This window comes from Glycine max, chromosome 10 (assembly GCF_000004515.6).
Source record: "Glycine max cultivar Williams 82 chromosome 10, Glycine_max_v4.0, whole genome shotgun sequence".
Lineage (NCBI taxonomy): Eukaryota > Viridiplantae > Streptophyta > Magnoliopsida > Fabales > Fabaceae > Glycine > Glycine max.
The window spans coordinates 38,879,929-38,952,017 of NC_038246.2; the positions used below are offsets into that span (position 1 = coordinate 38,879,929).

The 72,089-nt window shown below is 32.3% G+C and overlaps 6 protein-coding genes, 1 long non-coding RNA gene and 1 pseudogene across 10 annotated transcripts in view; 3 read left to right on the forward strand and 5 right to left on the reverse strand.

The window, feature by feature from the left end:
• The window catches only part of LOC100800215 (autophagy-related protein 18a), a 3,730-nt gene extending 1,771 nt beyond the window's left edge, over positions 1–1,959 (reverse strand). The window contains exons 1-2 of one of the 3 annotated variants that reach the window (XM_006589071.4): positions 935–1,884; positions 79–286 (exon numbers count right to left, since the gene is read on the reverse strand). In XM_006589071.4, the coding sequence (XP_006589134.1) occupies positions 79–286; positions 935–1,639 (913 nt within the window). In that variant the 5' untranslated portion in view covers positions 1,640–1,884. Of the gene's footprint in view, positions 1–78; positions 287–934 lie in introns of all 3 variants that reach the window. The other 2 variants (XM_006589072.4, XM_003536023.5) reach the window with 2 other exon arrangements.
• A 3,736-nt stretch (positions 1,960–5,695) lies between these two features.
• LOC100812480 (uncharacterized) lies at positions 5,696–10,032 on the reverse strand. The gene is made up of 2 exons (XM_003535287.5): positions 8,875–10,032; positions 5,696–8,169 (listed from the first exon to the last, which is right to left on the reverse strand). Exons 1-2 carry the CDS (start codon positions 9,770–9,772, stop codon positions 5,930–5,932), a joined length of 3,138 nt encoding a protein of 1,045 aa, XP_003535335.1. The 5' UTR covers positions 9,773–10,032; the 3' UTR covers positions 5,696–5,929.
• Positions 10,033–12,816: 2,784 nt separating this feature from the next.
• LOC100813018 (acyl-CoA-binding domain-containing protein 4-like) lies at positions 12,817–23,368 on the reverse strand (annotated as a pseudogene).
• A 2,053-nt stretch (positions 23,369–25,421) lies between these two features.
• Positions 25,422–32,563, forward strand: LOC100800749 (DEAD-box ATP-dependent RNA helicase 16). The gene is made up of 15 exons (XM_003536024.4): positions 25,422–25,743; positions 25,828–25,986; positions 26,066–26,155; positions 26,325–26,453; positions 26,727–26,827; positions 27,944–28,058; positions 28,519–28,650; positions 30,117–30,182; positions 30,370–30,549; positions 30,759–30,854; positions 31,031–31,168; positions 31,551–31,633; positions 31,731–31,768; positions 31,875–32,083; positions 32,353–32,563. Exons 1-15 carry the CDS (start codon positions 25,573–25,575, stop codon positions 32,449–32,451), a joined length of 1,806 nt encoding a protein of 601 aa, XP_003536072.1. The 5' UTR covers positions 25,422–25,572; the 3' UTR covers positions 32,452–32,563.
• Positions 32,564–36,128: 3,565 nt separating this feature from the next.
• LOC100801287 (lysine-specific demethylase JMJ25) lies at positions 36,129–44,962 on the forward strand. Of its 2 annotated transcripts, none has more exons than XM_003536025.5 (13): positions 36,129–36,954; positions 37,040–37,188; positions 37,286–37,385; positions 37,722–37,854; positions 37,963–38,017; positions 38,138–38,777; positions 38,916–39,245; positions 39,733–40,155; positions 40,265–40,337; positions 41,772–41,857; positions 43,968–44,087; positions 44,235–44,305; positions 44,633–44,962. In XM_003536025.5, exons 1-13 carry the CDS (start codon positions 36,409–36,411, stop codon positions 44,730–44,732), a joined length of 2,826 nt encoding a protein of 941 aa, XP_003536073.1. In that variant the 5' UTR covers positions 36,129–36,408; the 3' UTR covers positions 44,733–44,962. The 2 variants fall into 2 exon arrangements, with proteins under 2 accessions (XP_003536073.1, XP_006589136.1); XM_006589073.4 differs by having other exon boundaries at positions 43,980–44,087.
• Positions 44,963–44,984: 22 nt separating this feature from the next.
• LOC100801831 (psbP domain-containing protein 7, chloroplastic) lies at positions 44,985–46,422 on the reverse strand. Its single transcript, XM_003536026.4, has 3 exons — positions 46,119–46,422; positions 45,807–46,017; positions 44,985–45,510 (listed from the first exon to the last, which is right to left on the reverse strand). The coding sequence occupies exons 1-3, from the start codon at positions 46,420–46,422 to the stop codon at positions 45,198–45,200; spliced, it is 828 nt and encodes a 275-aa protein (XP_003536074.1). The 3' UTR covers positions 44,985–45,197.
• LOC121172884 (uncharacterized) lies at positions 45,382–46,777 on the forward strand. Its single transcript, XR_005886654.1, has 3 exons — positions 45,382–45,524; positions 45,772–46,006; positions 46,145–46,777. It is a non-coding gene; the product is annotated as an uncharacterized lncRNA (long non-coding RNA).
• A 1,845-nt stretch (positions 46,778–48,622) lies between these two features.
• LOC100813556 (zinc finger protein GAI-ASSOCIATED FACTOR 1) lies at positions 48,623–52,827 on the reverse strand. Its single transcript, XM_003535288.5, has 3 exons — positions 52,271–52,827; positions 50,543–50,939; positions 48,623–49,935 (listed from the first exon to the last, which is right to left on the reverse strand). The coding sequence occupies exons 1-3, from the start codon at positions 52,485–52,487 to the stop codon at positions 48,945–48,947; spliced, it is 1,605 nt and encodes a 534-aa protein (XP_003535336.1). The 5' UTR covers positions 52,488–52,827; the 3' UTR covers positions 48,623–48,944.
• Positions 52,828–72,089: the final 19,262 nt, after the last annotated feature.

Below are 72,089 nucleotides of genomic sequence, written 5' to 3' on the forward strand. Positions count from 1 at the left end.
CTAGTTCTTTCGCAATCAGTAAGCAAGGCACCAAATTTCCACACAAGATCATTGGCAAATAACTCATGGCAGACAAACCTTTAAAAAAGGAAAGAGATGAAACCGCAGTGGGGCTAGAAGGATTTGCCTCAGAAGTACCATGTGATCTGTCATGCCCCAACAGTCCGGAATCTACCTTGAGGTTGAAAACATGAACGGTCCCCTTGTCACTTGAGACAGCCAGCCACTGCGCAGTAGGAGAAAAAGCAAGGCAGTATATCTCTGCTCTGTCTGCACCCCGCCGTACCTGAAAATCATCACCCCCACACATTCCCATTCAAACCTCCAAAAAACTTTGAAACCACTAACATCTCAAAACATTAAAAGCAATTTATTTCTCAACAAAGTTACTAAGCACACATTAAGTTCCAACAATCCAACTCCTATCATATTAATTTGAGCAAATCACACTAACAGCCCCCTATGGTTTCTTGAAATTCCACATGTAACCATGTAAAGGTTATTTGAAATACATTACACTAACACAGTAACACCCATATAACCATGTAAAGGTATCATGTGAATATCAAAGACAGAGGGTACCGTGTGCGATAGCAAGAAAGCAAAGGATTTGTAGAATGATTAAACAGAGGAAAAAACATAGATGCTTTTGGTGTTGTTCTTCGATCAAAGTTAGAGTTTCTTCCCTCGATAATTAACAAAGTGAAACTTTAATTTTGATTGGAAAACAACACTAAACATAGATGCAATTCCTTAAGAGCTTTAGCTACATTTCTTCAACTAAGAGTTGACGTTTCATCGCAATAACCTCCGTTGATATTTAATGCAAACCAACCTTTGTCATATAAATAACCGAAGTGAAACTCTAATTCCGATCAGAAAAAACACTAAAAACACATAAGCCAAATGCGATTGAATTTATTCATTCATTCACCTCTTGGAGCAGTGAACCGTCGAGGGTATTGAAGAGCCTAACGAGTGTGCCCTTGGAGCTGGCGGTGGCAAGCAACCTCCCATCGTGCGTGAGTGCAAAACACGCGATTCGGGAATCATGAGCCATGATGAACTTGGTCCTCTTGGAAGCGTAGTGCTCAACCCTAACCTGCCCCTTCTGCAACCCGGGGCACACCAACACCATCGTGGCGGAAACATGTGAAAGGTCGCAAAGGCCCTTAGGGTTTACAATCGTCTCAATTTGGTGCAGCACCTTGAGATCGGAGAAGTTGTAGACGAAGATCTTGTGGGCGAGGACGACGACGATTCGGTCGCGGCGGAGACGGACGCCTTTAACTTCGGAGCGGAAGGAGAGCTCGCCGATGCAGCGGGACTGGTGGTCGTCCCAGATCATGACCTTGTTGGGAGGATAGCGGGGTTCGGAGGAGGAGGAGGAGGAGGAGGCGCCGACGAAGGCGAGGATGTTGCAGCGGAAGAGCATGTGGACGAGGGCGACGCCACCGCCGCCGGAGCCGAAGTCGTGGCGGAAGATCTCGCGGAAGGGGTCGCAGTTATAGATGCGGAAGCCGCGGTCGGTGGCGGCGGCGAAGCAACCGGAGTCCTGGTTGAAGGAGAGGTGGAGGAGGGAGGGGGTGTGGGAATCGGTGGTTTGGGGTGGCTCATCGGAACCGAGGGTTTGAGACATTATTATTGGGAATGAATTGCTTGGTTTTGAAGGAAGGTTTTTGTGTTTGGAGGTTGAGTTGGGTTGGATTGGCTTTGGCTTCGTGCTTTGCAAGGGATGTGTTATATACAAGGATGAATGCAACTGAATTATTTGTTTTCCGCCCAGAATCACGGTCGTCAGTTAAGTGAACAACCTATGACCTCTCTCTTGTACTACTAATCCACCGTCTTATTCAAATCATTTTTCAAGGTTAAATATGAATCAAAATATGGAAGAAATAAGATAAAGTTAAAGATATGTGATTTAGTTGAAATAGTGAAGAAATAAGTATAATTACCGAAAACAATAATTAACTGCCATGTTGTTTCAGCCTTTGTCATCCATAATCAATGATTTAATATTTTTTTTAGATGAAATCAAATATCCCTCAATTGTGACTCAATAACTAATCTCTTTATGTATTAAGATTTTTCTGAGGTTGAATTAATATTATTAATTTATTTTTATCTCTAAGGATTTGTTTGGTGATCAAGATAGGAAAAAATAAGATAAGATAATTATTCTATCTTATTATAATTTGTTATCATGTTTATCATATCTTATAACTCTAACAAAAATATGATAATGAACATGATATGATAAGAGTTCTCTTTTGATAGAAGCAGAATTTATTTAAAATGTAAATGTACTCCCATATTGATAGTGTGCATTTAAGTTGACTTTAAAATCATGATGGAACATGATAAGGTGGGCCAAATTTTATAACAACCAAAATTTTGCATGTTTGGTTGTCTTAGTAAAATCAATTTTAATGATAAAAATTATGAAGTTAAAATAAATGAGTAGCTTTATTTTTATTCAAATCAATTATAGTTGAATTTTATCTAATTCACCATTACATTAATACATTCATGCATATATTTATTATTTATTGGTTTAAAAAATCATGACAATTGTGACGATCATGTTGGTGGTGACGATAATGATTATGATAGCGATCACCATAGTTGTGGTGGTTGCGATAATGATCATGACGGTTGTAATGGAAATGATCATGATGATGATAGTGGTGATGATCATGTTAGTAATAAGTTTGAGATATTTTAAAATGGCATGAATTAACTCTTTAAGATATTTGATTTTTTTGTCTGGTAAATCTTTAAGAGAGTTTATGATTAAATAAACTTTTAATTTGAATTTAAAATATTTTAATCTTAATCTTTTGATTTAATCTAACGATTGATATCAATCATTCTCATCCTCACATGAGATAATCATTCTCACAGTGTTGGTTGCTAAGATGATCTTGACATAAAATTAATTTTTTCTATAAAAGACATAAATTAAATCTTTAAAATATTATTTTCTATTTGGTAAATCTTTTTGAGATTTTATGATTAAATAAAGTTTTAATTTAAATTTAAAATATTTTAATCTTCACCTTTCATTTTAATCTAAAGATTAAGATTGATGATTTTTATTTTCAAAAAAATGATCATTTTCATATGATACATCATTTATCTATCTCTCTATATATATTCTTAATTTAATATTCAGTATGAAGTAAAAAATTATTAAATGTCTATTTATGCTTAGGTTTAAATCCACTCTGTCACGACCCACTTTTGGCCATGATCGACGCACAGACTATCACTTCCTTAGTCTGACCAGCCTATCCTATACAACATAACCGGTAAAGAACACAATATACATATACCTAGACAATTCCATATACTGGTATCTCATCTCATCCATTGAATAACAAAGTGGATTATAATTACTAATCATCAAGTGTCTCAAACATCATAAGTTCATCATCATCATATCTTTACATTTTTAAAATAAAAGGATTCTCTCTAAGCCTATTACTACCCTGCCCCCTATAGCTGCATTTTACTGGAGTTACAACCAAAATATCCATCAGGCACATTGGGGAAGGTAATCAAGTTCCTGGGTGTGTCAGCAAATCCTAGGAAATCAGTTACTCCACTACTAGGTATCTGAGAAAAGAAGTAACATAAAGGGGTAAGTCACAAGGACTTAGTGAGAGCATAATATACTAAGCAAACATGAAAGAGAGCATCATTTAACATGAATCTTTCCATTCCCAAAAGATATTAAAATAACATTCTTGAAAGTAATGAACGAAAATAGACTTGCTTTTAGAAATCACTGTACGCAAAGAATATACATTTCAGAACTTCTCATAATCTGGTATTCTACATAATTACCTTAAATACCCAAGCATTTATTCTACTGTGTGCACATAGACCACATTATCTCTTCGTTGTGGTGAACGGTAATCATATAACTACGGCCTTTAGCTCATAGGCTGCATTATCTCTTCGTTGCAGCGAATGGAATATATAAATATACTATGAGAATTTACTCATAGGCTACATTATCTCTTCGTTGTAGCAAACGGCATCTATCATTATACTACGAGAAATTATCTCATAGGCTACATTATCTCTTCGCTGTAGCAAACGGCATACATCATTATACCATGAGGATTCAACTCATAGGCTACATTATCTCTTCGTTGTAGCAAACGGCATATATCATTCATGAACTCAACATAAATAAAATTAAACAAACAATTTAGCATTCATCCTTATACATTATCAAGATCTCAAAATAAATTTCAAAGCTTACCAAAAACATATTTGTTCGAAAGTATACTTGCTTCTCCATAAATGAACTTTAAGAAAATCGTTAAGTATATTAGCTATTCACCTAAATAACGAAATCACTGACTTCTACCGCTGTTAGGAAGGTCAACCACTGTATTTTCCACAGAACCTAAGCATTTAAATAATAGAATAAGGGATTAGACAAAATCCCCCAATTTTAGCAAACCTAGGGTTTTGAGAAAATCACAATAATCTCTAATACATAGTTTCTAACTCTTTTTCTCACAGCCCATGACTAATCAGTGCTATAACATACTCATCTAACATAATGGGTCATAAACATTTACCTTAAAGAGATCAAATAGAAAAACCAAAGAATTACGTAGTGTTTTCCGTTTTCTCCAGCCACCTCCTTGTGTGCGGAAGGACACAAGGATACAAAAGTTTGAAAATTTCATAATAAAGGAATGAGATGAGTGGAAGATTGAGAGATGAGATTTTGGGGAAAAAGAGTTAGGGTTAAAGAGGTGTGGGCTGCTGCACAAAAATAGAAAATGGAAGTTTTGAGAAAGGGGAGGGGTCTCGGGAGTTTTTAGAAAGCTGGAGGGGTGGGTGGGTATTATTATTTTTATTTTCTGCCCTTTTAGTGAAACGGGACGTTTCACACTAGGTCCTTAAAACTTTAAGATTGTACAATTTTGATCCTCCAAAATGGATTTAAGCCTTATCTTTAATGTTAACATAAAAAATATTTTTAAAATAATGGAAATCGAAAAATAATACAATAAAGAGAAAAATTAGGCAATGAAAAAAAATCATTCTTATTTTATTTTATCCATCAATACAAATAAGATGTCTAATAGGCATAAATTTACACCTCAAGAAACTTATTAAATATGAAAAGATAAATGAAAAATGAATTGTAACCTCTTACAAAATAAGAAAAATTTAGAGAAATAAACATCTACTCGTAATTATTCACAATTCTGACATTTTTTAAGTTAATAAATTAGAATACGGCATTGCACTACACACGTCACCAAAACTTGCCGCTCTTTGAAGGATGGCAATGTTTTTTTATAAGAATAAGAATTCTATTGTTTTAAATATTTGACATGATATGCATTTAATTTATCTTTTTTATACACACATTTCAAAAATAAACATAACAAATATTTATCCCCAAATTAGTTTAATGTACACAGCATATTACTCTATTGTCAATTTCAACGGAGCAAGACCCATAATTGCTCCAAAGTGTAGCCTGGCCAATCTATGGTAGCCTAGCATTGCTATACACTTTCCAGGACAATAAGAGTACGAAGTACATTAGGTGGTTTTCAATTTAAAAAATGAACAAGCCCCGTCATCCCGGTAACCAAAAAAACTCCCCCACCCTCGAAAATGATTCAATTCAAGTAGTTAGACAAGAAAACAGAAATGAAAAGGCAGCTAAATGAGATGCTACTATCAATATGGTAGTATCAATATGGTAGTACATTTACATTGTGAAGATAAAAAAAAATCTCAAACTAAGCGGCTATTGAAGGATTATATTTCTCGGTTTATGCATTTCCTCGAGTAAGTCATTCACTCACAATCCAACTAGCCCGCATTTTTTCTTGAATTGGATTTTGGTCTACAGATGAGTACGGTGCTATTTTTTTTTTTTTTATCAAAGTGGATGATAGGGCACGTAACCTAATAAACTTGTCAAGTTATTCACAATATCGTTGCACCTTGTCAGAAGGCTTATCATCTGCTGTGATATATCAACGGTGGGTGCAGTAGCTGATGTAGTCGCGTTTATAAAATTGGGTGTATTTCTGGGTGCCATTTCGGAATTATGCAAATTATGTTGTAGGATTTTCGTAAACTGAGTAGGAGGGGGAGGAGTATTAGGCAACGGTGGTTGAGAAATAGCCTTTTGAACGTTCTTACTATTAAAATCCATAGCAACAGAAGAAGGTGCACCACCATCAGCAAAACTAACACTGTTGAAGCTGTTCCTATTACCCACCATTAATTGCTCTCCCCTACTACTTTCTTCCCCACCTAACATGAATTTCACACGTGGAGTCCCCTTACTACTACCTCCATTACCGGTTAACTGGCCTGGCTCATCCGCAGTAGATTTCTTCAGTATAGATTTGAGCTGGATCGTTGGCTGAGGAAGAGGTTGCTGGGCTGATGACTGGCGTTGAACCACGGCAGGATTCTTGACCCGAGGTGATTCATTGGCACCATTGTCTCCCCTAGCCTTTGCAGCTTCAGAGACTTCAGATGAAGCATCACCAAATTCCCGGAGGAAGCACTTCACACCAACGTTGCCAAATAAGGATTGGTTTGCTAGAGCATATTTATATGCAGATTGTGCATCTACCTTGTGCAAGAAAACAACTCGACATGTTGAGGTCTTCCAAAACACGCGGAGACCTGATTGGTCTATTGGCCCAAAACGAGCAAACCTTGCTTTCAGCTCTGCAACAGATGGTAGTGATGTTTCTAGGGGGAACTTGATCACCAGTATGGTGGGTTCAACCGCCTTGGCTGGACGCTCCACTTTCCTGGTCAATTCTGGTTTCACTACCTTGGGTGGAGCCTGGGCCATGGATTCTTTTCCATCTCCTTGACGGGCTTCAGAAGTTTTCTGGCCGCCTGCCTTCTTCTCTGCAGCCAGTGCCTTTATATTCTTGATTTTCTTCCATCTTTTTTCAGTAATTTCTTCTTGACGATCAGAGAGGGCCCTTTTCCGCCCAGCTTTGGTAGGATCGTCAGGCCGAACAATGTGCTTTACAGGCTTTATAAGTGATGAAGCTCTGGCATGATCATCAGGACCGTCTGATGTCCCAACACTGGATGGAGGTCTACGAACTTCAGCAGCTTCATTCTCTGTTACTATGGGTGGGGATACAGGCAAGCTTTTCTGATAAATAAGAGACCTGAACCGCAAAAAGAACTGCCTAGTAACTGCAGGGATCCCTCTTTTAACACCATGAAAAGGATCCAAAGCAAGAGCTTGCAAATCACCCAAAAGATGGGGCAACTCAATATTAACTTCTGCCATGGAATCCATGGGCATCAAATTACTGGTAGAAGCATCCACCTGCATTGGTTCAGATTTTTCAGATTGCCCTGATAGCTGTACAGCTTTTTCAGAAGTAGAAATCTTCTCCAGATGGCCTGAGGTAGGTTGTAAATTCAAACCCTTTTTCATTTTTTTCTTCTTTTTCCCCTCAATACCAGAAGTCTCAGACTTTAAGTCATTTGCAGGCCGCTTATGAACTTTTATCTTCTTTGGCACACCATCAACATTAAGTTTGTGATGCTTAACTTGCTTAACCTCATCAGATGTAGCCAGGAATCCCTGCTCTATTTGCTGAAAATCTTCATGTGGTCCTGATGGTGTTAAATTTCCATCATTTTTTACATCAATATAAGTTTTGCTCTCCATATTGGTAGACTGAGATGTCTCATTAACTATGTTTGGCAATGCCATCTCCCCAGACAAATGAGGCCTACCCATGCTTTTACTAGCAACTTCAACTGGTTCAATACTCCTGGTCATTTCTGGGGATGCATGACCAATGCCATCTGATTGAACCTGGTCTGCAACAGCTATTTCGGCTTTTACAGTTGAAGCTGCAATATCTTGGCTCATAATCCCTGTGTCTTCATGCTTCTCCAAAGCCTCAGGCACGGCCGACACTGCTAAAGGCCTCTTCTGAAGCACATAACTCCCAGCTGCATCCGATGTCTCCCTGGAAGATAACTGGAAGGTGTTACTGGGTTCATCTCGACGCATAAAAAGATACTTGTCCGTCTTGGAATTGTCCTTAGCTTTAACAGATTTTGTTGCACTCTTCTTCTCACCGCCCAAAGTTTCCGCTATCACCATTGGACCACTCAAAGGAGCTGGAATATGCAACCATAAAAGCATCAGAAAAATGGTAGCATTCACATACTAACCCTATTAGAATAACTAGACAGGCAGCAATCATGGAGATATCATCCAATGCACACCAACTAACATCCTTTCACAGGCAATTAAATTTCATGAGCTTACAATGTAATAGCATATCAACACAGCTCATAAATGCAAATGGCCTAGTTATCTTAATGCAGCAGCCTGCACAGGAAGCGCCACCTTTCACGCAACTTTTTTGCCAGGATAGTAGGAATACTTAATTAAAGTAATTATGAATAGATTATGATTATGATAATTAGTACAAGGGAAACCTAATGAAGAAAAATATAGAAAGAACTGTACCATTGGTAATCTAAGGTGGGCAAAAGGATAAACTTACTGACCCTGTTTGGATAAACTTATTCAAAAACCACGTTTAGGAGAATAAAACAAGGAGATAAAATGCATTCAGCTTCTGCACAAGCTAAAGTCAACTTATCCACCTTAACTTTTGGAGAAAATAAATAAAAAGAGCTTCTATAAAAATAAAGTGTAAAAGTTTATTTTAGTTCATGCAACAAGCTCAATTCACACTTATACGGTAATTGTTTATGGAAAAGTTTATCCAATACATGCCAGAGTCTCACAATGTTCACAAAAAATGCATATAACAACATCCAAAATGGAAAACACAGAAGATCATTATAATATACCTTTAGCAGGAAGCCTCACAGGCTGATCAAGGCGATTACCGATAGAATCTGAAGGGCGCCTCGGCTGCACACCGAAAGCCTGAGCATAAGTCTCATCATACTGCTCAAACACTGCCCTTCGAAAAGCAAACGCAGTGGCCCTATTCTTAGTGAAATCAATGCTTCTCGGATCACCACCATGTGGATTCATCGCCAATTGCTTCACAAAAGAAAGCATCTCCACAGTTCCAAACTCACTCATCGCCCTTCTGATCTGAGCATTAGAATACACTCCAGGCTCATAATCCGGCACCTGAACAGAATAATACCCTTCCACATCGGTTGGGCGAAAATTCCCGGGGCCCCTACACCTACAAACCAATCCAAGGCCGCATCTTCTACTGGCCTCATCCACGGCCTCCTCCACGGCCTTCAGGAAGTTTCTAGAACTTATCTGCCGCGATTTCTCCGCGAAATTCGCGTCAAATGGGATGAGCTCCGACGGCTCGAACCACCCGTAACTGCTGTCACCGAAGAACGCCACCAACACGTGGCCCTCCCTCTTGGTTCTTCGCACCGCGGAAGACGCGAAAGCTTCGTTGTATATGTGCCCCGGCCACCACGGGTGCGATTTCACCTTCCCCCACACCATGTCACCGATTTCGAAGCCGTGCCCTACGTTCCTCGACGCTCCGCCGGCTGCCACGTAACCGTCGAACTCCGATAGCAGCGAATTGACCTCGGAGTTGGAGAATCTCGCTGATTCGGATGCGGGTGCCGCGTTGTCCTCCGATGAAACCCTAACCCTAACATGTTCTGCTGTGGAAATGGGAGCATCGACCGGTTGGAGCCGGTTGTCGGGGTTTGCATCGCCGGTTGAGACGGTGAGCGTGGCGTGGTTGTTGTGATGTTGACTCATGAACGGGTGTGAGGAGAAGCTAATGGGAAATGGAAAGGGACAACACCATATCGCGCGAGGTGGAAAAATCACAGTAAGACACAAAAAGTGTGAGTTTTTGGATGGGATTAAAGGTTTAAAACCCTAATTGTTGCACAGAGAGAGAAATGCATTTTCCTGTGTATCATATCTTGGTGGTGGATCAGCTATAGCGGAGGAAAAGAAAATCATTTCTTTCTCACTTTAAAATAAAAGCTTCAAGTTTTAGTTAAGCATTTTCTACTAAAATATTAATTTGGTCCTCTATTTAATTAAATAATTTAATTTATTATTTTTTATTATTAAAATTTTTAATTTAATCCCATAATTTTTAAAATTATTGCAATGGCATCCTTTTCGATTAATTACAAAAAACGACATCAACTTCTTGTATACATGATACAACAAAAATAACAACACATATTTATCACGCAAGACACCTTAATTAAAAAAAATTAAAGGAAATAATATTAATGGAATAAATCGTATCCATAGAAAAAAATATTATTTTGTGTGTACTCAACTTTTCAATGAAGATCAGTCATCACTTTTAACTAAACTATTTCATATAAATATTAAGATAAAAAAATATTACATCAGCTTTGATAATAAATAAATTCATTATAAAAAACAAATAAATTGAAATTTTAAATAATAAAAGGATCAATTTAAGTTAATTAAATAAATTAAATGATCAAATTAGTAATTTAATATTTTTGTTTAACTTAACTCATCTCAAATAAAAAAAAATTAATATACATTTAAAATTTTGATTTGTTGTTAACTAAAATTCAGATTATAGATTTAAGGTTAAAGAGGTGAAAGTAAATATATTTTTAAATATGAAAAATAATATAATCAATAATTATTTTTTATCAACTTTAAATTAATGTGAAAAACTCGAAAAGGAATACTCATTTTATAAACTCATAATTCATTTTTTTTAACTCCAAAGCTTGATGTAAAGATCAAGTAAAAAAATGTTTGTTGTAAAGCATTATAGTTAAAAAAAAACATATGTAAGAATTGAAAAATGTATATGGAGATTTGCAATAACTTATTTATCCTATTAAACCAATTGAGTTAGACTTCCTTAATAGCATTATAGTTAAATTAGATCCATGAATAATTTTTAGGAAAAATTACAATTACGATGACATTAATCCTTAATTTGTAAAAAACATTCACCTCCTTTGAAGTGACATCATATAGTAACTCTTTAAAATTATTGTATTCTTCTTCATCTATACATAATTTGAATACTAATCTTTCTATAAAAAAATAACAAAAAAATCTTTTTAAAATTATTGTATTTTTCTTCATCTGTACATGATTTGAATACTATTCTTTCTATCCAAAATAACAAAAAAACACACATAAAAAAGCACAAACTTTACTAATAATGCATGGTGGAATTGCTACTAATATAGGATAATACAATGTATCTTTATTTTTGCAACATACAATTGTTTTTGCCTTCTAAAAAATTGAGTGTTGAGCTATGAAAGAAGCCATGAGGTGTCTCCTCTAGTTACCAAAGTGATGTCACCTATCTTGCATGGGTGCGCAACACTTTGTCAAACAAATAAGGATGTGTTTCACTTGATCAAACAAATAAGGATTTGTGTCACTTGATCAAACAAATAAGGATTTGAATGTTTATTTAAAAACTAGAAAATATGTAAGTATCATTTGAGAATACCTTTGAGGAAAGTAAGTGTAATTTTTCCTATTTTTTATTGGTATTTCACTATCATTATTTTCAAATTTTTATAAAAATACCGTGATTTTTTTGCTGAATGATAATAATACTATGATGCTCTCTATTATTTTATTTTTAAGGTTATGAAATTTTACGTCATTAATCAATAAAAAATAATTGTATATGATTTTTTCAAAAATTAATTTAAAAATCAACAAACTTATTATACTACTGATAACTACAAAATTTGAGTTAATTTGATAGTCAATTTTGGCTAAGAATAACTATAATTTCTTCACATTATTGTTGTTTTTAATGAAATAATGAAAAAATTAATATCTTTGTAATTTTTTACTAGCAGAAGTCAAAAGAAAAAGATTTCAAATGCTTTGAAGGAAAATTGATGTAAAAACTAAAAGAAGAAACCTTAAAGAAAAGTTGGAAAAAGTTGACAACTCGCTTAGCGCACGAAACAAACCTAGCGCGTGTGCTCGCTCAGCGGTCAGCTAAGGCCCACGAAAAAGCCCAAGGTTGTGCCTAGTGCGAACACCGTGCTAAGTCTGTGATTTAACCGCCATTCTTGGTAAGTCCAGGAGTGTGCACCCAATGCGAAGTCAGCCTGAAAAAGTAAGCTACATTGGACCTAAAATGGAGTAGAAAGCAAAAGAGAAAGTCTTAGAGCTCTCTAGTGAAGAAATCCAAAGCCTGAGCACCTCTAATAGGGGAAACCCTCCTTCTATAGTCATTCGTCTCTTTCTTTCTTTTATCCATCCAAGTCCTTCCTCCATCCATATTAACCCCTAAAGTGTAAAGTCTTTTATGACTATGAGAGACTAAACCTCATTCTTGGGAGTTTGGTAGACCAACTCTTGTAATGTAAATCATTTATATATTGTTTATGGGGTAATACATTGAAAAATGATTATTTTTCTAAAGAATTTGGGAAGAGTATCTAAATAAAATAATTGCTAGAAATAGATTGATATTTGGTTTGCTCAATTTATGCATCTCTAATCTTAATGCGATTTGTTATTTTATCTTTGCAAAGAAATTTGGTAAAAAAGAATAAACAAATTAGGCTCTTCATGTGGAAAACAAACTAAAGATAAAGTGTCTTAGTAGATGTGGGTGGAAACCGGAATTTAAATTATTATTTTTTTGTCATCTTTTTCTTTTCCTCTTACCCCAATTTTCATACTTACAATTTCTTGTTTCTTCCACTTCTTTTAGTTTCTCAATAATTAGGTTTGCATCACTTCAAATACAACCAAAGTCCATGTGGATTCGACACTAGGATTTCCGAATCTTTTACTACTTAAAACGAATTGATACACTTGCCAAGGAATTAACAACTACAATTTGTAATTAAATGTCATTTGCATATACTAATAGACATTCATATATTTTCTAAAAAAAAAAATAGTGTTTAATTAAACACAACACAGTAAAATTTCACTTCTTTTTTTTCTATGTTGAAATCATTTATAGTTAACAACCAAATTATTGATCTTATTGTTGTAGTGGGAGAAAAGTAAAAAAAAATCACTTCCAAAGAATATTTATGTTTTCATTCAATAATAGATCCAATGCAAATCACCAAAAATGGCGGGAACAACAACATGCACTGTTTTGAAAGAATTACAGAAGCTAAATTTTATTTCCTTCACCAAAAAAGAATTGAATAAAAAAATGTATTGAGTATAAAAGTTGGCTAATGAAACTAAACGGAACATAGCTAGCTATCCGGTTAGTTCAATCACGCGATCACTTGAACCCCATACACCACCTGAACCCTGCTTTTGCTTTGCATTCAAGGCAGCCTGCTCAGATGCATTTTTTTGTCGCTGGAGGAGTTCAAGTTCTTTTTGTAGCGTCCCAATTGTTTGGAGCTTCTGACTTAATTCAACAACCTCCTCCTATCATCCCAAATACTATCTTTCAGTGGAAAAAATAAATAATCAAATTCTTTCATCAATAATAAAAGGGGACAAACACCAAACTTCTAAAGCAACCTTAAATAGACAAACTAGACCATAAATAACAAAGATTCTCCCGTGCAAGTATGCATCACCAAATACTCTCTACATCAAAAGTACTCCCACCCCACGCAACCTATTCCATTTTTCATTTAGGAGACATAAGTTATTTCATCATGACTTTTTCTCCAACAATACATCATACTGTGAGTTGGGTCCACTGGAGAGATCAGGCTAACTTTTTAGACATCATGTACTTTTATTATTCATAGTTTCACTTCTCAATGTAATGATAGTGAATGTTCATAGACACTTTTTCATGATGATTAACAGAGGATGGTTGTCAGAAGCATTAATGATTACCTCAAGTTTGAAACACTTTGACTGTTCAGAAGCAAGTTGACCATGTATTGATTGGAGTTCCTGCACTCTCAGTGCGATAAAAGTGAGGACACCTTGATAGCATTATAGGATAATATAGAAATTTTCTTTATAGATCTCATGCATTCTACTTATATTTATTAATGTATTATTAGAAACACTATTTTCACCATATAACTTAAGTCCTTTCTTAGCCCTACATAAATAAGGGAGTTGTCATGCCATATTGAAATTATTAGACTTTAACACCATCATTTACTAATACTTCACCCATGCATTATATTCAATGTGTACCAATAACATAATAGCCCCCTGATCCCCAAAAAAAAACATAATAGCCCATTTCATCTGTTTCAAAAATAAAAAAGGAGCTTCAACAATTAAAGTAGTTACTTTGCAAAGGTCAGAGTTACGAGTTTCAGCTTCTGATAGCTCTTGCTTTAGTTGAAGAGTTTGCAACTTGTCCTTGTGGAGCGATGATTTCAATTCTTCTTTCTCAGCCTTTAGGACAATTATAAGATCACTTTTTGATTTCAGCAATATACAAAAAAATAAAATGGGAAAGTGGTGACTAGTAAGTATTGAAATGAAATGCGCCAAATACAAGATATGAATTATGATGTAATTAGAATAATCCACACGAAATTTGCAGTAGTTGAACAGTAAAATAGGAATCCACTATCTACAAATGCATGTACAGTGTATAGGTTTGGAGTTTCTTATGAGCTTCCAAATGATTTTTCATAACTATTTTAGCATTGGTCTTAAGATCAACAAGAAGTGAAATATCACACAATCTGCCCAACAACGTTGGCTAGATGTGCTGGTCTAGTTAGCCAAGTGAAATAGGACATGGTTACAATGATACATACTATTGAATCAACATTGTCCACGGCAAGTTCCTTAATCCATTTGTGGCCTGTTTCAGACTCCAGATTTCGGGTAGCATTTGTGGCATTATGCACACCATAAACACTATTTGGGATGGAGTTTTCTATTAGTTTTGATTGCAAGGTTGATATGTGGCTTGATTTAAGGACATAGACCTAAATGCAACAAACTACATCAGGGGAGAGAGAAAAATAAAACACAAAAACAAAGCAGAAAAGGCCAAGATTTTGAAATAATCTTTTGTTCTTCACCTCATTATTGTAACGTCCATTGTATCCTCTAAATGATAAAAGGGTGTCTTCACCATCATATGAGCTTACAACCAAACTCGAGCCCTACAATGGGAAACTAAAATTTTGTCATATCTTAAGCATAAAGCACAAAAAAACTATGTGAAAAGTCTGGGTATCTTCCTGATGAATGATGATAGCATTGAGTTAACAAGAAACATTTAATTAGAATTTATGGCACAAACAATCCTATAAAAAATCATATAACAAAAGGGAGAAGTTAAAAAATAGAACTCTTGATAAAAACATTTATACATCACGGGACAATAACCACTTAGAGGGTTATTTAAACTAATATATTATACATAATAATCAGTTCAAGCGGTTATTTTCTCTACATGGCTAATATTTTTTAACAAGAATTCATTATTTGGAATTCTCCCATGATAAAATGTCCCTACACAATTAAAGTTACCTCACTAGCAATAGGAACACGCCCTTGAACAGAAGTTACCACAACAGTCTCCGAGACCCCTGTTGAATAGCAAGGAATATAATTTGAAACGGGGCATGTATAGCTATCATATCCTTAAATCTAAAATCAACAATAAATTTGCAACAACCTAGGTGATAAAGCCATATGGATGCATAACTTATTAGGTATATGTTGGCATTGGAGTGAGTTAGTTGGACCGGGTTAATAAGAAGATACAGGGTACGTCGTTGCCTATAAATAAGAAGGATTGAGAAGGAGAGGCATTTTGTCATTTGAGAGAAAATCAAGACCTTTCAGCATTGGGAGGTGTAGACCCTCAAAGTTCTACAATGATGTAAGAAGGAAAGATTTTCCTTATTATTTGTACTAAGATATTGGGTTTCTGTCATAACTACAATAGAAGTTGTTTTGTTTCCCTTCACAGTTCACAATGATCCAAATGAAACAATAATGTTTTTACTCGTAAACTCTCTTTCACAATGAACAATAAGCATTAAAATTTTCCACAAATAAGCACTTCTATCGTTACTTCAATTCATAATCAAATGATAGATTAGTCCTTTATAATTTTTACTTCCCTTTTTAAAGTCATGAATTTATACCTGTTACTGTAACTCCAAAATCTGTTATAAGGATCAAGACAACAAAAATTGGCAACTAACCTCCTTCATATATGGAATTAGGGGAGATAGATGCAAACAGAAGTAAGTCATCTTGTAAAATAAGTGCTTGTTTGAATTTACTCTCTACTCTAACTGTCCAAGTAATAGATTCTGTTGGGGTCCTAGGGGAGGGATGTTTGGATAAAAGGTTAGTTTTTACCAGAGAATGCATATGGAGTAATTCATTGATTTGTCATTTTCTTAAAGTTAATAGATTTACAGATTAAACAATGCATTATAAAGTATTTATCTAAGGTCACAATTAATCACACCAAATGTATTTATTTGATTAAACTAGTTTAATTGGTTTATTACGCACACAGACACACTCAAACATGAACACAAGCATGTTTGTATGTTTGAAGGCATGCCCAACCAGTTAACTTTGCAACACCACCATCAGAAAACTAGTTTTATTTATTTATTTAATTTGACCTCTAAAAGAATAGACATGTGTACTATGTGAATTGCAAAAAAGTCATACCACTCTTATTGTCACCTCCGCCAACAATGAACCAGTTCTCCCCTACTATCACCCAATTGTGTTGGTCGAGACCATTCCATCTGTGTAGTTCACATAAATGATTAGATGAAGATGATTTTTCTGGTTCACAACTTAATATAAAAGGCTATGGTCTTAAAGTTTGCATATCGAGAACATGTAAGTCAATGTAGCAAGTTGCATGTGAACCCCCACCGAAGATAAGCAAGTATTGCTCCACATGAACAGTCGCAACATAATCCGACCTTGGAGAAGGAGGCACCCCACTACCAATTAAGACTTCTTTAGCATCAAGCATTAACATGCTTCCTTTTTCATTCTTTCATCTCTATATAGGAATACAAAACCAATATATAGCATATTCGACACTCATGAAAATGAGTAACATAATTACCATGCATCAAAACCAGCTTTTGGCATAAGCAAAAACGTAAGTTGGAAAACAAAGTCAAACTTCAATTTGCACCTGTGAATTTTTTTTTGGTTTACACCTTTAAAACATTAACATCTCCCAACATATCAATTAAAACTTCCATACCCACCCCCACCCAACAAAAAAAAGGTAAAATAAAAAGAAATTGAGAGAGAAAGGTTGCTTCAGGAAACTTCTTACACAACATCAATTTCATCCAACAGAATGACGAGACATACAACATTATTAACATTTGCATACCTTGTATACTTTCATTAGGATCTTTTGTATGCCCAACAATTGATAGGAGCTTATTTTCCCATGGAATCTATGGTAACAAAATTTCAATCATTAAAATCCAAAATATTCCAAAATTAGTACAAGTAGCAGAGAAGATGAAGCAAGGTTTTCAAGTGAGAAATAAACTTCTTCAATACAAACCAGGGAATGTCCAGCACAAGGGAATGTTACTAAGGATGAGTCAGCAGATTCAACAACCTAAGCTTCAATCTTAGACCAAGCTCAACTTCTAAAATTTATATTTTTACCTCAAATCTGGCTTTTGGACGTTGACCAGGTACTGGAGGTGTAATCCATTGGTCATAGACTCCAATTGAACCAAAGCTTTCAATAACAACATCTTTATCTTGAGTTCTAACTTGACTTCCATTCTCAGTGGAAATGGTTTTTATCTCTGGATACGTGTTTCCATTCTCAATGATTGGATCAACTTTGGAATTGTGCTGTAAAACCATCACAACATAGTGGAAGGGGGAGAGATTATGTTAACAGTAGCAGCAGAAGTAAAGAAAACATGTTTCTTTTTGCATTTCTCTTTATGTGACTGCTAAACGACATGTCTCTTACATTAAATCAACTCTAAATATCAAATCCTAAATGCTATAAGATTATAGGAATAAATTAACAGATGATTTACAATAAAATTATTCAAATGACTAGAAGACACATCTGGTGGGTGAAAGAAAGAAGACTCATATATATATATATATATATATATATAGCCTTGGTAATACATACATTCATTAGCACATCAACAACAGGGTCTACAGCAGAGTTAGATGCTCTTGAATACCTACCAGGATTTTCTTCCTCCTACACAACAAAGTAAAATAAGAATGAAAGAAATCAGCTACCACTATGCATTATACACGTAAAAAAAGTGAAATAAAATTAATAGCATGACCTTCGATATTTTAACAAAAAGGTGCATGGCTTTTGTGCAAGACATGTTTCCAAGTTGGTTCCAGTTGCATCAACAACTACAACTTTTAATGATATTCTTTATGATGAAACATAAAAAGGAATGCAACAACACAAATTGCAACACTACTAGCAATATAATTTTTTACGACACCTATTCTACGACAGTTGTTAGTGGAACCGCCTTAAAAAATGAGCTAGTGGCATTTTTGTAATTATTGTAATGAAAAATGTCTTTTATGATGCACATTCTAAGACGGTTATTGAAAATCACCTTGGTAAAAAATCGTCTTAATTCAACTGAAAAAAATTAAAAGCCCTATAACCAGTTGGAACTCTGTCGTGCACCTCCGTACTCTACCTCGACATCTCTCCAACTTTCCCGGTCGGCCTACGTGCAGTGAAAGTGATTCTTGAAGTCTGCCTCCCGTCGTGCAGTGAAAATGTCTACTCCAGCGCGCGTCACTCGTCGAAGCGCTTTTGATTCAGTGAAGCCCTCCCTCGCGTCATCACCCTCTGAGGTTTGTTCATTGTTCCTTTGAATTTATATTGTTGTTTCTTTGCATAGATAGATTGATTGAAGCCATTCTTCCTTGTCTTTTTCTCGAGCACATGTTTGTAATCAACCTGATATCTGAAACATGCACAGGAGTCTAAAAACATAAAGATAGCATCTGCAAGTGCCTCAAATCTTGGGATACCTCCATCCTCTTTGATGTCCTTTTTGGAAAAGATGCTGGATAGATATTACTTTTTTTTTCTCCCCCTAAATAATGATATTGTGAAAAGAGTTGGCTAGGAAGCATAGAAACATATACCAGAATATTAATCCTCTGTAACTAGTGTCTAGTGGTGGTTTCTTAAAATGAACATTTTAAAAGTTTAGACTGTACAATGGTGAAATTCTTCATAAGGAAAGGACATGGTTAATTGAGCTAAGTTTATGAATATAGTGTTTCAGAAGTTCTTAAGGAGCCTTCTTGATCTCATGGTTCTTATTTATTCTTTCTTACATTAGAGATCATTAAGTGTCATTGAGTGATCTTTTTCTATTTGTAACATTCATATAGCAAGATTCCTGCACATTTTGTTGAAATTAATTTTATATTAATATCACAGATTGTGCTTATTTGGATACCTGGGCACTCAATATAGTCATGTGCATGATATTAGACATTTGAGCATTACATTTTGAGTAGTATTAGTAAGTGTTAACCCCATATTTAAATGGTGGGCTAGTATTGTGGACAGATTACAATTACATGCTCTAATAAAAAAAGGTTATGAGAACTCTACAACTACTTCAATAAGTTAGGCAGAAGATGTTATTTACCCTATTTTTAATATGCCATGTTGTATCAAATCATTTTCTTATTAATAAATCTCATGTCATTCTTATTGGCATAAATTGACTGTTTTTGTGAATGTACTGTGTTGAATAACCTCATTTGTATATTGGCATATGATTAAAAAAATCCATTGGTTATTAATCTTTTTCTTTCGTTCTTTCCCTCTTTTTGATAAGAATCCTGCAATCTCTGGTGTTGTCTTAGAAGATTTTGACTCTGTCTTTGTCAATAAGTTCTACCATAGCATCTTGATGATTTATGTGAGCTACTCTATGCTCTTAGCATTATTGTCTTTTTCTTGCTCGTCTTATCCTTAATTGTTGCCTCTTATGTCACATGCATTCTTATTTTTGCATAAATAATGCAACAAATGTAAATTCATCAACTATAGTTGTTGTTGCTTCTCTCATTGCCCAAACCCTTTACATGCTCGCTAGTGAAACTCAAGATGTACAAAATTCAACTCTGGCGGCTATAAATGTTAATGTCTCACTTGTTGAACAACTTATGGGTTGTTTGTTGGATTGTGATCCTGGTCTTTCTTGTGAATTGGTGACAAAATATATTTCACCCATGTTAACCTGTCCAAGCCATTACATAGGTGTTATCTTGGACTAACCTTCATCTACACCATATACAGGATACATCTACACTGTCTTAGAAAGTGTACACTTTCTAAGACAGTCCTTACCTGAGATCGTCTTAAAAAGTCTTAGATATACAACTTTCTAAGACGGTTGTTTGCTAATAACCATATTAAAAAGTACCATTTCTAAGACGGTCTGGGATATGAACTGTCTTAAAAGAGATATTTTCTAAGATGATTGTTAACAAACAACCGTCTTAGAAAGTTGTCTATCTAAGACTTTCTAAGACGGTCTCAGGTAAAGACCATCTTAGAAAGTATCCTTCCTAAAACGGTTGTTAGCAAACAATCGTTTTAGAAATTTTGACTTTTCTACGACAGTTGTTTTATAACTGTTGTTAAAAGTCTCAACTTTCAGCGACATTTGATATAAAGATAATTGGTAATTATCGTTAAATGTTTCTATTAACCGTCGTTAAATGTCCGTTTTGCAGTAGTACAAGAATAATATAAAATGAAGCGTTGATAAAAACTAATGTAGTATAAATAACAAAATATCAGCATAACGTATATGGCATAAAGAAGCATGGTAAAATTTGCATTGTGCATAAGTTGATATATATATATAAACTTATAGAGACTAGAGAAAGCAAAGGAAGCTTGAATGTTAAAAGCACACAAACCTGGCCCATTTGCTACGCTCCACAAGTTTCCATGAGCTGGGTTCAGGGATGCTACAAGGTCTTATACTAGCCTAGCAAATGAAGCATTAAGGGAATGTTTTGGATTAAGATTTCAAAGAATTTAAAAAAAAAGAAATTTATAAAAAAGTTTTGTAATATTTGATCAAGATTTTTAAATAATATAAATAAGTCTTATTGTATTTAATTAAGACTTTTAAGATTTTTTAAGATAGACAACAAAATTCAGTGGTATTTCATTAGTATTTTTTATAACTTATAAAAGTCTTTTGGTATAAAAAAATATATAAATTTTGATGGATTATTTTTTAAGAAGGATTTCGATGAATTTATCAGACTTTTTAAGTATAAAATATCTATTAAACAATCTCACTCAAATCCTTGTATTTTTGCAATTTTTTATTGTTTAACCAATTTTCTTTTTTCTCATCACACACTCTATTTTCTCTTTAATATTCTTCAATATGCGTGTGTCATATATATTTTTTCTATTAATTTGGAATTAAAAAAATGTCAAATATACTCCTTTTCTCTGAATTTTTCCTTTGTTTTTTAAATTATAAATTATTGTTTGTCTTATGTGCTAAAACTAATCATGTTTTTCTTACACTGACTATGTTTGTCATATGCTCGACACAATATTTTTGTGACTGTCATTTATATATCTTAGTGACCTTTCTACCCATTTTTCATCTTCACTACTCCTTTCTAGTACATGCTTGTTATTGCACTCATTTAAACATGTCATTAGATTTATCATGAAATAATTATAATAAAAAAAAAATTAGAAAACCAACATATAATTTTAAATCCATTATTCAAATCCAAAAATGAGAATGAGAAGATGCTATTGTAAGAAATATTAGTATAGGAGGATTAAAAAAATTATATTGGTTTCACTTTCTTTGATATAAACCACATCATTTCTTATTATTTTTTTCACCAACTCTTGTAATTTTAAATATCTTTTTAAAAATTCACAAAATTCTTTCAAATCTTATAAAAATCTATAAAGTCCTATGAAATCCTTTAAATTCTTCTTTCAAATCTTATAAAAATCTATAAAGTCCTATGAAATCCTTTAAATTCTTAGGCTTAATTAATATTTTAATCTCTGGATTTGGGGGTATATTTTCTTAGTCCTTGAAATTTAAAAATATTTTTTTTAGTCTTTGAATTTTGACGAATTACTTTTTTTTAGTTCTTGACACAATAAATTAACACTTTATGACTGTGAAAGTTTTTTAACACTATGATAGTTTTAAAATGCAAGTTCAAACGGTTAAATAATAAATAAAAACTAATTTATGAAGTCTAAAAATGGTCACAAAATATTAATTTATTATACTTGACACTAAAAAGAGCAATTTGTCAAAATTCAAGAACAAAAAAAAGTAATTTTAATTTTTAGAAACTAAACAAAGCACACATCCCAAATTCAAAAACTAAAACAATAATTAAATCTTGTTTAAAACTAGTTTTGATAACAAAGATCAATTTTTATACTTATTTTAAAATTTGTTAAAACTAGTTTGGTAAGAAAATGGATTGATTTTTCAAATTAAATCATCATGATGGTTCATTTTGAATTTAAATTTTAAAATTATCATAAAATATTAAGAAACCGTCACAAAATATTAAAAATTAACATAAAGTGTCAATTTATTATATTATTGACTAAAAAAATAATTTGTCAAAATTCAGAAACTAAAAGAAATATTTTTAAATTTCAAGGAAAAAAAACACAATCTAAATTTAAGAACTAAAACAATAAATTAAACCAAATTCCTATAATATAAATTCATTAAAATTCAAACTAACATAAAAATTTTATAAAAAAATTCATAAATTATATTTTTCTTACCTAATCTTTAAAAGATAATCTTTTAAAATCCTGATTCAATACTCCTAAATTTACACGAAATCCTCACAAACAAATCCCTACTTCAACCCCATATAATATTAATAGTACATCAAATAAAACAACAAAAACATATTTGATACGAGGGAGCTAAATCAACATAAACGGTGGGATGGATGGATCACGGCATTGGCAAATCAACATTTCATTCCTAGGTGTTTTAATTTTAAAATCCACTTATGTTGATTTGCTGCATTTCATCATAACCTATGGAATTGCAGGCTAGGCATATAATAAGACAATTAATTAAGTCCTGTAAATTCTTTACATTATTATTACTGTTACGCTAATTCACTCCATGCAAGAATAAAAATGCAAAATTAAACCCATACATATTGACGTGAATTGGAGTTGTGAAATTGCGCGGCAAAAGAGAATTGACGAGATCGAGTAGGTATCTGCTGATAGAGGTTGTAGAGGAGAGCGGTGGAGTTGGAGAACTTGGAAGTGATAAAGTTGGAGGGAGAGGTGAATCCGTCGAATCCAACGTAAGAGGCCGCAGCGTAGAACCGCTCTGGATATTGCAGACCCGAGCTTGCTCTCGCCATCTTCATTCACTCCGATTCAATTCTCAGATCCTCCTACACTTTATCAATAATCAATATCAATGTGATGCCTCGTTTTTCTTCTTGCCTTGCTACTCGAGATTACAATACAACACAAATGGAGTGGCGTTTTGTGGCGTGAGCAAGGTGTAATTATTAACTCGTCTCAGTTGTATGCTACACAAATCTGCCATAATGAGCCTAAATTCAGCATTAATCCCCCAAGGTTTCAGTAACCGCACACTGTTATGGTCCTCGATCGCTTGTAATTTTTCATTTCTGCGAATTCTTTTGTCTGTAAGTCTGATATGGCCCTTCCTCAAGAAAAACATGACTTTGACTTCTCACTTTATATTTAGGGTTTTACATTTTTATTATGTCTTTCCTGATAGTGGGCAATAGATCATCTTTAGGGAGAAAAAAAACTACACATGATCTAATATAATGATTTTACCGTTTTCTCTTAACATTAATTTTAATATATATTATTAATTATTAATAAAATTTATTAAAAGTGTAATATCTCATGTAATAATTATTTTATTGTACAAGATTAATTTCCCCATATAATGATACTTGCTTTTTCATTGAAAGAAACTGTCGGTGCAAGCAAAATCATAGTAAATGAGTAATAAAAAACGAAAATTTATGCATGCAAGTTAATACTGTTTTTTTATTAGTGGGAAAATGTATAAATGCAAGTTAAAACTTGTAAGTAGGAGACTAGTAAGAACATCTACAATTTATAGTTGTTTATCATAATTTTATGGATCTTACAATTCTACATAGATTTGAATACTCTATATGAAATGCACTCTAATACTAAGGTTGTTGAAGTGAGTAAGATTAACTTGATTTTGCGGGTCTTATATTTTTTGAAAAATATTTTGTTTATGATATAAATTTATTATGCAACGATTTTTATATAAACAACATCATGTGCTCTAGTGCAAAAAAAGGTTAAGCAATGTTATTTAAAGTTAAATAACTTATGTAAGTACTCCCACAGAAGATGCTTTAAAAATAATCTTGTAAGTAGGAGTGGTATTTTTTCTTTCCCTTTATTATTTTTAATTCAATGCTATGATAGAAATGAGGATTAAACTTGTTATTTTATGTCAAAAAAGAACTCATGCAATCTCATAAATTATTTGAATGCAATAACATTTTTGGAGGCAATATTGCTTAAGTTATATAGAATCATTATGAAAAACATAAAAAAATATAAAATTATTATGAATGGTAAAACTTAAGTAAATTAAAACAATTTTACCTTAGTTGATTTTGATCTTTTTGTGGCCAAATATTTTGTTTGTAAAATGCAACCAAACAAGGGCTAAACTCAACATGGGAATTGATATTGGCCTCTACAATAATGAGCAAACAACATTTTTACCCTTTTCTCCTGCCTTTACCTTCTTCTCTCCTAACCCATCACCTCCATACGTAGCCATCTTCATCGTTGACCTCCTTGGTGTTGCGCATCATCCTACCTTGTCTCCTCCATGCCATGCCCCACCACCACTCACCAAATACCAAAACCACCCCACACTAGTGAAATTTGTGTGGGACCTCCTCACCGACTAGATTTGAACCCAACGCCACTTTAGACTCCAATCTCGTGGCCACCGCAAAACCACCCCTGCATCATCATTATCAAACACCACCGTGACACTTCTCCTTTTCGATCATGGCGGAAGGCATGAATATCAATGTTGGTGCCGGTGCTAGTGTGCTGGCACTAGGTGAAGTGGAGGTGTTGTTTGGGTCGGGGTGCGAAAAGGTGCTCAACGAAAATACAATTCCTATTTAATATTCAATAAAATAGAATTGAGTTTTCATTTCATTGTAGGGGTTAAAAAAAACTGCACAATAGAAGTACGATTTTGTTGTATAATATGGGAAAGGGTAGTTTTGGAAACTAAAAAATGGGGGGGGGGGGGGGGGGGCAATAGCAACCCCTACTCAACGCAGGTGTTGCGGCACAACAATTTGGGCCGGGTCACACGTTGCACCACCTATGCCCGATATCGATTACTTTTGGAGTTGTTTCTCTGCTCCGAAGACCTAAACAAAAAGCCAAGCAGTTCATGTACATTCACACACTGCAGGTGCGCCAAACTCGAACTACCCTAAACGACGCCGCATTCAAATTTCCGCCACCGACGCATTAACCCCTTCCAAGCCCCGACGGTTCCCGAGTGGTGATGGCGGAAACGCACGAAGACACACCGAAAGAAACCGTTCACAAAGAAGAAGAAGAAGAGGACCAAAGCTTCGAAGAGCTCGGCGTGGACGCTCGTCTCCTTCGCGCCCTAATCAAGAAAAGAATCGAGAAACCTACTCCAATTCAGCGCGTCGCGATTCCACTCATTCTGGTAACACTTTTTTTTCCAACTTCAACAATCTCTATTCACCGTTCAGCTTCACTTTCGCTAAACTAGTTCACTTGCTGTTTTCAGGAAGGTAAGGACGTGGTTGCACGTGCCAAAACAGGTTCGGGAAAGACACTCGCGTACCTTCTCCCGTTGCTTCAGAAACTGTTTACTGCTAACTCTGATCGGAAGAAACTCGCGCCAAATGCTTTTGTTCTTGTTCCTACTCGCGAACTAAGTCAACAGGTGCATTTACTTGTTTCAATTTCTATTATTATTTTTTTAAAATTTAATTTGGATAGAAATTGATTTCGTGTTATTTCAGGTATATGCGGAAGTGAAGTCTCTGGTTGAATTATGCAGAGTTCAGCTGAAAGTTGTGCAGTTGAATAGTAACATGCTTGCTAATGACTTGGTTGGTTATTGTTCCAAATTCTCGTTTGTTTGTTGTCATTATTTTAGGAGGAAGTTAAAGTTAATTTCTGCACCTGATACACGCTTGAACGTTTTTATTTCTGTTTTGTTTTTGTTTTAGAATGTGCATTGTTGTAATTGTCTCTGAATTGTGTTTTTTTTTTTTGCAGCGGGCAGCATTGGCTGGACCTCCTGATATTTTGATCTCCACTCCTGCTTGTGTTGCGAAGTGTTTGTCCTGTGGCGTACTTCAGGCGGCATCCATTAATGCATCGCTTGAAACTCTTGTTCTTGATGAGGTGAAATCAGATATTGTGAATTGTTTGTTTAAAATCTATATTTATTTTACTGTCTATTTCTGAAACAACTATCATAGTGTTTTATTCATGTTGAGTTATATCCAGAGCAATTTCATTTTACAGATGTGTCAATAGCACTAACACCACTTGGTATCCAAAATATTGTTGGGCCATTGATTTGCAATTTTCACGTTTTGGTAGCTATTGAACAATCCTTGATACTACTTCTTGTTTGCATTTGGGATGTGATTGATATTCAAAATAATGTTTCAGGCAGATCTTCTATTATCATATGGGTATGAAAATGATATTAAAGCTTTAACACCTCACGTACCCAGAAGTTGCCAGTGTCTTCTTATGTCTGCAACATCAAGGTGTGTTATTTCTGGTGTTTACTTCCACTTATGATATTTTCATGTTTTCTGTCATTCTCAAATTTTAAGAAATATTTATTATGTTAATTTTGATGTGTTTAAATGAGATATCAAATAACTTTGGATTAATCTAAAATTTTGCACATATGATCCATATGATAAAATAATTTAATCTGGTGGAGTCTTGGGATAAAATGATCTAGTAAAAAAGTTATTAAATGGTGTGTGAGTGTAACTTAAACTAGGGATAGTAGTGCTGCCATGCTTGGTTGTTTTTCTGCTAATCTTGGCATTAACACACACTTTATGCTGAATTAGTTGGGGCTATGATGGCTATTGAATTTGCCTTCAACAATGGTTGGCCAAAGTTGTGGTTGGAGTGTGATTCTCTGCTGGTGGTTAAAGTGTTTTCTTCTGATAACATTGTTCCTTGGGATATTAGGAATAGATGAAAATTTTTATATAGTTTGCTGAAAAGTTTGCATTTTGTAGTGGGTCACATTTATTGTGAGGGCAACACTTGTGCACATAGGTAGCCTCTTACGGTGCTTACATACAGGGTTTTTTGTGGTGGGATCTTATTCCTACTTTTCTTTCTGGTGATTTTTCTAGGAATAGAATGGGTATTCCCAGTTATAGATTCAGGTAGTTTTCTCTTCATGGGTTTGGCCCTTGTCCCCCCATGCTTTTGTAATTGGTTCTTCTATTTTAATATATTCTTGGTGTGATGCAGAGCTTGGTATTGCTTGGGGTGCTAACCTGGTTAGGATGCATTTCACTACTGTTTTGCTCTTGCTTAAAAAAAAATTTACACTAGTGTGAACCAATTCATTTTCGTCCTCTTAGAATGTGCCTTGTTGTTTCTTCATATTAGATAATATGAAACTGAGAACAAACATGACGATTTTACTTGCACATTTGAAGAGTATATTCTATGCTAGCTAACGACAAAATGAAATATTGTCTCTGTAAAGTTTTGCTGGCCAAGTGTTTTCCCATGTATGGTCATTGACCATTCTGTGGCATTATTTTAGGATTAGGATTACATATATTATGTCCATTTGTTTAACCTCTCATCTATTATAAATTTATTTTTTTCTAATATACTGTCTGCAGTGCTGATGTGGACAAACTAAAGAAGTTGATTCTGCACAACCCCTTTATTTTGACTTTGCCTGAAGTGGGAAATCATAAGGATGAGGTCATTCCTAAAAATGTTCAGCAATTCTGGGTAATAAATGCTACCTGCTTTACATTATGAAGTTAACTGCATTAAGTTAGTTGTTCATTGTATCTTAAAAAATATTGCATAATTTCTCTCTATAGAGGGGGGAAGGGTTACTGCTTTTTTATATTTGGAATCTGTCTTTTTCATTGATACTAAAAGGAAATGAACCATTCTGGCTAAAGTTTGATTTAGAGGGAGAAGGGTTTAACACTTAAAAGATAAAAATGTCATTCAGTTTAGTGATCTTAAAAAAAGTTTGTTTCTATGAATTTAAAATATTTGATATTGTTACGTTTCTCCCTAGAGCATGTTTGAAAGCTATCACTTTGCACAATAGATTTTAGGTCGTGTTTTTCTTCCATTATTTTTTTTTTCATTTATGCTTGTATCTTTCTGATTCAACATTTTTTTTCTGTGGAATTGATCAGGTTTTAACTGTTTTCATTAAATATTTTTGTGTCAGATCTCATGTCCTGCCAGTGATAAGTTACTTTACATCCTTGCTGTGTTGAAATTGGGGTTGGTCCAAAAGAAAGTTCTGATATTCACAAATACCATAGACATGAGTTTCAGGTTGAAACTTTTCTTGGAAAAGGTATGTTTGATATATAACTATTCATGAACATTCACTTGATAGATTTTCAGCTTTAGGTATGTGTTAGATATATAGCTTTTTATGTATATTACATGTTAGGGTCCATGTCTCATTCAATATCTAATCATGCTATACGCATAAGCCTGGTATTTCATCATATAAACTGTATTATCTTTTTGTTATGGCAAACGATATCAATAGGATTACGGGCATCTAGCTCGTAAGTTGCATTCTCTCTTTGTTTCAGCACACAATGTTGGGTCCCATTATAGAATCCATAATGAAAACGCAATCAAATATACCATGAGAAGTAAAATTACATCAGTCTATCAAGGCTATATTTTATTATTCTATCTCAAATCTTTCATCATTAAGTTCAATGTCATCACAATTTAAAAGTAAAATCAATATTTGCTCAAATCGTACACAAAATCATCACCACTACCACTTTGAAATATAGAATTTCATAGTAGAAGAAATTTAATGGAAGAATTATTAAAGGTTAAATGACTACTTTCGTCCCTAGAAGTTTTAAGCAGTGACAATTCAGTCCTTAAAAGAACAAAATTTTTAATTTAGTCTCTAAATCAAATGTGTAAAAAGTGTGGCAATTTGTTAAGTTTTCATGGACCATTTTGTTATTAAGCTTTAATGTTCAAGGACTAATTTGACATTAAGTTGCAAAGTTTAGGGACTAATTTATTTAGTTGTACGGAAGAACTTATAAAATCTAGAAAGTTAACTCCTAGAATTTTGAAGAAACACATAAAATCTAGGATTTAACTTTCTACTACTCAATAACCACACTCACTACCCATGCATTCGATAAAATGAATTTCCAATACAAATGAGTTGTAGGCTTATCTCAAAGAATTCCAAATAGGCAAGTTCCTATAAGAATTCCAAATGAGTTGTAGGTTTAACTTTCTACTACTCAAAGCAACAACTACTGACCTTTACTTCTCATGGAAGCAAAGATTTGGGGTCAGAAAGTAAGAAGTGAAGGAAAAATTGATGAAAGAAAATGCAAATGCAAAGTTGATATTTGGCCTCCATGCGGGCTTATTCCTGTAAAAATAAGCTTCCTCTTTTTCTTTCCTTTTTTTCAATACCTAGTTCACTAAGTGAAACAAGGCATTTCAATGTGTCATACTCAATACATACATCAAAATTAGCAAAAGTGTGATTTTTTTTATATTTTGATTTGTATTGATTTTCATACTGTATCAGTTTAATGGATAATACACTTCTATGCTTTGAATCCCCCCCCGCCCCTCCCTCTTAATTTATTTGCTCAAATGTTTGGATTAAGATTTAAATCAACTTTGGAATATCCTGAAGTAGGTTAAATTTTTCAGCTAATTTTTTTTTCTACTGCTATGCTTCTAGGCTATTATAGTTGCAGTGGGATTATTTTGTAGTCATTATTTCTTCCTCTCTCTCATTTCCCCACTTTATCCTTGTAGTTTGGAATCAGATCTGCTGTTTTAAATCCCGAGTTGCCTCAGAATTCTCGTCTCCATATTCTTGAGGTATGCAATGTTATCCAGTTCCTTCTTTCATTGCTAAGACTTTTCTACTTAACCTGGTGCTACAGCATTTCTTGCCAACTAAGCATAAGAAATTCAAGTTTTCTTCAAAAAGTGATTTATTATCAATTCATTATAATTTTTGGATCTTCATTTTCTCACATGATTTTGACAAACCTATTTTTATCAGGAATTCAATGCGGGCCTGTTTGATTATCTAATTGCAACAGATCTTAGCCAGTCAAAGGAAAAGGATGAAGTGCCTAAGGAAAGTATTGTTGGATCACGGAAGTCTAGAAAACATGCTAAAATAAAATTAGATTCTGAATTTGGAGTTGTAAGGGGAATTGACTTTAAAAATGTATACACGGTACGCAAGTCTTCTCTTATATCTTTCTGTTATGTTTGAATTTAACGTTGATATGTATGAAAATTTTGCTCTACATATGCTATTTTTAGTAAGAGTTGTATACTATGTTAATTGGTAATTTTCATCTTCTGGTTTATATCCATGTTTCATGGGGAGAGTGCCTGTTCACCAAAACCAGTTAGTTAATGCTTTCTCTTGTTGATGAACAGGTTATAAACTTTGAAATGCCTCAGAGTGTTGCAGGATATGTACATCGAATTGGACGTACAGGAAGAGCATACAATTCTGGTGCTTCTGTCTCTCTGGTGAGTTTCTTGGACAACAAATCCCCCTTTTCCCATTACATAAATTCCAAAATGCATTATTAGTTGCATTTTGCTCTCTAGCCTCTCTTGGTCCATTGGGTATTCTATCCTAGGTGTCACCAAGGCCCAAACTGCATAATGCTGTGTCACTTAGATATTTGTTTGTTTCATCTCAGGTTTCCACGGATGAAATGGATACTTTAGAAGAAATAAGATCTTTTGTTGGGGATGATGAAAACAAAGGCACAAATTCCATTGCTGAGTTTCCCCTCCTCACCAAGAATGCAGTTGAATCTTTACGGTACAGGGCTGAGGTAATGTATTATTTCCTTTACTCTAGATGAAAAACTAAAATAGGATTCCATTGATGCATCAAATCTACGAGAGCCTTTTTGGTTGACTTGGTATATTTTTCCCTTCAGGATTCGAATTAATTAATTCTCTTATGTGTCAATTTTTTTTTTCAAAGTTTGTGACCACAAAAATGAGAAACATCCTTTTGTGATCTTGTCATTTGTGTCAGCATCTTGCACATATTATCATCTGTTTTTCTTTTCTTAAATGAATAATGTATAGAATATATTTTGCACCTTCTGCTCTTTTCTGCCTTTAGGTGGATATGCTATCGTGCCTAAGTAGATTTGGTGTATCTAGCTGCTTTTGTAAATAATAATGATGATTGACTTTTTCTTGCAGGATGTTGCAAAGAGTGTGACTAGAATTGCTGTCCGAGAGTCACGAGCCCAGGATCTGAGGAATGAAATTTTGAACTCTGAAAAGTGAGTGCCGGTATTGCATTTGGTATGAGAACTGTAACTATGATCTAAGTTCATTCCCTTTCTAATTCATTTGTGCACAACTGTGCTTTTATTTTAGGTTGAAAACCCACTTCGAAACTAATCCAAAAGACCTAGGTAATGTAATAGGTTGATATTATTGTTAAAATACCATTGTCATTTATTTTATTTAAAATTTTATGTTTGAAGTTAAATTTAAAGGATTGAAATTGTAATTGAACAGATCTACTGAAGCATGACAAAATTTTGAGCAAGAATGCCCCACCTCCTCACCTACGGGATGTGCCTGAGTACCTATTAGACAAACCAACGAAAGAGGCAAGGGAAATGGTCAAGCTTGCAAGGGATGCAATGGGAAATAATAATCGCCGCAAGGGATCCAAGAGAAAATTAAGAAAAGAAGGAGACCCTCTGAAGGCTATCTATGCTACGGTATGATTAACCTTTACCCATCGACTTTACCTTTTATGCCAATTTTGAATCTTTAATCATGAAGGTTAAGAGAAGGAGCCTGTGTAGTGTGTAGAGGAGGGAAAATAAGGGATGCCTAAAAAAATTATGAATGGAAGCTTATAAAATATGAAGTACAAATACATACAATGTTGCACAGATCTAAAGATAATGGCGAAGAGTGTCATTAGTTGTTACTTTTTTGTTATACTATTTCTGTATTCTGTTTGACTTTTATACGTTTTTGTCAGGCGTCATCAAAAAGACCGCACAAAGCTAGGAAGACTGGTGGAAGCGATAGCCTAAATAGCAGTGATAGGCATAAACACAAAAAGAATAAGGGTATTTGATTGATTTGCCCGTTTCCTACAAAGCCTTATAACAGGCTCAATTTTGTTGTAATTTAGGTCCAAATATCGTAAAACGAAAAACAGTACAGTATTGGAATTGTTGTTTCCTTTATACCGCGTAGGGCCTGAAGTTATTGCTCATTACTAAGTTAAATTATGCTAATTGAAACTAGAATTTCGCTTTCGTCCATGTCTCTTGTCTCGCATGGCATGTGGCATGCGGAAGATCATATTGGTGACACTAGAATGTCTTCCCATTCCAAGATTGTTGTGGCTTAGTCGGTTTTATTTTTACAATTATTAAAAGGTGTTTATAATTTAAAAATGTCTTACGAAACTTATACAAATTATTAAGTTTATTGTTTTGTAAGAAAACAGTGTTGAAGTTTAAAATAATAAAAAGAAAAAAACAAGTATATTAAAAAAAACAAGTTAGATAACCTTTTAAATTCTCTAATTGTTTTTTTTAAAAATAATTTAGCAACTAATTAATTTAATCTATCTTTTATTTGTGAAATAAAGTTTAGGTGCGAAATGGGAAAGTATTATAAAAACTTTATAATCAATTACTTTGAAAAAAATAATTTTATTTTATACCAAAAGAGTTTTTTACTCTCCCATTTCAGACCTTTTCTTTTTTCCATCACATACCTTTCTTTCTTCCTTAAAGGCCATAACGTTGGTAGAGTAATTGGCCATCTCTTTCTTTCAATCTTACACGCTTTTCATATGATCCTAATAATGATGCGTTCATATCACGAAGTCACTACAATCTATCGTATAAGCCTACATCACCTAATCAATGTAGTCCATAATTCCATTTCCCATTAGGTTCGGAGGTTCTAGCTAAAAACCAAGCCATCATAAAGGAATAGATCTGAGCATGAAGGGAGTTCTAGCTGGGTCGGGACCAACGATAAAGTCAAAGTATTAAAAGACCTTTCTATTGGCACCAAGACTATTGCAGGCAATTTTGAAAAAATATCTAACTTACTGAAGAAAAAAGATAGAGAAAGGAATAGTAATGTTTGAAATGCTATATAGATGTCACTAGACGAAAGCTTATCTTTTATAAACTTCAAGTTAGGATTATGAAAATTTTGACCATCTCTTAATGAGCAGGAGCAAGAAGAAACTAATGCATGAAAGACTAGCTTATATAGCTTTAGATATGTGAAAATTTTCTATATAGGAGGACAAGAAACTAGAATCCATTAGCTATTAAATATTGAAAATTTTACATTAGTTATTTTTTTTTATCCAAACCTTATGATTTATTTGTCATCTTTCTCATTGACTCATGTAATTTTAAAGGTTTTCTAGAAAATCAAGAAGTACTTTAAAATCTTATAAATCTATAAAAATTCTTTTAAATCTTATAAATTCATACTTTATAAATTTATTGAGAAACAAACTATAAAATAATAATGATAAAAATATTTTAAAAAAATATTAATAGCAATTACCTTCCTACAAAATCTATTAAAAACCATAAGAATAGTCATGCAAAAAGAAAAAAACACTTTTAAAATCCTTATTGAATACAACCCATTACAAGTTTTTTTATTAATTAGGATTTGGAAAGATTTTAAAAGTCTTCTTTTTAATAAAAAAAAAAGTCTTGTGATATTTAATTAAGATTTTTTTAAAAAGATAAAAAAATGTTATGATATTCAATAAAGTTTTTAAAATACTTTTAAATTAAGTCTAGTTAATTTTATAAAAATATTAATTAAATATCACAAATCTTAGTTAGATATTGTTAATTTAAAACCAAATATATCCTTACTTAATTACTCATTTTAAAAATAAATTTGCTCTAAAAGAGTTATTTTTAAAAATGGTTATTCTCATATCCACTATAAATAAACTTGTTTCAGTTTTCAAATTTAAAGATATAATTGATTTTTAAAAAATATATTTTTAAATAATACAAGAATTTGATAAAAATGTATTGACAACTTTTATACTGACATATAATTATTATGAAAGGTTATGTTTAGTATAAGAAACTCATGAATATGATGAACTAAAATTTGAATATTCGGTGAGAAAAGTATTTATGTTTAGTATTCAATTATATCTTGAATTGGAATTCTCTATGAAAGATGATAAAGTGATAGAAAAAAAATACATATTATCACATGAGAAAAAGGGATTATACATTGAAAGTATAGTTACATAGTTATTCAATCCTAAATCCTAATCAATCATGTATAATAAATTTGTTAATTTTTAAAATAATTAAATAAAACTTATTATGTATAATAAATTTATTAATTTTTAAAATAATTATTTTAAAATAATTAAATAATAATTTATTATTGGATGATAGTATAAACATATGTAAGCATTAAACTCTTACCACATTATACATAATAAGTTTATTTATTTTTAAAATAAAAATATATTTAAGATGATTTATGATTAATTAACAAAGTAAAAGTATTTTCATTAAAAAAACAAAAAAAACTTATAATTTAATTATACGTGATTATTTATGGAGCAATCATAGACAAGTTGTCACTGTTATTAATAAATGATAAGAAGATTACAATCCCAACTAACTTAACAAATATTGTGTAAGATCAAATTTAAACTATTAAAATTCATTGGAAGATTTTGCAGAAAAGATTAACTAAAATAAATAAATTTTACATTATTATTCAATTTATAAATTACCTATATATTAAATTTATTAACTTTGTAATAGTAATTATTTAAAATAATCACACTTAAAAAAATTAACACAGTTTCTTATCAATCCATAGTCCCCCTCTTGTATATGTTTTTTGTATAATGACTCTTATTTCCGAACGTGTAATTTGTTTACAAATATGTATTGAAAATTTAGTTCTCAAGTGTAAAAAATACGATAAATATATTCGGATGTTAGAAAAAATTTATAATGATTATACTAAAATGATCGAATTAGTACTTTAATATTTTTTTTTTAACTTAACTCATCCCAACTGTATGTTTAAAATTTCAATTTGATTGGTAACTGAAAACTCATATTATAGAATTAAAGTTAAAGAAGTGAAAGTAAAAAAAAAGTTTAAATAAGAAAAAATATAATAAATAATTATTTTGTATTTGTTTTATTAACTTTAAATTAATGATAAAAACTCGTAAATTAAATTGAATTTAAAAGAAAAAAATACTTATTTTATAAATTTGTAAATAATTTTTTTACACTCCCATACTTAATGAAATATTTAAGTAAAAAAAATACTTATTGTAAAGCATTATAATTAAATTAGATTCATGAATAATTTTTAGAAAAAATTACAATAATAATGATCAGTCAATTAAAAAAATAATTGTGTATATTTTAAAAAAAATAATTTAAAAATCAAGAAACTTTTATTATAATTTATAATTTAATGTCGCTGTATATACTAATAGACATCCATATTTTATTATGAAAAAATAATTAAATAAATAATGTTTGATTAAATAGAAATAATAATTTTTTTATTATTTTACGGTAAAATTTATTTATTTTCCTGTATTAATAGCTTTAAAATTATATAAGGAAAACATGTATTTACTAGAGTGATATAGTTCTTCTAAAACTTTTGCTTATATGAACACGTTCATATAGACAAAAATGACTATTTTTTATTTTATTTTAAAAATCAATGAATTAATTAATTAAATTATCTTTTTTCACCGTTCGAGTTGCAGGCGCAGAAGGGATCACCCCACCCCTCTCAGGCCATCGTTTACTGTATGTAATGTAAGCCTTTTCGAATTCTTATCTTTCACAACACAACTGTCTCCATTCCCGCACTAACCGACGCGCGCCGCCGCCGCCGCCGCCGCCGCCGTAACCTCAATCTCCGAACAACTCACTTGCTTCAAATTTCAATTCCTGTCTCTCCGCGCTTATCTTCTACTACATTCCAACTGTTAGTAAAATAGGGTTTGCTTCGGTTAGGGTTTCTTCCTCAGATGGATAACGCCCGATCAGCGAACGGCGAGGAGAATGCGGCGGGAATCCCGGACGATTTGCGGTGCAAGAGGTCCGACGGGAAGCAGTGGCGGTGCACGGCGATGTCGATGCCGGACAAGACCGTCTGCGAGAAGCACTACATCCAGGCAAAGAAGCGCGCCGCGAATTCCGCTATGAGAGCGAATCTCAAGAAAGCGAAGAGGAAGTCGCAGTCGCTGTCGCTGAACGAGTCCGATAATGTTTATATGGAGAGCAAGAGCGACGATTTCGATGTTCCTCTCTCCTCCATTGGCCTCTCTCAGAAGAAGCTCTCCAAGAACCAGTTCCGCTACGAGCCGGAGCGCGACGCGCCGCGAAGAGGCTCGTCCGCGAGACGCTCTTCGAACCTCAACGACGATGATGATGATGACGATGACGACGACGTGGATGGGGATGCGGATGCTGATGTGGCGCTCTATGAGGAAGAGAATTGGGTCTCCTGTGACTCGCCGCCGGATTCTTCGCGCAAGAGGTCGCGGAGGAGCTTGGAAGCTAATGCTACCACTGTGAGTTGGTGTTTGAGTTTTGATTTTGATTTTGATGTGAGTGTAGTGTAATGTGATGAATTTGGAAGGTTGTGTTGTGTGGCAGGAATATTCGGACGGAACCTCCGCCGGTTCTTCCGACGAGGACACCGGCGGGCAGACTTGTCACCAGTGCCGGAGGAATGACCGCGACCGAGTTACTTGGTGTCAACGGTGTGATAGGAGGGGATATTGTGATAGCTGTTTATCAACATGGTGAGCTTTTGGAATTTTACTCATGATAAATGGTAATTCTTGCAGTTGGGTTGTGGCTGTTATGTTAGTTAGTTAGTTATGGTTTACTTGTTTTTAGGTACTCGGACATTTCATTGGATGAAATTCAGAGGATATGTCCTGCTTGCCGGGGTATATGTAATTGCAAGACTTGTTTGCGAAGTGATAATTCAATTAAGGTATTTTGATTGATATGGACTTAGCCTGTTGAGATGAACTTCTACGTAGGTACTTAAAATGAATTGAGTTTCTTCCATAAGCTAAAATGAGCTTATGTGCTATAGCTTTTGGAGAAGTTAAATGCAAGACTTTCTACAAAGGTAAGTGCATAGGTTAGTTTTAGCACATGGGAGAAGCTCAATTCGAGTTACCTTTTTTTATTTCCTTCTCCTATAAGTGTTAATGGAGAAGTTTATCCAAAGATGGCCTTAAAATTTGATGAGGCATGCCTTTGAAGTTTAGCATGTGTAATTTCTTTTCTTGTTGGTGAATTTTCTGGTTTTGCTGGGTTTAAGGTTCGGATACGCGAGATACCTGTTCTAGATAAGTTACAGTATCTCCATGTGCTGCTGTCGTCTGTGCTACCTGTGGTAAAGCAGATCCACTGTGAACAGAGTTTTGAAGTTGAACTTGAAAAGAAGTTGCGTGGTAAGGTTTATTTGGGTTTGCTTGTAGTTTTGTGGTTGTCTACGTTGTTTTTCTTTTTGTGTGGTGAATAAGTAGTTGATGATGTTGTAAAAATGGTTTCTCTCTCAGGTGCTGAAATAGATCTTCCAAGGATAAAATTGAACTCAGATGAGCAGATGTGCTGGTATATTTGTAACAAATTTTGTAGAATTGTTGGTTTTAGTGGGCGCTGAAGCATCATGCACCTGTTCCTTATTCTTAGACAGTATAAGGTTCATTATTATTTTGATTTGTTTTCTTGCAGCAATTTCTGTAGGATACCTATTACTGATTATCATCGACGCTGTCCAAGTTGTTCATATGATTTGTGCCTTAGTTGCTGTCGAGATCTTCGAGAAGCAACTGCAGATCACAATAAAGAACCCCAAACAGAGCAAGCAAAAACTTCTGATCGAAATATATTAAGTAAATTTCCTCATTGGAGATCCAATGACAATGGAAGTATTCCATGTCCCCCTAAGGAGTGTGGTGGCTGTGGTTATTCTTCACTAAATTTAAGCCGGATTTTCAAGATGAACTGGGTTGCAAAGTTGGTGAAAAATGTAGAGGAAATGGTTAGTGGCTGCAGAATTAGTAATGCCGATGGTCCACCGGAAACCGGGCTGAATGATCTGAAACTTTGCCAATATTCTCACAGAGAAGCCAGTGATGATAATTATCTTTATTGCCCAGCATCCGACGATATCAAAACTGATGGGATTGACAATTTTAGAAAGCATTGGAAAACTGGTGAGCCCATTATTGTTAAGCAAGTATTTGATGGGTCATCCATTTCAAGCTGGGATCCAATGGTCATATGGAGAGGGATTCTAGAGACAATAGATGAGAAAGCGAAAGATGAAAACCGGATGGTTAAGGCCATAGATTGCTTAGATGGGTCTGAGGTACAACCATATCTATACCTCTTCTCTTTTTGGTGATTGAAATTGTATTGGTTTTATCTATTGCACTGTTTTTGGTTCATCATTTATGCTAAATTACTCTGCATTATGGCTGCATTTTTGTTACTTTTATATTGACAGATTGATATTGAGCTTGCTCAGTTCATGAAAGGATACTTTGAAGGGCTTATTCTTGAAAATGGTTGGCCACAGTTATTGAAATTGAAAGATTGGCCTTCACCTAGTGCTTCTGAAGAATTTCTGTTGTACCAAAGACCTGAGTTTATCAGCAAACTACCTTTACTTCAGTATATTCACTCCAAGTGGGGCCTTCTCAATGTTGCAGCTAAATTGCCTCATTACTCCTTGCAGAATGATGTAGGACCCAAGATATATATATCTTATGGGATTAGTGATGAACTTGGTAGAGGTGATTCAGTGACAAATCTCCACTTCAATATGCGTGACATGGTATATTACTTAACCCTCATTAACCCGTGAGATGATAAATGGTCTTTTTTTTTGGTCTTTTATAGTTTGAACAGATACAAGTTATTATTTACAGCCACTTTATGGTAATCTGGGTTCCTAGACAGACTGCACTTCTTTATAATCTGTGTTCCAATTTCAAGTGTCTTAACAATATCAATTTGATGCTTCATTGTTAATTTATGTTTGCTTATGTATTTATCATGTTCTTCCCATATTAATATATGCAGGTTGATATTTGTACCTCATTACCAATTGTCAATAATAAGTGCTATGCATATTCAAATGTCAGATGTTTACCCAAACTCTGCTACATACTGTGCATTTGTGTTTAATATTTTAAAGTTCTCTCTCTCTTCCCTGTTATCTTGTCTAGAGTGAAATAATGGAATTTTGATTTATTTGAAGAAAAGGAAAGAAAGGGGGCTATGAGTAAGTAACAAATAGTTAATTTACCGAGTTTCAACAGGTGTACCTTTTGGTTCATACAAATGAAGTAAAGCTGAAGGACTGGCAGAGAACTAAAATTGAAATGATGCAAAAAGCTAAAGCTAATAAGGAATTTGAGGCAAAAGAATCACATGGGGATCCTCAAATATCTTCAAGGGGGAGTTCACCTGATTCCTCACTTGGTACAAAAAGTAGTGGACTGGAAATAGACTCAAACCAGAATAAGTCAATTATGGATCAAGGGTTTGAAATTTATTCTAGTGCTGAAGGTAATACGGCCAATTGTAAACTTCCATTCAATCAAAATGGAGACGTCTCTGAGAAAACACATCCTGGAGTTCTTTGGGATGTTTTTCGTCGGCAGGATGTTCCAATATTGACTAAATATTTGAAAATACATTGGAAGGAATTTGGGAAGTCAGATGATCTTGGAAATGAATTTGTAAGTCTTTAAGAAAGCATTTAAAATTTTACATTGCTTCCCCCTTTTTATTGGTTAACTAACTAGTTTTGTTTTTTTATTATTGCTGATGGTACTCTCTGGATTCAAGGTTGAATGGCCTCTTTATGATGGAGCTATTTTTCTTGACAAACACCATAAAAGAAAGTTGAAGGAAGAATTTGGTAAGATCTTATGTTTTTCTTTCTTTCTTTGAATTCTTCAAGAGCTAGATAGATAAGTGGTATAAGTTAGTTTGACATGGTGGAATTACATAGGTCCTTGCCTTGCCCTTGGGAACTCCATCACCCCCATAAGTTGACAAAATCTTGTAGAGTTCCTTCAATGATGGTAATGAGTGTGATGGGGAAACATAATTCCCCCCTTTTTTGCGAGTTTAAGAATTTTTGAAGGGAAGTGAATATAAGGAGGACAATTCCTTCTCGATCCCCTAGAGCTATGTTTGGAAGCTTTTGATTGATGCGGAAGGGAGGAATGGTAAAAAATTATTGTTTGGAAGCTTTAAGTAACAGAAATGAGTGGAGTTCTTATCCTAGTTTTGGAAGTATAAATGGAATAAGAAGGGGTTAATTGCTTTTCCTTCGTCAAACTTTTTTCTACAAAGGTATAAGTCAATTTGTTGGAAAGCCACTTTTATTGCTGTTACCCCTAGCTTGCCTATTAGAGTTGGTTGCCAATAGCTTGAGTGAAGTGTCGTAGTGTGCAGCCACTAAAATGACTTTTCGGGGGTTGAGGTCCCTCGTCGATTAGAGATAAGGCGTAAGTAGTACTTATAAAGCTTGGGCAATTCTTACCATATGAGACAGTTTTGTGGGGTTTAGTTAGGCCCTAAACCCTAAATCTAAAATGGTACATTGTTTGGGCACCAACATTGCCTTGCTCTAGGCCCATAACCCTAGGTGTTAGGGGGGGTGTTGGACAGCTGCCTTAATTGCAGTCACCCCTAACCCTCCTTAATTGCAGCATATGAGAGTTGATTGCCAATGTCTTGGAAAAGACTACCTAAGAAGGGACTGACTAGAAAGACTGAGTGAACCATCGTAGTGTGCAATCACTGAGACGTCAACTCTTAAGGGGGTTGAGATCTCACATTAACTAGAGATAAGGCCTTAGTAGTGCTTATAAAGTTTGGGCAATCCTCACCATACAAACCGGTTTTGTGGGATAAAGTTAGGCCCCTAAGCCCAAATTCTAAGAAAACAATTTTCCATTCCCTTCTTCCTTACCTCCCATCCCAATATTGCCCAAAACAACTCTTATTTTTCCCTTTTTGAATTGAGGATGGCGGGGTAGCTTTGCCTTGTATATAAAAAAACATTCAGTTACTTAATTTTTTTTGTTAGTTTTGCATATTGAAATTTTACGCTTACAGCCTTTTTTCTTTTAAATTTGCTGGTATAAGAAAAGATAAGTGAGTACTTGTATAAGGCCTAATTGTAGGTATCTGAGAGACTGAGACCAATTTTCTCATGTGTACTATTTATTATTGGAATCTTAGTACTGATGTGCTAAATTGTGGGTAGCCCTAAGAATTTCTGAAACAATTAATTTTATTTATCTTCTTCCTTTTTAATGTGATTATTATCCTTCCTAAATAGGAGTGGAGCCTTGGTCATTTGAACAGAATTTGGGGGAAGCTATTTTTGTTCCTGCTGGTTGCCCTTTCCAAGCAAGGAATGTTCAGGTGAGTTCATTTCATATACTAATTGCTTAGTTGATGACCATCATAGTTTTATATCCGCTTTCCACACAAAGGAATTTTGATCTGATAGTGTCTACCCATTATTAATATAATCCCTTTAGTTTTTATGAATATTTAACGTACTGAGTTACTAAGGTCTTATTCTAGAGCTGATACTAATATAACTCGGGTGATTTTGAAATTTTGAATTATATGGTAAACAATTTCATTGCTTCATTGTTTGTTTCCTATTTGAGCTGATTTATGACAAAACATATGACATTTATTGATCCATGTAACCGACTGCACCTTCTTTTTTATTTTTGTCGATTTTTGCTGTATTTTTTGCTACTTGAGTGAAACAGACGTTCCTATCTATTAATATCTAACTATCTAAAGTTAAATTGCACATTTCCTATTGAGCTTTGGTCTGTTGTTAATCTATCGAGTATATTGAATTTGAGTCCTTTGCTAGCATTAATAGCTGTTTTTTGTTTTGTGGACCCCTCCTTTCCAAAGTTAATGTTACTCCCCCCACCCATCAATTGGAAGAACTCTATAATCTCAGGTTAAGACTTAAGACCCTGTGCTTCTAGTATAATGCTGTGTAGTGGCAGTTCTAGGCTTTGGTTTGTCAGGAGCTGGGATATTCTTAGAGCAATTACACTGACGTTCCTAACATTTTCCCAAATTACGCTTACCCACCCTTTTGATATATAAAATTAGAAATAACACCAACCTGCCTTACTAACAAGAAGTGAGTTAAATGTGATATGGAGGTCAAAATAATGTAACTTAGGGGTCTATTCAATTAGGATTTTAAAAGACTTTTTTTTTTGTTAAAAAGTCTTGAGGTATTCGATCAAGATTTTTAAATAATAGAAATAAGTCTTGTGGTATTCAATCAAGACTATTAGGAATTTTTAAGAAATTAAATTATGTCCATTGGTATTCAATTAAGATTTTTTACCACTTAAAAAAGTCTTCTAGTATTTAAAAGTATATAAATTTCAATGTTTTCTTTCTTTTAAGATGGATTTCATGAGACTTTTTATGATAAAATACCCATTAAACAATCTCATTCAAACTCTTGAGATTTCATGAGACTTTCTTTCTTTTCATGTAAATTGACATGTTTTTGTTTTCATCGCACATAATCCCCCGTCTCTTTGTTGAAAGCAGTAGATATCCATAATTTTTTGTTCTCTTTTGACCAATGGTCAACATGCCTTAAAACGCGTGATATGAGAGATTTTTTCAATTCTTTGAATTTGGTGGATATCTTGACTACGTGCTTATACATGTAAATAAACGTGAATATATATGATATATTCACATGAGAAATATATAATTTTAATGAACGCGAGAAATTGACTCGCGTATAAATACATAAATATATAAATAAGGTTTGAAACGTGTATGTTTTTTGTTTGGTGGGATTGTTATTGTGAGAATAATTACAAGTATTCATACCACTGACAAACATTGTGGTATATAGTTTTTATACAATTAACATGATTGATGATTGAAGAGAAATGAACGTATTGTGCTTGTAAATATGCTAGGGAAAATTGATTTGTGATGTAACAGGTTTATGGTTCTTTGTATAAGATGAGTTCTATTAAAAGTGTTAGGTGGACAAAATTCATGGATTTTTATCAATAATTTTAAATGTTTTTTAAAAATTCGCAGAGTCCTTTAAAATCTTAACAATTCATAATGTCCTTTCAAATCTTATGAATTCATATTTTGTAAATCCATCAAAATCTGAATTACAAAATCCTAATCATAAAAGTCTCTTAAAAAAATCTTTAAAGTCATTATGTTGTTACAAAGTCTTTTGATTGAAATTCACAAGATTTTTTTATGTCAAAATAGTCTTTTAAAATCTTAATTCAATACACACCTCCCTTAATCTAAATTTTCTGAACGAACTCTCTTAACTAAAGAATCAACATTTTGGAAGTTATTAGAAATGTTTTTATAAGCTTCTTTAATTAATATATTGCACTTCTTTCTGAACTATAATCTTTTTATAAGTGGATTTTTTTGTTTAATGGAAACAATATGGTCAAATTTGTCATAATGTGTGATTGCTCACTCGATATTTCAGTCCAATGTTCAGTTAGGCCTTGATTTCTTATCTCCGGAAAGCGTGGGTGATGCTGTAAGATTGGCAGAGGAAATTCGCTGTGTACCTAATGAACATGAAGCAAAGCTTCAAGTTTTGGAGGTCAGAAGAGAGGAGAGTTACATTTAATTAAGCTTCCTTTTTTGTTGCCACTTGCCTGTCCCTCCCTATTTTGTCCTTTTAAAATGCTTGTGTTTTAAAAATATTTTTGTTAGCGTGTTGATATATGCTTCTTGGGCATTTATGCAGGTTGGGAAGATCTCCCTTTATGCAGCAAGTTCAGCCATCAAAGAAGTTCAAAAACTTGTACTTGACCCAAAGTATGCAAATTTCAGACTTGTCTTGGCAATTGCATTAGTTCTCTCTCTCTCTCTCTTTATCTCCCAATGTCCTTGTCCTTAAAAATGGAAAATAAATTGTTTTGCTTGACTAATGGTTCTTATCCGGGATAAGTTATCCCTAGGCTTTGAGTTTTATTATACATGGTATTTGGAATTGGTCTGTTGTCCTGTTAGGTCCTGCAAGGTTACCATTGACAGAAATGTCATGTTTCCTTATTGATTTTTTGTGATAAATAATTGTCCCAATGTCAACATCTTCTTACTGCTACCTAAAATAGTGAAACGGTTTAACTGTTGTTTTGTCAGACTTGGCGCCCAGATCGGTTATGGAGATCCTAATTTGACTGCAATGGTTTCCGAGAATTATGAGAAGATGGTTAAGCGGAGGCAGATTACTTGTGCTTGAACTTCCACACTCGGTCATTGAATCCGGAAAGAGGGGGGATTGTGTACATTAGTTGTATTTGAGCAATATTTTATGGGTTGGTATTTTCAGTGTAGTTTTGATCAAATACCTAGGTAATCATTTAAATGTGTATAATAGTTACGTTAGAGAATCATGTAATGACCAACTTCAAATCTGATTTTATTTCAAAATGTGGAAAAGAAACAATGTAATATATACAAAGCTAAAAATTTGTGTCTGCTGCCCTTTAAGTTAAGAAATGCTTGTGACCTTATTTTTCATTGAAATGGTAACAGACGCACCCAAAAAATTGAAATTGGTTCGGTTTAGAGGACATTCTCTAGCCATGCAATTCAAAAACATAGCTTCGGAAACCAAGGAGTTACAAGGTCGACCTAAGAGAAGCCTTTTTTTTGGGTCTTGGCTTGTGACCTTATTTGGCAATGAAGCTTCGTTTTGAACCACTTAAATTGTGAGGCTAAATGAATTAGCAATCCTATAGAATTCTGACTTCAATCCTGGCCACTCTGATTCAGGTGCCTGAGCATTTAATGTAAAAAGCCTGCCATCACGAGCGCAGCAAACGGAAACGTTGTGTCGCCTAAACGAGGGACTCTCAACTCTGAACTCCAGTTCGTAGTATTTGACATTTGTAACGGAATCCTCTCTCAAACTTGATTTTATTAATGTCCCCTTAACGTCAGGGCGTTGCCCTGATCCTGTTATGCTTCGAACCACTGCTTCACCCACCTCATCTGGCCCCCCAAATGCTTCAATCCTAGTGAAAAAAAGGTTAGATATACAAGCTGTCAATCTTTCTTTTCTTAATAATTAGTATCAAATGAGACATTGATTGACAAACTAGTTATAATTATTCATTTATTTTTTTAATGCTGTTTTTGGACCCAACACTTTGCACTGAAAGGAAAAAGTAAAAAGTTATCTTTTTTATTTATTTATTATTATTAATATATATAATAATTCTTTTAGTCGGCCATTTGGTTGGTAATAACTAATAAAGTGAAGTGAATCTCTGAAGAAATTTACTAGTTACCAGAGCTCATTCATACTCACGAGAATTCTGGAGCAACAGATGAAACAATGACACTAACATTGAGTTCTCCAGTGGAACCGGGAGGACCAAATGCAACAACCGGTTCATTGATGTTAGAACGCCGCCGTTCATTCAGCGGAGGAGGATCCAATGATCGTTCCATCTCTCTTTTCTTAGCAGCTCGATACAGCAGCGTCTGATCTCCCACCCAATTTGCTGGGTATATGAATTCTGATAATCCAAATCCAAATATATATAAAAAAATGATTTTTTTTTTCTTTACTTTTATACATTGGTTCTTAATAATATAATGAATTTTCAAGGCAAATTACCGAATCCTTCCTTTGTGTCAACGCAGCGGCTGTAACCTCCAATGGGATAAAGCACGTCCAGCTTGAGATTACGCCCACTTTGTGGCGACAAACCGAGAAGAAAACTGGTGATGCCACCAAAGTTTGCACCCACAGCCACTAGTGAAGCTGACCCAACCCCCACAAGAAGCCGCCTCTGAAATTTGGTGGCTAATGGTGCAAATTCCTCCGCCGGAGGCCGCCCTCCATCGTCACGATCACCGGAACATTGTGGTATTCGAATTGGGTTGCATGCCCCTAACCTGGCTTGCACTGCCATACCCATGTGCTGTTCTACATAACAGGGCACTTGTTTGTCGTGTTATATGGATGCAAAATTTAATTTACGTCTTCCTTTTGGTTCCAATCACGAGAAGGGATGCAATCCAAGTCCGAGACACAATAATCTAGTGGTGGATTCTGGTTGAGTTGGTCGTCCATGCTGGCATTCTTGTGGCTCCTCATTATAGGAATGGGATAGCTCTTATCTGCTTCATGTGGTTCTCATTCCTTCGGGTAATCAAGAGCCACGGCATAAACTTAGTTTTTAATTCTTGCCTTCATTTGTGAAGATTTTTTTTATTATACATGAAATGTGAGACATATCAATTTTGATAATTTAACTTGGTTATATGGTAAAATCTAATTCTTTCACGTGATAAGCTTCTCCTCTCTATAATAATAATAATAATAATAATAATAATAATAATAATAATAAGTGCCTATGAATAGAGAATTCTTAATGCGTTTCCATTAATTTTAACATTTGAACACAAATTTATACGGTCAAAATCAGATTTCACATGATAAGTTTCACCTCTCTATCTCTATAATATAGTCAATTATACTAATTATTCTTTAAGTTTTATGAATTTATACAAACACCCTCTTGCTTTTATCCATTCTTGCCCTGACTTTCCTTTATTTATTTTTAAAAATATACACTAACACCATTTATGTAATTTTACAAAATTTCAAGAAGTGTAATTTACTTTAATACGTAATACAAAATTAAAGTGTGTTTTAACTTTAACAAGGAATTCCCAAATAATTTGTGCTTTCATTTAAGATTTGGCCTATATAGAGTCGCGAATGTATTATCAAGGCGGTGGACGATGAAAAAAATTATTCTCGAATGAAAATATAATTCTTTTTATCTATATTTAATTTTAGCTATCTATTTTAATCGTGCAGTTAAGATTCAATAACTGTTATTCCCTCTATTCCTCTCTGTAAAATATATTATTGGTTCGTTAGTTCAAATAGTACATATTTGATTTCCTTCATGGCTTTGTTAAACTTAATTCTTATCAAATAATTTAATTATTATTTAAAAAATGGTTGTAAATGATAATTATTTATTATTTACTTTCCAATTAGTTATCACAAGAATCTCCCGTTTTGAAGAATATTTGTGTCATGATGACTTGGTAATCGCTAACTTTTCCAAACTAAGAATACGTTGTATATACACTGAAAAATATTCTTGAATCTGCGTTGTATTTAGTCATCTTGAGACTTACATAACTTTTTTTTTTTATTCTGAGAATTACATAACTTTGATGTATGGAGATGTACATAAAGTCTACCCAATAAAATATTTGGAAGATCATCACCCATGGAGATGCCATAGCTAGTCACCAAACCTAAAGAATAGTATACTCAAGACAACTTCAACAACCTTCAGCTTATGCTAGATAAAGGTATATTATCACTTGTGCTTTATCTTGATCTGAATCTAACAAGATTTAGTAGTTGTAAGTCCACAAAGGAGATGTGTGCCATTCAAATTAATTACTTATGAAGGGGACTGGAGATGTTGATTAGTTGAGAAAAGTTATCACCTTGATGAGGCACTATGAGATGTTTACCACGAAGGAGGGCAAAACCATTGATAAATGTTTAGAAGATTTCAAACTCAAATGGTGTGGAAGGCTCAAAACAATCTAAAGATCCTAGATAGTCTTCCCAAGGTGTGTGAACCAAGTAGCACAGTCATCCAAGAAGGTCATGATATGAAAACCTTGATGTTGGACAAGTTGTTGGGAGTTCATAAGGTTCATGAGGTGCATCTTCAAAAACGGGACAAGCTCAAAATGAAGGATCCCCTAGCCCTAAAGATAGGAGAATCCAGTCTAAAGAAACATGAGAAGTCTGAAAGAAAAGCCCACTCCAAAACCTCTTAAAGCTAATAACATGGTAGAGTTTGAAACAGAGAATAATTATAAATATATATTTACTTTTTTTTATCTCTCTATCTTTCTCATCGCATAATTTATCCTAGTTATTGTTCTCTATCTCTCTTTTTTTCTTTTTCTTTTTTCCTATTTCTCTCTTTTTCCACTCATTCCATCCCAAGATGGGGGTAGATATATGTTTACTATTTTCCTATCACATAATTCGTATTCGCAATATATTTTGTGGAGAGATAAAAAGACAATATATATTGAGAGGAATGTGCTAAATTAAAAGAGAGATTAAAAAAATGAACTATAAAAAAGTGTTTCAGAAATTGACATTATCCTTAATTTTAACATTTGAACACAAATTTATGAGATCCTCTAAGGATATGGGTCTACACTGTTGCACTGGCTGGTGCTGCGAAACTCGACCACACTGTCGACGACTCAATGCGTCTTCCTCTTTAGAAAGACACGTTCAGTCGTTTGTCGCACGATTTCTATTCTATATATGTGGCCGAAAGGGAGGATTAATTAGTTAAAGAAAAAGAAGCACATAACGACCAAATCAGCTGAAAATTCCACCCTCTAAAAAAGTTGACTTTTATTCCTTGTCGGGTGATCTTTTTCAAATGCTGCTCGTTGTTGAAAATGATTCAAAGCCTGCGTTCTTACTAGACCAGTTTCTCCAAACCTCATCCGGTGCACCAGTTTCCCCTTGTTGAGCACCACCATAGAAATTTCCATGTGCACCCCCACCACTACCACTTCCTCCACCTCCTATTCCCAAAAAGTCAAGAGTCATAACATCCCCACTTCCTTTACTTCCAGCAACGTTATTAATAGCACTACTCGAACCTCCATTTGTTGTTCCTCCACTACTGCTTCTATTGTTGTTTTGCTCTATGATCTTCGACAAAGCCTTGCTTTGGTCCAAAATAGCGTTGAACATGTCCACACCGTTCATCCCAACGCTCCCTCCACCCATCCCATTTGCACTACCGAAACTATACTGAGTAGAAATGTTAACCTCTTGTTGTTGGTGGTGGTGGCCACTGTGCATGTACTGGTTCGTGAAGGGTTGCCCATTTGGTTGTTGATGATGATGATGCTGTTGCAGCACACCAAACGATGGTGGTGCCATGTTTGTTGCAAAAGTACTTTTTTCGGTCAGTGTTGCTCCCATTTGCGCAGCTTTTTGCAACAACGCAGTGGCTGACATGTGTGGCGACCCTGCAGCAAGGTGGAGCCCGTTTTCATCGAACATGTTTGAGCTTAGTTGAAGAGAGGGAGAAGAGGTTGATGACAGGCTTCTCGTGAACACTGTTCCTGCAGCCATGTTGTTGTTGAAGGGTTTTTGTGCAGGCATTGGCATGAGCTCGTGTGGGAGTGATAGTGGGTGCTTGTGATCAGCATGGTTGAACTCCGAGGTGGTGCCACCCATTTGTGCAGGGTTGGGAACAATGCTGTTGGTGTTGATTGGTAATGATGAAACGAGGTTTGGGATTTGTTGACATTGCAAGTTTGGACCTATCTTTGGCAATTGTCCTTCGTTGGCTTTGTTGTTCTCCTCAGCTAGTGCGTCACAGAAAGCTCTGTGCGTAATGAAGCTGTCTCTTCTGCAAAGTTAAATCAATATATATGAAGCATTCAGTAAGTAATAATGATGCATGCATTAAGCAAAAAAAAGAGATAGGAGTTTGGGGAACTGCATATAAATAATGCCAATATAGTTGTTCATGAGGACCATGATGGGTATTATTATCATCAAATAAAAAGTGGTGGAATCTTTGACTGAGCCTAATATATAGATGCTACTTGCTTAATTGCATGTGTTGATTATTAATCGAGGGTTGCGTATACCCTTGATTATCTTCGCATATGATAAAGAAAGGTTTATGAAAACTAGAGAAAAATTTTCAAAACAGATAAGCTAACTTAAAGGTATATATACGAAAATAAATTCAAAGATGAAAAGTAATTCATATTTTTTTTTAAGTCAACAAGGCTGTGTGGTCAAGGAAAGACCCCATGTAACATTTTAATTATAAAAGGACAAGTGCTGCGTGCCACTTATGCTCGGAAATCATGGATGAATATAGATTGATGAGTCAAATTTGATATATATATATATATATATATATATATATATATATATATATATATATATATATATATAAGATATGACGTAGAAATTTAGATACATGTGTGTAACTATGTATCAACCTGGAAAAGATGGTACCACAGTCACACTTGTATTCCCTTGTACCACATATTTTTGAGTGGGCTTTCCAGTCAGATTGAACAGCGTATTTCTTTGAGCACTTATCACATTTCCACTTCTTCTCGCCGTGCTTTCTGCAGAAGTGCTTTTTGATGCCAGTGAGATCTCCGAGTGCTCTTGCTGGGTTGTGGTGGACGCACGAAGGTTCTGGACACACGTAAACCCTCTTTCGAATTTCCGTGCTTGTTCTCTGCTTCAGCTTCCACGGCAAGTTGTGGCCTCGCCGGTGCAACTGAAGGTTCTGGTCTCTTTGAAACCCTTTGTTGCAGATTTCACATATGAACCTGTTTGTGGCCATTAGTGTGGTCGGTGATAGAGCAATAACTTCAGCACTTGGATCTGCACACACGTGAGTGCCAAAACAAGTAATTAAATTAAACTATGCATATAGTTCTAGCTAGTTCCTTCACCATTAATTATTAATGTGCAATAATATATATATATATATATATATATATATATATATATATATGCACCCAAACCAAGGATAATACTTGTTATTATTTCAAGTTGTTTCAATGGATATTTAATTAATTATGGAAAGGAAGAAAGTGACAAAACATAGAAAGTGAATATGTATAATTGTAATAATAATAACAATGGAGATAGAAGGAGCAACAAGAAGAAGAAGAAAAAATGGGTGCTATCTGATTCTTTGTTCACACTTCAGCCACCAAGATAAGAAGAATGAAAAGAGAGAAAGATAGAATATTTATATTTAAATTATAGCCAAACTCCAAGACTTCTTTCTCTCTCTTTGTCTCTTCTTCCACAAACCCTTTCGATCATATTTTTTTTTGACACATATCCAGATACAGACACAAGGAAACAAAGACATAAGAATACTCAACAGACACCGCATAAAGAGCAAGAGGGTATTTCATATATAAAAGCATATGGTCCTTTTATCCTGAAACAGTTGTGAAACAAAAAACAAAGGAAACAGGAGGAGAACTAGCAGTCAAGCAAAGTCAACAGTGAATAGCAATGATTGTAAAGCCCTTCATGGCAATAATTGAGCCTCTTCTACTACTAGTTACTATACTCCCCAATAATTCATCATTTTTGCTATCTAATTCTGGCTTAAAAACTACCCAGATCCTTGTCTCCGTTTGAAAGATGATGACTTCTAACCAGATCAAGGCCCTATCCTCTTAATTTCATGGAGCCTATACATAAATATCTTAATTAAATGTGCTCAAATTAATTAAGCATGTCATCATCCAGAAATTTAATGTAGACCTTTTGTGGGATATCATTTTCTTAATTTTATTATACAAAACCCCATTTTTTAGTAAATATACAAGCAAACTATGCATCATTATTTCATTTTTAAAATCAACGAGATGGGTGAAGAAAATTGAATATACTTTTTTCCATGAATTGAAAGATATTGTTATATTATATTCTAGGAATTAGCATGTGCTGGCCATGGGTAACAATATTCATCTATGTCTGCAGCTTTAATTTGACTATCCATTTTTTAAATCTGAAAAAAAATATTTGAAAGTCCAATAATTAGAAAGTGTGACTTAAACTAGTAACGCTCAGAAAGCAAAGACAAGAAAAGAAGAAGAAGAAGAAGAAAACAAAGAATATTCACCAATATATATGTAAATGGGGCTGAAAAAGAGTAAACTTTTTTCTGAGATGGTTGCTAGAAAAGTTACCTGGATTTCCTGGTAGGCTCCTTTTCTTCTTAACAGGTGCAGGTGGTTGTGAATTTGTGTTGGAACCATTGCTATTATTTGTTGTTGTAGTTGAAGTGTGAGAATGTGGACTGTGGAACTGACCAAGCATCTCAGATTGCTGTTGTTTAACTGCTGCATCTTCTCTGGTATTCTCTGTAGAGAAGCTCCCACTATCACAACTTGTGATGTTTGACATTGAAGGTAGCCAAAGAAAAGGGAAGAATCTGTTGAAAATATTCCCTTTATTCAATTTTACAAACAAGTGTTTGTTTGTTTTGTTTCACTCAGCTTGTTGAAGCTGCTATAGCTGCAGCAAGATGAATTTTGTTCAGAAAAAAACTAAGGAAAAAAAAATTAAAGGAGAGGTAATTGAGACAGAAAAGATGGGATTTGTGCAACTAGAGGAAGACAAAAACCAGGAAACTCTCCTCCTTTTATGGTGTAGAGATGAGGGTGTTTGCTGGCACAAGAATACAAGAACCTTGCCTTGGATTTGCAATGTAATTAAAAAAAATATACAATTATACTTCTTTTAGGCACTGTTGTTTGTAGCTATAGATATGCCCCCAGCAATGCTTGGTATTTAATAAAAAGCCCTTCACTTATTTTTCCAGGTATAAAATTAGCTGCTTACAGTATATATTCTCATTACGATTAATTAATTAAGTAATTAAAAAGGACAATTGCAATACCATTGTATTGTTATAATAAAAAAAAATAATTTTAATATCGGTTTTGTTAGATTATTTTATATTTTTTTAAATCAATCAGGAGAAATAAACATTTTAATGTGCTTCAATTTTTCTTTTTTAAATATATACGTGTAAGAAAAAGAATAAAAGTGTAATTACAACAAACATTTCCCTAAAATAAATTATCGCACAAAGTGTTTGAAAAATGGGGGTCGATCAAGACTCGGCATTAATTCTACATCTTTCTTAAATTAAAGATTGGCTTGGCCATAAATAAATATGCTGTGTAAGTACAAGTATAATCACATATTTAAATCTTAAGGAGTAAACAGTGTATGTACTTATTGTATAAATGATTTATATTTTGTTATTTTAATTAAAAATTAATTATTGTATATAAAAATTTATTGGTTTTTATAATAATTATCTTAAAAATTATATTATTATGACTTTAATTGGTTGATAGTATAAAATTTAGGGCATAAAAATTTAACTCACCTAAATGCAATATATGTTAATGAGATTAGTTGTTTGTGAAAAAAAAGAAATATAGCAACTTCTAACTTGTTTTGACTATATCAACGAATAAGTTTTTTTTTCTTTTAAATTTTAACAACGTTACCATATATATTGGAGAGAAGGAAAATTGATCGTCAAAAAGTGTATGAAAACGTGTGCTACTATGGTGAAGCTCACTTTATCCAAAAATACTATGAAAGGACTGAAATGAACATAAATTGATTCCCACACTTCAATTTTTGTTTTGTTGAAATAGTTAATTGTATAAAATTGTATGAGAAGAAAGATAAAGAATATTAACAAATAGTATTCCTTCTTAATAAGGATTAAGGAAGGGTATTATGGGTACTTCAGTTGTGGTTGTCTTTTAAAAGTTTAATTTATTTGACGAAGCTAGCGGACGAGGGCTTCAAGTTGGAAACTTTGTCTGTTTCTGGGGATATTTTAAAGGGAATAATATTGTTCCCAAAACACCCCTGTCCTTTAATTGAAATCACAAAAATGCTACTATGAGGAAGACTCAGCCGCCTAGAGCATGTAGTTACCGATTTAACCTTACCCCGTCACGGGTTGATTCTGATCGAATCATTCTCGAAAATGACCCCATAATAATACAAAAATTCTTCTGTTCACGTGTGTTCGGGGTAATTTCCGATGGGTCAGACTCCGTGGTAACTTTGAAATTAAGATTCAAACATAGAGCCCTTTTGTAATTTGGTCTAACTTCAAGCATGCTTAGCAATTTGTCCCTCTAATTTCTTTCTTTCTTCTATTATTTATGAATGATATTTAGTCTCATTATATATAAAACGTTTTGTTTTATAAACCGTTGGCGAGCGAAACTAAACTAAAATGAAACGAGTAAATATAATATTATTCTCATTGAAGCTGAGTGAGGAACTTAATAAAATGAATGGATATTCAATATTTCAATTCCTATTAGTCTTTGAGTTATTTCACGTCATTAGCTACTCATTTATTTAGTAGTCGTAATTAGCGAAACTAAATCTTTTTTCTAAAGTTGAAGTGGGGGATTCCAATAAACAAATGTCAGGAACCATAGCTTACTTACATTATTTGATCAAAGATTTGGGTTGTGTTTATTCATTTTTAACTATCCTTATATGCTATTTTTTCAGCGATTGTTATTCAATATTATATATTCCAACTCACTAGAATTAGTCTAGTAATAAGGGATTTGAATAATTTATGAGATTTTAAGTTGAAATTTCATTATCATCATTATACACAAAATATTATATTTTTCATATAAGTTAACTGACTATATGCAAAAATTTATGTATTTATTTAACATTATATTGTTAGATGTAAATATTATTTGAACGGCAAAAGTCAAGAATCAAGATTCACAAGTGATGATATATAATTTTCAAACATCGTCATCATGAATGAACGAAGTTGTACGTAGCGGGAATGTATAGGATTATGATTTTAAAAGATTATTTTAGTGTAAATCTTTTTATTAATTTTAAAAGATTATGTAAGAATGTAATAATTTTTAATATTTTTTAAAAGATTTTTATGATGAGGATTTTGTAGTTTAAATTTTAATAAATTTATAAAATATGAATTCACAGAATCCAAACTAACATTATGAATTTTTAAGATTTTAAAGGATTTTGTGAATTTTTAAAAACATTTAAATTTATTAATAAAGATCCATGATTTTTTTTTTTACTTAACACTTTAAATAAAACTCATCCTATACAAAGAATTTTAAACCCGTTACATAACAAACTAATTTCTTCTATCATATTTACAAGTACAATAATTCATTCCTTTTCAATCATCCATTAGGTTAATTTTATAAAAACTATATACTGCAATGTCCACGGTAGCATTGACATTGTAACATGGATATTTGTAGTTATCTCTACAATAACGATCTCACCAAACTAAAAACATGTACAACAATTGTTTCAAACCCTATTTATATATTTATCTACTTATACATTAACCAACTTTTCACATTCATTAAAATTATATATTTCTCATGTTCATATATATTCAGGTTCACTTATATATAAATTTATGTTCATTAAAATTATATATTTCTCATATTCATATATATTCACGTTCACTTACATATAATTAGCGAAAAAATATGTCCAACAATTATTTCAAACCCTATTTATATATTCATGTTCATTAAAATTACATATTTCTCATGTACAAATACGTAATCAATATGTCCCAATTACGAATCCAAAAAATCGAAAAGATCTCTCATATCACACGTTTGTGCCATGTTATCCATTGATTGAAAGAGTAAAAAAAAAATGAATGTTTATCACTTTCAACAAAGAGACAATGGATTATGTATGATGAAAAAGAAAAACATGTCAATTGACAAAAAAAAAAAAAAGAAATAAAGTCTCATGAAATCTCAAGGGTTTAAATAAGATTGTTTGATGCGTATTTTTTTACTAAAAAGTTCCATGAAATAAGTAACGCCCCTGATTATCGACTTCTCGGCGGATCAAACACTACGACGTTTCACATTGTGATATTTTACTCAACATTCTTGTTGGTCAAAAACCTTTGTAGGTAGCTCTTTTTGAAATCTCAACAATTTGTTTCAGCTGCTTTCATGATCAATAATTGTCCTCACAAATCAATACAAACATTTTTCAGCATGTTTTGTCCTCACTTACACATTTTTTGGAAAACTTTCCAGAAGGTCACCCATCTCATAAGTATTTCAAGCCAAACATACTTAATTAAAGAGTTTTTAAGTGATAAATTATCGAAAATAGATGCATTTTATTATATAGGTAACACTAATTAATTTCTTTAAGTCATTTTCAACAGTACATTTTCATACCTACGCAATATCTAGATCACACTCATTGCAGTGTGATTCACACGGTGTATTACAAAATCCATTAAACTTCAACTTAAAAAAATGAATCCATCAAAATTTGTATACTTTTAAATATTAGAAGACTTTTTTTGAATTGTAAAAATCTTAATTGAATACCAACAAATTTTATTGTATTATTTAAAAAATCATAATAATGTTGATTGTATATCATATGACTTATTTCTATTATTTAAAATATTAATTAAATATCTCATTAAAATCCTTTCAAATCCTAATTGAATGCATCCTTAATTGTTTTTTTTTCAAGTACAGTGAATGAAATTTGGTTTTTAATTATGTATGAAAAATGTTCTAAAAGAAAAAATATTTAAATAATTTTTCATTTCGAAAAGATTAATTTCTAACTATCAATTCAAAACAGTATCATTATTAAAACAAAGGCCTTAATTATTACAGTTACTTTTAATAATATACGTTTTAAATTTGATATTTTCTTTTTGGGTTCGCAAATTGGAGTGTTTTTGTTTGATTATTTAATCTATTAAATTAAGTGAGTATTGTCGATTTGTCATTGTCACAATTTTAAAATTAAAAAAAAGCAAGAGGGTAAAGAATATTTCTTTTCACTTAAATTTAATAACAATATCGTCATTTTTTAAAATAATTCTTACACCATCGTTGCATATATATTAATTGTCGACGGTACAGGAAATACTGTAAAGTTAAAAAAGAATACCGTAAGTCTATCTACACACAAAAAAGAAAAACAACAATATTTTATACTTTTGCTTGAATTTTTTCTGTCAATTTTTTATTATCGTTATATTATTTTATAATATTAAAATTATTTAAAGTTCTGACGTGTAAACTCGCCAATAACTTTGCTCCCCTTATACATGATACTGTTGGATTAAAGAGGGTATTTTCACTTGGGATTTAGGAGCTAACTGTTAAGTAAGTAAATAAAATATGTATCATATCATATTGATGGGACTTTGGAACTGCAGGTCTGCTATATATTATCGTCACGTACGCCTTTTTGGTACATGATGAACAATATTGAACCACTTATTGGCTCCTGCTTTTGTGTCTATCTTCACTTCTCTGTTTGAAAGTGACAAATTTGAAGCATTTTCAAAATTCTATTCTAATTTATTCAACAAATACATATAATAGCACTTTCAAATAACGAAAGAAAGTGACTATTCCATCTAACGTGCTGTCTTCCGTCCTTTACGTTCTTTTTTCATATGCGTGTTTTGCGAGTACATATCATGATTATATAGTGATATTTGAAAGAAAAGAAAACAACTGTTTTTGAATTTCCAAAGTAGAAATACTAAAAAAGCAATATATATATATATATATATATATATATATATATATATATATAATATTATAACCAATGTAATATATAATATTTGGGTCACTAAGTTGTTGGAGTGAAATATTTATGGACTTTTGTGAATGACTAAAATTTTAAACTTTGATTGCATGTGAAATAAGTAACATATATAATGTTTTAAATTAAAATTGTATTGCTTACTGAAGCACTGAAAATACTAATTTGTGCTTCTCTAGTCTGACATGACTAAGAATTATAATTAAATTGACATGATGATAATAAATACTTATGAATAATCGAAAAATACTAATTTATGTAATTATAATTAAATTGACGATGATATGATGTGTGTATGGTATTGTCACCATTGTGCAATAAATTAGCATAATATTATAGAAAATAAATTGAATAACATCTTAAACAAATATGAAATGAATATATTATATGTATTATAAAATAAATAATTTCAAGAAAAATTAATTAAACAAAAGCGACTCATTCATGTTTTTTATTAATTAATTTTAAATTTTACTCAAATCCTTTAATTTCAAAGTATAATTTTTGAGAAATTTATTTATATCTTTTTTATATGATCCAAAGTAAGATGTCTATTGCGTTAATTTTTTTCTTTAAAAATGTCCTTATTTATTCAAATTTTTTAGGTTAAAACAATATATGCAATGGATTAATTTGTTAAACTCTCTCTTTCATTAAAATAAGGAAAGATTATTACACAACACTACCTCTTTCATTCACTGTCTCTTTTTAAGTTGTTATAGAATGTAAACGTTATTACTTATAAGATGTGCTAACATATTATTTAAAATTAATGGCACTGATTATACAAAGTAGTTCAATTGAAACTAGTCAACCAAAACCAAAATTTTAGGTGCAGATCTATTGACATCGGTCACAATTAATGCCCATAAAATCTTTGATTTGCCTGTCTAATTAAGCATTGGTTTCTTAACTTCTAAACATTTTCTCAACAACCATGATTACACCTTTTTGCTCGTACTACTATCAAATAATTGAAGCATATGCATACACTAATTTCTTGCATCCATGTGCCCACAACTGCATATATGAACATTGGATTGCTGTCTTTCTCCGTCTTACAATCCGATGACTTTATAATTCCCACGGGTGCCCTCTACTTCGTTAATTTATTGTTATGATTTTCGGGTAGAAGCTACTTATAGTAAATATATCAGACATTTACATATGGATTGTACATAGTAAATATTCCTATCAATAAATGAAAAGGTGAAGGATTGTTTTCAACCTTCTTTTCCTTGAAATATGTTGACAAAATGAAACCCTTTACGTCTATTCAACTCATTAGTGACTATGGCTGTCTTGTTTAATTAATTTTCTCTAATTCTTCCATATATATTATATGAATAGAGAACTTGCTTTAATTGGAATATTAAATAATAATTACTTTGACTTATATTAGATATAATATACATATATAATGAGATTATGTTATAAAAAAACATAGGTAGTTTTTATATAACACTTCCACTTTTATCTCTTTAATCACATCATTTATCTTTATATTTTTTGTAAGAAAAAGTTAATTAAATAAAATTAATATATAAATAGTATTTTTCATGAGTTATCTTAGGCTCATTAATGATGAAAATTTGAAGTAATTTGCAGGCTAATATTTAGTCTCTAATTTTTTTTATTTAGTTCCACGATGTATTGCTCATTTGAATATGAATGAAATTCTGAGTTTGTTGTAAAAAAATATTGTAATTGCAAAAGGCGGGGATTGAAATTGATTAAATGAAATAAAACAACTCCGACGACTACTATTACAATGGTAAACTTATTATTTTTTAATGAAAAACATTATTTTGTTGATCTTTTAGCAGTTATTATCCAAACAAATTAAAATTTAGTTTTATATAAAAATAAAAATTGAATTTTTTAAATTTTCTCCATTGATGGTGTGATTTGCTGTAATTTAGCCATATGGCATGACCCATTGGTCCCCACTAATTTCTGATAAACTTGGAACAACAGGTCCCGTTGATTAAGATTGAAACTTTAGTGTCGTCCACTTGCAACAATAATATATATAAGAGACTACATTTACTTATAAGCCTGTAGCCGATGTTGTTGTCGTTTGCATAGATCAGACTTCATATATATAATATTGACGCAACCTATTGTTGCGCATTATTGTATTGAGCTAGCTAGTGACAAGTTATTTATATGGTAAAGGGAGAAAATAAATAAAAAAAAGGGAGAGAATGAGACAATGGAATGATGAGAAATGGGTAAGCTCTAAAAGTTGGGGTCAAGCTCTCTACATATATACCAAACCAGTAACGGCAATTTTGTAGTTTCATTGCTCGCATACTTTGTCATTATTTCCAAATCATGGCTTTGTTATTATCAATGATCGTTGGCCTGGCGAGAGAAGAAGACATAGAATAGCACACTCAATCTATATAATGCATACAAACAATAACATAAATTCAAAGGAAGAATGACCAAACGAAACTTCCGATTCACGTACAATTCATACAATGATACAAAGAAGGGCATTTGACATGTATCAAATAAACCAGCAGCTTTGTTTTTTCTCTCTTGCTGTGCCCTCTTAGGAGATTGCGTGTTTAATCCGTTTGTATTATTAGTTACCTATATTCTTTTGTTCAATTAATGTAGAGGGTAATTAACAATATTTTGTTGTCCTGTTAATTAATTATATTATTAGTTATAATTAAATGGCTATAATTTTATCTTAAAATTAAGCATGAGTAATATGTATATACTGTGATGTCACTGTTTCTTTTTTGTTTTTTCACGTGCATCGGTTGAGGGTACAGGGTATAATGCGCTCTTATCCTGCTTGCACTGTAATTCTGTAAAGGCAATCTTTGTGTTATGGGATGAAAGATCCTCATCAATCATTTTAAGCAAAAGTTTCACTCATGCAGAATTTAATTATGAGAAGGAAGTTGCACTTAGCACATGTGGGACATTCGTCTGGTTGTATCACTGGGATATGGGGTAATTCTGGAGATTTTCTTTTTTGTATGTAGATAAACTTTATTCATGTCTAAAGCCAGTGTACCATCCTCGATCTATCTGTCTCTCTAGATCACATTCTGTGTATATATATACAGTAGCTTTTATTAACATCATTAGCCATTAAAGATTTATTGTAAATAATTAAAAATGAAAATATGTTATTAAAAATATTTATTACACTTTATGTTTTTAATATATATATATATATTAAACAATGTTTTTCTTAAAACTACTAAAAGAATATCATTTACTAACAAAAAAAAATTAAAGAAAAATTATATATATACTAACCGTGTAAATTTACACTCTCAATCAATTACAAACTAATTTATATAATAAATTTGTTAACTTTTAAAATAATCATCTTAAAATTTATACTTATCATATTTTTTTAGTTAACAGTATGATTTATTATTTTACACTGAAATGTCTATACTAATATTTGTCCATACTAATATATATATTTTTAAATAATCTTCTTAAAAGTTATGCTTATCATAGAAATTAAACTTTAAAAATTATCAAGTGTAAGAAATGTTTTCATTAGTATAATTTTTGTTTAATAAAAAATAAATTTTTAATATAAATTTTGAAAATCTATACTAATATTATGATTTGCTATATATATAAATGTTTAATGTATTGATAATATACATTAATATTCTATAGAATTATTTATTAGTATTATATATCATATTAGTATAAACTTACAATATTAATACTAACATTTTAATTTTTGTTAAACAAAAGTTATATTAACATATATGAAATTCTTCATAAATGGCATTTTTTTGTATAGTTCAAAATCAAATCCTAAAGGCTAATATTAACAAAATCTATAAATGCATTTTTAAGTTGTCACTCCCGTTCATGTAAAAATCTTGAACAACTTAATGTTATTGCTGTTTCTGCCCTAAATTATTTTTTTGTCCCCCCCTGACAGTTACCCAAATCAAGCATGTTTTGTTAATACCCTACTCCTGAGTTGTTGATTTCTTATCGATTTCCCTGTTAGCGGAGGAATTCACTAGTTTTTCTTAATTTGTTTGTTGTTGGGCTTGTGCACCTGCTATTCAGAAAATGATACCAAGTGGTTTATAGGGTCATTTTTTGAAAGCTCAAAGCAAAAGAAAAGTATAGAGTAATAAATGAAATAATTGTCAGAGAAAAGGTCAAATTAAAGTACTTATATATACGCATAAGGGGGACAAAAAGTGATATATTATCACATGCATGAATGGCTTACAGCGGGTTTTATAATTATGAAGATGCATATCTTTTCTTCTTTTTGATATAATCTCATACATCAACCTGTACGATATGACTATAGAAAAACAACTACTAAATTCATGATTTTATCATTTAGATGGTGCATTTGCCGACAAAGAGCAAGCAAATAATTCCCAAACCCTAATAAGGTCCAAATAATTTAGGGTTAAGTTGATGAGTAAAAACACTCACTACTGATCACTAAAAATGTATAGATAGCGCTGGTGACCTTTTCTGAGGCTCTTTTTGTTCCCCAAGTGGGACTGACTTCGTTGCAAATGATATGAATCTGCCCAATGCTATGCTCCTCGTCATGTGCAACTGCTTATACGTCTTTGTTTGAACTGCTAAAAGTAACATTTTCCATCAAGGCTTTTTCCTTTTCCTTTTTTACATATATATAAATTTGATAATCATTCTCTTCCCTTGTCTTTTGGTATATGGGGTGTGGGGGAAAGAGAAGAGATGTTTCAGATTTTTTTTCCTTTTGCAAAATATGATCAAACTTAGAATGCCATGGTAGATCCACATGACATGGAGAGTATGAGTTCTTTTTGTTGCCGTTTGGTAAATAATGATAAAAAGAAACCCCGGTGCGTTGAGTTGGATGTGCAATGATGGTTAAAGCTTTTAGCCTTTTACACTCTCTTTAGTTCTTCGTTATTTCAAATTTGAATTTTTTTTTCCCCTTCCCTGGCCTCCATATCGATCATACTTCAATTATAAAAGTGGTAAAAAAAATAATGAATGATTAAGCAAAGCGGATATACTTTTAAACAGAACCCTAGATTCTATATATATATATATATATATATATATATATATATATATATATATATATGTTGTCTCCTCTCAACAGACGATTTGGGACAATTGAGTGGCTTTAAAAGGTCTACATGTACATTTTAAATCATCAGGCAATTAAATACTTGTATAGAAATTTAATTTATTAGGAAACGATTTTGGATATTATTAAGTCAAAATGACTCTTTTATTTTTTTTTTTTTTACATTGGAGATATTTTTTCTAATACAACCAATGTATTTAGGATCGGCCTAAAGATAAAACAACTAAAGTCTTTGCTTTAGGCCTCCAAAAAATTATGTACTAATAATTATAAGATCATATTTTCTTATAATACCCATAAAAATCATATTTTCCTATAAAATTCATAATTTCATTGTTAGTTTCCACTTAAAATTAATTACTCATCATAATTCTCATTAATTAGTTTGTCTCTTGATTGACTATATCAAAGGTCTCTCAATCTGAATATATTAATTTTCATTAAAATTAATCTAATTTTTTTTCTTATTTTCTCTAATTACCGAAATGAATCAAAAAATCACTCTCTATTTTCTCCCAAATCAGCTTAAATATCACTCTTATCCTCATTTATACTTTATGTGGTTCTCTGTTAGTGCGGATTATTCCTTCATTTACTTTCATTTGATTAAGTATGTTTATTGATTTTTTTCCTCAATATTCCTTGTTTTGCTTTTGGTTTGTGGCTTGACTTTGTTGCTCCTATCCCGATTTACATGTAAGGTACTAAGCATGTTTTTTTAAATAATTCTTCTATCCATTTGGCTAAATCATTTGAATCTTTTATACTCTTTTTCGCTTTTTGAGATATGATTATAATTTTTATATTTTTATATAATTCAGTTCTAATATTATTTTTGTATAATTTCTTAAAATTCTAAAATATTTTTATTTTACATTTATTAGTTTCAAAGTACAAAGAGCATTGCACTTAAGTATCTCAACTCAAAGAAGTATATAAAACAATCCACTTGCAAGTTGGCAATCAGGTTTTGTTGTTCTAACATTTTTTTCATAATCTTGATTTATAATTTTTATTTATTTTTTTATACATTAGTTGCTTTATTTCAAAATGTCAACTCAAAAATTTGAATTTGATTATTCAAAACTTTTTTAAAAAAGTTGATGCTTTAATTAAATCACAAAAAGGGGCTCTAAATAGATTTATCAAAATAGATAAAAATAAAATTGAAAATATAAGTAATTGCTCATTGAATGAACAAGTTAACAATATAGAAATTGATGAAAATGAAAATAAAGAAGAAATATTAGTTAATGAACATGTTAACAATGTAATAATTGATGAAAATAAAGATAATGAACAATAATTACTATTTAATGAACAAGATTATATTGATTACCAAACTCAAAATGAAAAAAAATTAATAAATTAAAAGAAATAACTATTAAAAATATATATGATTCAAGTCAATGAGCAAATATTAGCACAAGTTTGAGAGATTTATTACTAAAAAGAGGTCCTATTAAAATTACTAATATAGATTTTCCTAAGGATGAACCTCAAGGCATTTTTCTTCATCATTTTACATTCAGAAGTTGTCTAATGGTGAACAACATGAAAAAAATGGTTAATTTATTCTCAAGATTTAGATAAAGTCTTTTATTTCTGTCGCAAATTGTTTAATCTTGTTCCTAGTACAACTAAATTAACCAATGAAGGTAGTAGGAATTGGAGAAATATTAATCATAAGTTGAGGAATCATGAGATAAGTAATGAGCACATTGCTAATATGAGTTTATGGATTGACTTAGAAACAAAGTTGCTAAAAAATGAAACAATTAGCAAACATGTTCAAGAACAAATAAATAAAGATAGAAAACATTGGATAAATGTTTTATTTAGAATTATTGTGGCTGTTAAATTAAAACTCTTGCAAAAAATAACTTAGCATTTTGTGGAACAAATGAAAGAATTTACGAAGAAAGTAATGAAAACTTTTTAAGTATAATTAAAATGATTGTAGAATTTGATCATATAATACAAGAACATATTCGTCGAATTAAAGATAATAAAATTCATAATCATTACCTTGGACATATGAATTGATAAATTTGTTAGCAAGTGAAAGTAAAACAAATATTATAAAAAATATTAAGAATGCAAAATATTTTTCAATCATACTTAATTGTACTCCTAATGCAAGTCATGAAGAACAAATATCTTTTGTATTACAATGTGTAGATGTTTGTTCAACTCAAATATAAGTTTTTAAATATTTTTTAGAATTTTTAAAAGTGGATGATACAACTGGAAAATGCCTTTTTGATGATATTATGAACAAAATAAATAATATTAAACTTGATATTAGTAATTTAAGAGGACAAGGTTATGATAATGGATCAAATATGAAAGGAAAACATTAAGGTGAGAAAGTCGTATTGAATTTCTTTTTTTACAAGATCATATATTCCTAGCCTAACTCTCAAACCATTGTCACAAACACGATAAGAAAGTCATATTGAAAGTATAAAAATTTTAAGATTTCGAACTCCATAATTAAGAGATGTTTTATTAAAATTAGGTAAAACTTATGAACTTGAAAATTTTGAGTTTTTGTTAAGTATGACTATTTGATATGATATATTATTTGTTGTAAACTCCATTAATAAAAAGTTACAATTAAAAGATATGGGTATGAATGTTGCTTTAGAACAATTAAAAGGTCTTATTCTTTTGTTTGAAAAATATATAGAAGATGGATTTGAAAATGCTATAATTTCTATCAAAGAAATTGCTACTGAAATGGATGTAGAACTTAAGTTTCGTGAAAAATATGTTATTCGTAGAAAAAAACAATTTGATTAAAATATTGATAATGAAGTTGTAAAATCGCCTAAAGAATCATTTAAAAATAATTACTTATTATATATAATAGATCAAACAATTATTGCATTAAGAAATAGATTTGAACAATTTAAAATATATAAAGATATTTTTTGTTTTTTATTTAGCATTAAGAAATTGAAGTCTTTGGATAATAATAATTTAAAAGATTATTGTCTTAACCTTGAACGTTCATTAAAACATAATAATCACTCAAATATTGGTGGATTAGATTTATTTACAGAACTAAAAATTGTAAGAAAATTTATACAAGTAGAAAATGATACATCGATTGACATACTTAATTATATCAAAATAATTGATTCTTTTTTGAATGCTTTTATTGTTTATAGAATAATGTTAACAATTTCGGTAAGTGCTGCTTCGATGAAAAGAAGTTTTTCAAAACTAAAATTAGTTAAATCTTATTTAAGATCAACAATGTCTTAAGAAAAACTATTAGAAAATAGAGTTTTAACATCGGTTATTTAGGACTTTCAACATCGGTTATCAACCGATGTTGAAAGTACCGACATTGAAAGTAATACCGTTAACATCGATTTTCTAAAACCGATGTTAACATAAAAATGACAACATTGATTTTTTAAAAAACTGATTTTATATAGTAAGAATTATAAAAAAAAATCAAATATCTTCACATCAATATCGGTTTTTACCAAAATCAATGTTATATATTCACATCAACATCAATTTTTACCAAAACTGATGTTAACTTATACATACAACATCAGTTTTTGTAAAAACCGATGTTAGTTGTCATCCAACAACAAAAAATGATGTTTTTGTTTGATAACCAACATTGGTTTTTGGTAAAAACTGATGTTATATGTTCAATAATAACATCAATTTTATAGAAACTGATATTGTGAGTGCAACTTAACATCGGTTTTTGTGAAAATCAATGTTGTTTGTAAACATCAACATCGGTTTTTACTAAAAATCGATGTTGATTTTTGGATTATTTTTAATGTGTTGTCTATTTTTTTTTAATTATCCCAAATTAACCTACAAATTTAAAAGTAGAATCACATCATATAATTTTCAGTCTGTTTTCAGACAGTACTAGTCCATGTTTAATGAGAGCAATGTTATTTCTTCTAGGAATACTATTTTCTTTGTATGTTACTGAAAATCTAACAAACTTTTCAAAGATCATTCACCTGTACAAGGTAGAGCGACTTAAATTACGTCTATGGAACTTGGCAACACGTTCAAAGGACCAACACAAGATGGGGATCAAAGCAACTGCAACATAACAAAAACAGATTAAAAAGATAGGACATGGAAGTGACATAAAGGAATGGTAATATAAATTCCCTTTAAGAAGAAGCAAACAAGAATATATGGGATTAACTGACAAAGGAATACACACATTTAAGGCAAAGATGAGATGTAACAAATGTAAGGCAGTAAATGAAGTATATAAAATCCTTTGAAGCAATTATTGACTGAAAGTAAACTTGCAAGGCCTTCAAATTCCATGCTCTTGGCTTCTGCAATAGCACAAGACAAAGTAACAGTGTATTAGAGATGGAAGAATCAAAACATTCAGAAGATAATGTTTATTGTAAAATCACAACAAAATCTTACTCCATATTGCGAGTACAATGAGTACAAAGAAGAACAAAGAGTGCCCAAAAAACAAAGCTGATAAGCCCTATGAGAAAGATGCTTTGGTACCAGTGGAATGGTTGTAAGGAAAGCCACAATAAACACCTACAGAAAATATTTAAATTAAAGGATCAGCAACGAACGTGATTCAGACCCCAAACCAATCACTTAAACAATGCATTTTTAAAGAGCATATATATGCAAATATGATTTTTTTAAGCAAGCAACTATCAATGGATATTATGGAAGCAGTGCAAAAAATGACCTCACCTCGTAGACCAATAGTGACGTTCGAACTTCAACTGTATCTCCTTGAACTCGTAGACCTTCACTTGCAGTTGAACTTCGTTCAACACAACTTAGCCAAAACACGGCAATGAGCGTGACAGCGGACACAATGGTGAGCGTGAGGCGAACATGGGGGTCAGAGATGATGGTAGTGACGACACTGAGGAGGTTAGAGTCGCGATGAGGGTGGGTTTGCGAGACTAAGCACGGGCAAAAAAGGGTTTTTGAATCTTTAATTTAAGTAAAAACACAACATCTGTTTTTTTAACGAGGTCATGTTAACATCGATTTATTAGAAACCGATGTTAACGAGGTCATGTTTTTAACATTGGTTTTTCAAAAAACTGATGTTAAGTAACTAATGTTAACATTGGTTTTCCAAAAAACTGATGTTAACATGACCTCGTTAACATCGGTTTTGACAAAACCGATGTTAATAAACTCATCTTATTTACAAGAATGTCATCGTGTTTTTGTTAACATCGGTTTTTATCTAAAACCAATGTTAACTTAGCGATGTTAAATCTATAATATCTAGTAGTGAAAGATTGAATGAATTAGCTTTAATATTGATTGAAAAAAAATATTAAAGAAAATAGATTATAATAAATTAATAAATAATTTCCATCCTTAAAAGCTTGAAAAATAAATTTTCAATTAAAATATAAATATTTAGTAAAAATATTAATTTTTGTTCAAAAAAAATTATTAGACTAAAAAAGACCTCATTTTAAAATTCGCTTTTGACCTCTAAATACATTGGGTTGACTCTGATTGTTTTGAAACCCATAATGGACCGATCAATTTGAACATGAACCAATCATGTGTTTGGTCCAACACTCCTTGAAAATTGGTGCGTCCTTAACTCGGTTCAAAACCGCTAAATCGGTCGAAATCGATAAACTCGATGGATTAATTGGTTTCGCTTAAAATTGTTTTTAAAAAAAATAATTCAAAATGACGTTATTTTGGTTTTTTAAAAAAGAAATATTATAACTTATAATAATTTTAAGTGAAGTTTACTTTTTATTATTATTAATTTATGCATATTATATTATTTTTTGTTCAATATTACTAGGATATTATATTAAAATATTAGAAAAATATATATTTTATTAAAATTAGCTTGATCTGGATTGAATCATTGATTCTTGAATTAGTATCTTCAAAGTTCAATGACCAATATGATTGTGAGAACATTGAACACAACACAAAATCTCTTCTACTAAAATGGTAACTAAAAAATTTAAAGGATGAGATGTAATTTCTGTTTGTTTAAAATAAATAAAAAATCTCTAACTATAAAAAAAAACTTTTGGAATACTTACATTTACTATATTTCAAATTAAAAAGAAAATGAGTAAGACCTTGAAGTTGTAACCTATCATATCTATGATCACGTTTTATTTTACATGACAAATTCTTTAAGGTGGTCAGTTTTTTGTTTGTTTTTTTAGGAGAAAGGTAGTCAGTCTTTGATCATGTGTATGGAAAATATTTTGGTGTGGGAAGGACAAAACCCAATTACATATGTGATAATTGATACAAACGCTTGAAAATCCTAAGCTAATAATTAGTTAATCATCAATTTCTATTTCCATGACGCTAAACATTAATGAATTTTATGAGCGAGTCAAATTAAAAGAGCTTCTATCTTGGGATTATGAAAATCATAAATTAAATTTATTTATTCATAAAAGGAGAAACTTAGTATAACTGAAATCAAATAGCTTAACTTGAAAGATTGTAATTAAAAATCAAGTAAAATGTGATTTAACCCTTTTAAGTCATAAGCATCACGTAATTATACACAATACTTTAGCAAAATATAAAATTAAAAGATTATATTGATTACATTAACCTACTATATGTCTGTACTAAAAGTATTAATATATTATATTTATTTTGAAGTTTTAATTAATATAAAATAATACTATTATTTTAGTTGTTTGAAAAATTAATATAAAGACCAACACCCATTTTGGTTTCTTTTCATAATAGGATCACCCTATCCGAGTCGATCATCTAAGTTAAAAAAAAAAATCAAACTCAACTAAACTAAATTTAATCAGTTCAACTTTTATTCTTTTAACAAGATCAACCCAATCCAATCTGGTCACGATCAGTCTTACTATATATATATATATTCAGCGAGCAAATGCTTTCAGTACACTGATTATTACAAACAACTCTGAGTGGACCTTTCAAATGCTAACGTGGATTTCTGTAGTACGTGGAGTGGATGAGTGTACTATTGCAAACATAGGCAAATTGACCGCAAAGGATTAGTTATACAAATTAATTCACAAACTGAGTCTCTTTCAAAACAAATCATGGAGGGGGTTTATTATTTATAAAGGGTTCCATTGCCATTGATGAAATGCATGTGACACGGACACGTGGCGTTTCATCACTTTCAATGGTGAAATAGGTGGTGTTGACGCGGATACGTGGCGTTTCGCCATTGCCACTGGTGAAATAGGTGGTGTTTTTGCCATTTTGACTGGCGATACATGCATGTACGGAAAGTTAATTTAACTTGTAAACTTTAAACGAGTGTAACTTTTGATAGAAATATTCGTTTGAGACCCGTAATATGTCAAAATGCTCAAAATTGAATGAGGAATCCCCTGGAAAAATGCTCAAATTTGAACATGAAATGCCCTGGCAAATCCCCAAGGATGTTATAATACTTTCATCATCTCTCTTCAATCATTCATATACGAGTCCCAACTCTGCATAATCTATCTAGTTACAGTTTTAGCATTCTTAAACATCTTTGTCATTGAGATCAAAGTTGCTTTTTTGAACAAGGGTTCCCTCTGCCCTTTATGTTCAAATGAGGCTAAGCCAAATGCTCATTTGTTCTTTTCTTGTAGAAAATCTCTCCAAGTTTGGGCTCACATTCGTGATTTGGTTCCTTTCCGCAGACGTTTCACTTCTTTACAGCGCATTACTGACTCTTTAATTAGGGGCAGATCCACATCAGGTGTTCAAGGAAAATTACGTTGTCTGGCTATAACAATTACAGTCTACTGCATCTGGCTGTCTAGGAACAAGCTGATTTTTGAAGATTATCAATTTTGTTTTAGCAAGATTAAGGTTCTTATGTATAGACAAGCGCACATGTTGTATTTGTTTTAGCATCTTGATATAGGCCTTCTTGTATTAGGGAGGCTTTTGATTTTCTCTAGCTGCGGGATATGCCCCGTTTATTGTTGTATCATTTTGGATTTAATATAATTTACATTTTTCCCAAAAAAAAATCCCCAAGGATGTGGTCAATTCATTTTTCCAAAAAACGTCTCTAAGTAGCTGAAAAATAGGATTTAAGATTTAACCACAAAATTTTTCCATTATTAGAGAATAAAAAACTTGAACAAAAATAACTAGCGTGTGATATTTTTGCCAAAAAATTTCTCGTTCAATTTCGAACATTTTGACATATTATGGACCTCAAACAGATATTTCTATCAAAAGTTACACCCGTTTAAAATTTACAAGTTAAATTAATTAGTTTTACACCGTCACACACATTTCGCTAATGACAATAGCGAAACCCTTTGTAAATAATAGACCCCCAGAAAGATATCCACTTTGAGAATTAGTTTGTAAAACTAACTCTCTGGGGTCAATTTGCCGCAAACATACATCAACTCACAAGCCAGGTTGGCATTTTTACAAATTTCATTATACCTGCTATATCTGAATCATGCTTCAAGAGTATTAGCATTTCAGCTCTAAAGAGCATCTTATTAATTATTCCATATATTGCTATTATAATTAAGTTGCAAAATTGGTTTAGTGTGAGATGGAAGCCAAATTTAAGAATTTAAGAAACGCTCTTGTGTATCCTTAAAGAAAAAAGTGAGCCCACTTAAAAGCCAACTACTATAGTACATTCTACCGTTAAATGATGTTGTAAGATGTTTTCTGACTGCTAATGTTACATTAATTCCATTCGCATGAAACACATGCAATGGACAACGACAAAGTCTTCGATTTTTATACTTCGATTGTTGCTATTCAAAAGCTACAACGGGATGCATTTTGCACGCTATACGGAACTAAAAACAAACACCGACTATGTAATGAACAATGAGCATTTTACTAATAAGATAAATTTAGTAAATTAAATTTCCTCATCATTTCCTACGCAGCAACCCCTAAACTAGGGTGTGTCTTTTATATTTTATAAATTTAATTATAAGTATGTAAAATATTATTGATTAAACTACTTTCAATAATTTATCAAAGTTCACGTCATCTGAGTCATCCTTTTTTATCTTTTGGATATAATTCATGATATACTTGTCTTCTATGTCCGACATTTTGCTTTCAATTTTAATTTATCACCTAACTAATTATTGTTATTATAATAAAATTTTAAAGCTTTTGAAATATTAGCTAAAAGATTATATAAGCGCCTATGTAAAGTTCTGGTACGTACAAAAAGAAAAGGGGTAGCAAACTTTCAGCTATACTTG

Excerpts from the sequence above, each read along its gene's own strand:
- LOC100812480 (XM_003535287.5), bottom strand. The coding sequence starts at position 9,772 with ATGAGTCAACATCACAACAACCACGCCACGCTCACCGTCTCAACCGGC. Across the intron at positions 8,170-8,874 it reads TGTGAGGCTTCCTGCTAAAG|CTCCTTTGAGTGGTCCAATG; the intron begins GTATATTATAAT and ends TGCATATTCCAG.
- LOC100800749 (XM_003536024.4), top strand. The coding sequence starts at position 25,573 with ATGGCGGAAACGCACGAAGACACACCGAAAGAAACCGTTCACAAAGAA. Across the intron at positions 26,156-26,324 it reads ACATGCTTGCTAATGACTTG|CGGGCAGCATTGGCTGGACC; the intron begins GTTGGTTATTGT and ends TTTTTTTTGCAG. Across the intron at positions 30,855-31,030 it reads CTGGTGCTTCTGTCTCTCTG|GTTTCCACGGATGAAATGGA; the intron begins GTGAGTTTCTTG and ends GTTTCATCTCAG.
- LOC100801287 (XM_003536025.5), top strand. The coding sequence starts at position 36,409 with ATGGATAACGCCCGATCAGCGAACGGCGAGGAGAATGCGGCGGGAATC. Across the intron at positions 37,855-37,962 it reads ACTTGAAAAGAAGTTGCGTG|GTGCTGAAATAGATCTTCCA; the intron begins GTAAGGTTTATT and ends TTTCTCTCTCAG. Across the intron at positions 44,306-44,632 it reads AAACTTGTACTTGACCCAAA|ACTTGGCGCCCAGATCGGTT; the intron begins GTATGCAAATTT and ends TTGTTTTGTCAG.
- LOC100801831 (XM_003536026.4), bottom strand. The coding sequence starts at position 46,422 with ATGGGTATGGCAGTGCAAGCCAGGTTAGGGGCATGCAACCCAATTCGA. Across the intron at positions 46,018-46,118 it reads TGACACAAAGGAAGGATTCG|AATTCATATACCCAGCAAAT; the intron begins GTAATTTGCCTT and ends TTGGATTATCAG. Across the intron at positions 45,511-45,806 it reads TCTGTTGCTCCAGAATTCTC|GATTGAAGCATTTGGGGGGC; the intron begins GTGAGTATGAAT and ends TTTTTTCACTAG.
- LOC100813556 (XM_003535288.5), bottom strand. The coding sequence starts at position 52,487 with ATGTCAAACATCACAAGTTGTGATAGTGGGAGCTTCTCTACAGAGAAT. Across the intron at positions 50,940-52,270 it reads GAGCCTACCAGGAAATCCAG|ATCCAAGTGCTGAAGTTATT; the intron begins GTAACTTTTCTA and ends ACGTGTGTGCAG. Across the intron at positions 49,936-50,542 it reads TGTGGTACCATCTTTTCCAG|AAGAGACAGCTTCATTACGC; the intron begins GTTGATACATAG and ends TTAACTTTGCAG.